The 71,233-nt window shown below is 42.8% G+C and overlaps 4 protein-coding genes across 4 annotated transcripts; 2 read left to right on the forward strand and 2 right to left on the reverse strand.

Annotated features, from left to right (window-relative positions):
- Positions 1 to 1,317: 1,317 nt before the first annotated feature.
- LOC144338545 (X antigen family member 1) lies at positions 1,318 to 7,786 on the forward strand. Its single transcript, XM_077988465.1, has 4 exons — positions 1,318 to 1,425; positions 2,895 to 3,012; positions 4,983 to 5,109; positions 7,689 to 7,786. The coding sequence occupies exons 2-4, from the start codon at positions 2,917 to 2,919 to the stop codon at positions 7,709 to 7,711; spliced, it is 246 nt and encodes an 81-aa protein (XP_077844591.1). The 5' UTR covers positions 1,318 to 1,425; positions 2,895 to 2,916; the 3' UTR covers positions 7,712 to 7,786.
- A 12,340-nt stretch (positions 7,787 to 20,126) lies between these two features.
- On the reverse strand, positions 20,127 to 26,594 carry LOC106996165 (X antigen family member 1). Its single transcript, XM_028841965.2, has 4 exons — positions 26,487 to 26,594; positions 24,901 to 25,018; positions 22,804 to 22,930; positions 20,127 to 20,224 (listed from the first exon to the last, which is right to left on the reverse strand). The coding sequence occupies exons 2-4, from the start codon at positions 24,994 to 24,996 to the stop codon at positions 20,202 to 20,204; spliced, it is 246 nt and encodes an 81-aa protein (XP_028697798.2). The 5' UTR covers positions 24,997 to 25,018; positions 26,487 to 26,594; the 3' UTR covers positions 20,127 to 20,201.
- Positions 26,595 to 31,074: 4,480 nt separating this feature from the next.
- On the reverse strand, positions 31,075 to 37,573 carry LOC144338560 (X antigen family member 1-like). Its single transcript, XM_077988488.1, has 4 exons — positions 37,451 to 37,573; positions 35,868 to 35,985; positions 33,780 to 33,906; positions 31,075 to 31,179 (listed from the first exon to the last, which is right to left on the reverse strand). The coding sequence occupies exons 2-4, from the start codon at positions 35,961 to 35,963 to the stop codon at positions 31,157 to 31,159; spliced, it is 246 nt and encodes an 81-aa protein (XP_077844614.1). The 5' UTR covers positions 35,964 to 35,985; positions 37,451 to 37,573; the 3' UTR covers positions 31,075 to 31,156.
- Positions 37,574 to 56,730: 19,157 nt separating this feature from the next.
- Positions 56,731 to 63,698, forward strand: LOC698928 (X antigen family member 5). Its single transcript, XM_001087406.4, has 5 exons — positions 56,731 to 56,821; positions 57,994 to 58,073; positions 58,580 to 58,685; positions 60,548 to 60,673; positions 63,593 to 63,698. Exons 2-5 carry the CDS (start codon positions 58,002 to 58,004, stop codon positions 63,613 to 63,615), a joined length of 327 nt encoding a protein of 108 aa, XP_001087406.1. The 5' UTR covers positions 56,731 to 56,821; positions 57,994 to 58,001; the 3' UTR covers positions 63,616 to 63,698.
- Positions 63,699 to 71,233: the final 7,535 nt, after the last annotated feature.

Consider the following 71,233-nt stretch of genomic DNA (forward strand, 5'->3'; position numbering starts at 1 on the left):
GAGACCACTATCTAAAGAATAAAGAAACCAATTACCCAGGTGTGGTGTCTGCACCTGTAGTAGCAGGGACTGGGGAGGCTACATCGGGAGGATTGTTTGAGCCCAGAAGATGGAGGCTTCAGTGAGGTGTGGTCATGCCACTGCCCTCCAGCCTGAGCAACAGAACCACACACTGTCTTTTAAAATAAAAATAAAAAAGGATTTATAAATAAAGATATGAAAATAATTCATTTCTTCCAGAAAAGGTCTTTCTGAGACACATCCTCCAGTAAGGGACTATCTGTTCCCAACGTTTTCTGAATGCATGAGATCGGACAAAGAGAAACGAAAGCTCTCAAGTCCCTTTTTTCTACTACAAACGCGCTGGGGATGTGGGTTGGGGGACAGCGGAAAACCCTACCCTGTCCTGCAAAGTCCCTGGCTCAATGTGCACGTCCCTTCCTGTGAAAGTTCCTTGCTGCCCGTGCGCCTTGTTCTCTGCCTTCTGTCCCTGCACAGCTGTGAAAGGAGAGGTGGTGACTTCCTTTATTCGTGCTGACTTCAATTTAGCCAGTAGGTCTGCAGATCAGTCCTCTCAGAAGTTGAAGTGTGAGTGAGTGTGAGGGGGAGCGGGCGGGCTTCCTGTGCGTTGTGCCACTTGGTCCACGGCCTCTGAGGTCGTCATCTTTCTACTAAACCTCAGCGATGGCCCTGCTGTTGTGGGGTCCCGGGCCTGGGAAGAAGGAGGGCCATAGAGGACAGCAGAGGAGGGTCCGGTGAACATGGAGTGAGTTTTTTGTTTGTTTGTTTTGTCTGTCTGTTTGTTTGTTTGTTTTCACGGAGTCTTGCTCTGTCACCAGGCTGGAGGGCAGTGGCGCAATCTTGGTTCACTGCAACCTCCGCCTCCCGGGTTCAAGCGATTCTCCTGCCTCAGCCTTCTGAGTAGCGGGGAGTACAGGCCCACGTAACCACACCCAGCTAATTTTTGTATTTTCAGTAGAGATGGGGTTTCACCATGTTGACCAGGATGGTCTCGATCTCTTGGCCTCATGATCCACCCGCCTTGGCCCCCCAAAGTGCTGGGATTACAGGGGTGAGCCACTGTGCCCGGCCATGGGGTGAGTTTAGAAAGCTGACATTATTTGAGGTATTTGAATCCTGGGTGGGGGGCAACTCACACACAGAGAGGAGTGATTCCAAAGTCATTAATGGGGACCTAAAGGGGAGCACAGGACAGGACCAGGCGGGATAAGGAGGGGCACCACAACCCTTAAGGCAAGAGGGGACCTCACTGCGCATGCTCCTTTAGTGCCCGCCTCCATGCGCATGTTCACTGGGCGTCTTCCCATCGGCCCGTTAGCCAGTCTGGGGAACTCCGCGGAGCTGTGAGCCAGCAGCTGGGGTCCGTGAGGTCTGGATTCTTTCTCTCCTACTGAGACACAGCGGGTAGGTTCACAGGCCGATCCAACTGGGAGTGAAGTGTGAGTGAGAGTGAGGAGGAACCAGCGGGCTTCCGGAGGGTCGCATGTTTGGTGACTCAGGGTGAGAAGGGCCTCGAAGTTGTCGTCCCTTTCATGCGACGCTGCACGCATTGTCTTGTCATGGCCATAACTAGGGAGGAAGGCAGGCTGAGGAGTGGAGGGGCTCAGGTGAAGCTGGGGCGATGCTGGGGTGCTGCTGGTGGAGGTATCCGAGTCCCAGATGAACCTGTAACCCCGACAGAAGATTCCAGACTCCCCAGACGGGACCAGGGGAGGGATGGCATGAGCGGTATGGAAGGGTCCTGGAGACCGGGAACGCTGCGGGCTAGTGACTGCAGCCCCGAGGTCTGTAGACTGCCTGGCACAGGTGTCCTTTGAGGAGTGACCACTACTTTGTAGCAAATTCTCAACTCCACTGTGGAGATTCCAATGGGTGGGGCTCTGAGTTCCTAAAAAAGTGATTTGGGTCGGGGTGGGGACGAGGGGCCTAGCAAATCATTATGTGACAAAATTCGCCATCACTTCAATTTTAATTCTCTAGCTGTAATTTCCTACTTGTCTCCCTGATGGAGTGTCCATTTGCGAAACCAACCCCATGGGAAAGACCCTGTGTTTTCTGCCGGAAGCCTTAAGACATTGCTCCGCCAGCTAGACCTACTTAAGCGACTTTGCAAGCATTCGTTTCAAAAGTTGCACACACTCATACTTGCCCTGGGATTTTCAGAGTATTTCTAAATTAAAAAAAAAAAAAAAATGACCAAGTTAACATTTGACCATGAAAGTGGTGGAATCTAGTTGTCCTGTGAAGTGCATTTTGCCAATTACAGTATTCTGCTTGGAGAGTGAAATACGTGTTGATGAGGAAGATAAACATATAGGCCTATACCAAGAAGAAGTTCATAACCTCCTGAGTTCATTGTGCCTCTGCTTATGAATGTCTTAACATTCGATGTTTTCTCTTAGCAGAAAGTTATTTTTCTGATAGTGTTGTTGGACTATCAGAATGGGAGTCCGTTGTTTATGGCCTCCCATTCATAATTGTCTCCCATGTTGACAAAAAATGATCATGGCATCCCATGAAGGAAAGATTAGTCCAGAGGATGATATTTGGGTTTTGTGTGGATGGATGATCGTGTGTGCCCAGATTTTGTCCACAACTTCCTCCTCATGCTTATTCGGAACAGATTACACTCATTCATCCCAACATAGACTAAAATGGCTTCCAAAGTCCTTGAGGATATCTATCTTTGAGTAACCTCTCTGAGGAAAGAATAATGTTATGAAGAATAGGTATACGGGGTAGTGTTGGAGAAATGCCTCTAGACGTACTTATGATAAGAAGTATCTATGAATTCTGTATATTTATGTTATTGACATGTTTTAATAGCAAAACTCTTTATCTGCACATACACACACGGACACACACACCCACAGAGCCAGTCCCAGGAGCGCAGTAATGGAGAGCCCCAAGAAGAGGAACCAGCAGCTGAAAGTCGGGATCCTACACCTGTTCAGGAGACAGAAGAAGATCAGGATAGAGCTGAGATCCAAGGTGCTGGGAAGGGAAAGAAAGCATGTCTGTGGGGAGGGAAAAGGTCTATGTGTCGTGCCCTATGCCATGAGCAGTAACAGGAGGAAAGAGAACATTAGGAAAAGATACCAAACATTTGCTCAAACTTGGCAGGAAAGGGGAGAGTATAGTTTGCATCTTCATGCTGTCCCTGGATATAAGGAATCTTATTTTGTTCTTTGAGATGGATTTTGTATGCTTGAAAATACAGTCCTTACTAAATCACTTGAAAACAGTTAATTTGTTGTATAAAAATGTACATTATTTCACTAGTTTAATTTGATCTTCTTAGAATGTTGCTGTATGATCTTCTCAGCCATGGTGTCCACAGTGTTGTAAGCACCCATTACTTGAGTGTAGAGTGCCAAGTTACCCGAACTTAAAACACCGTGAATAAGGTCCCTTTGTAAAAGCATGTTAGCCCCATTGTATAAATAAGAAAACCGAGGCTCAGAGATTGAGGCTTGCAAAGAACACTTGACTCATGGAGAAGGAATTCATATTATGTTCAAAGGTTTGTGTTCTTCCTACAATCCATGTTGTAATAATAAAAAGTGAGCAGTTTGCCTAAGATGCATAACACTCGATTGTGTCTGTACTGTAAGGTACTTCAGTATTGGCTCAGGACAAAACAGTTCAGTGAAGCAGGATAGTAGCTCCAGAATGACAGTTACTCAATGAATGACAGCCACTGTTTCCTTTGATCGGTCTTTTTGACAGTATGTTGGATAAAAGTTGGATAATTCTGGACCCTAGTATACAGGGAGCTATATTAGTGTGATTTTAAGGGGGTTTTAACAGTTGTTTAAATACTTTCATAGTTAGAAAAGTCAAAGTAGGATAAGATTATCCTGAAACAGAAAATGTATCTCCAACAGGTAGCATTTTCAAGCGAAACATTGACTGAATTTGGGCCTACTTTCTGTAGTCGCACTGCAAGACAATGATTTCTCTGTTACTTTTGGTACATTATTCTAAATGGGATTCATTTATGTAAAGTTACATATAAGGTTCTTGGTCCTAAGCATACCACAACGTTGATTAACTACCCAAACAATTTCCAAGTTACCTCAACAAGGGATGGGTGTCACAACTGTAGAATTTGTCAGAGGCCCGCCAAAACATTGATCTAATTCTTCGGAAAATTACATTTCACTTATGATTAAAGTGGCATTCATGCGGCTGACTTCAGATTCCATAGATAGTTGATACTTGCTGTTCATAATACACAATGGTAAAGTGTGGAAAATTTACATATAGTATGAGTTATTCTTAGATTGTAATTCAAAACAAGACATTGGGCCAGGAGCTCACGACTGTAATCCCAAAATTTTGGGAGGCTGAGTTGGGCAAATCCCTTGATCCCAGGAGTTGAAGACCAGCCTGGACAACACTGAGAAGTCCTGTCTCAAACAAAACAAACAAACAGAAATTAGCCTTGGCGGTGGGGTGCACCCATATGCTCAGCCACTGCGGAGGCTGAGACAGGAGGTTCTGTTGAGCCTGAGAGGTTGGGCTCACACTGGGCCTTGATTGTGCCACAGCACTCCAGCCTGGACGAAAGAGTGAGACCCTGACTCAGAAAACAATAAAATATCATAAAACAGGGAAACAAAGGTGTATCATCTTTGCACGACATTCATTACCACGCTAACTGACAGAGATTTTTTCTTTTTCTTTTCTTTCTTTCTTTCTTTCTTTCTTTTTCTTTTTAATGTGACAGAACATCATCTGTCAGCCAGTCTGGATTGCTGTGGCATGGTCTTGACTCACTGCTACCTCCAGCTCTTGGGTTCAAGTGGCATCGGCCTCCCAAAGTGCTGAGATTACAGGCATGAGCCACTACACCCGGCTCAGGCTTTATTTCATAAGGCTAAAGAAAAGAATATCATCATTTCCTTATTTATATTTCATGTCAGAATGCTTAAATCGATATCCTTTGTATTTTGAAGTGCGTGACATGGAAGGTGATCTGCAAGAGCTGCGTCAGTCAAAGACCGGGGTTAAATCTGGATTTGGGTGCTGGCGTCAAGGTGAAGATTATACCCAAGGAAGAACACTGTAAAATGCCAGAAACAGGTATGTTATCCAACAAGATGCAAAGTTACGTGCGTTCTCATTTACACAACATTATACTTTTGATAATAGAGGGATAACATTACTGCTACTTTAAAAACACAGTGCAAATGTAAACTTTCTTTGAAACGCCGTTCAGACACAAATGCCAGATTGCAAGACTTAAACATGATCAGATACAGAAACAAACTGGGTCAAAGCCATATTGAATCATCAAACACGGCAGCATTTTCTTAGTTTGGTGTATAACCAACAGCTAACAATTTTCAGATTCTTTTCGCATTTCTGCTTTTAACAAATACATAATGCATATGCAATAAGAGTTTGTGTGAAGTATGCTGAGCCCTGAAACAGATTCTAGTACCAGCTCTACCATAATTTGTGAGACTCTGGATGAATCGTATAAATTCCACACGCATCCTTGCTCTCATTGAAAAGAATGGATGCACATCAGATAGATTAAAATCCATTTCATTGCTGATTTCCACATGCTCTGGTCCTGTTGGATAGAAGACCAAGATATTCTGATTTTCATGATTTGTTTTTCACAACAGTCAGCTTCCGTCCAATTATAATGTCTGAGTTGAGATTCATGGTTCCTAAGAAAATGAGTGGGCACTCTGCTTGATGTTTGTTTTCCTGTATGGAGTCCTGTATGAGTGTTCTTGGATTTTGTCAAATTCTGAATTCTCTGGCTCTTAAAGAATAACTGTGTTTTAAAGTCTTCCCTCAGTGAAGCCTTGAACGACTGAATGATAAAATGGCAAGAGATCATCAGGTTTCTGTGGCCAGTGAAGTAGGGAGAATGCATGTAGGTCAGTGATGCTCAAGGTGGGTGTAAGATGCTTCTGCTAAGCATGCCCCCTGCCCTCCTGTCAGTCTTCATGAGCTACTTCGTGTAATTAGATTGAAGACTCATATAGTAGAGTCACCTCTAACCATAGCATAGGTTACATATTACGGGTTTCTGCCTTGAGACATTATGTGATAGGGTTTGAAGTTCAACAACAGCAGGGTGCTAATTCCTGAGTAGTTGACATAAGTCTGTTTTGCACATGTTTTCCAAATTGGTGACTGTTAATTACAATACCTCTTGAAGTTAAAGGAAGCACCCCATGTTGAAGGGAGAAATTACCTACATGTTTTTACTCTACTCTGCTGAACCATTCCATTACACTATTTACATTAAAAGATAGTTCTCACATGACTTCCAGGACCCACTGAACAAGCCTCAGTTGTATTCTTAGGGAGATCATAGCTTTCAATGCGCGTCTTATTATAAACAGCATTTTACATGATAAAGGAAAAGAATACTATGAAATAACAATAAAAGAGCCACAGAATAAACTTAAAGGAAAAAGAAAGAGGTAATGAATAAAAGACAGATACGAATCATTAGTAAAAGGAAAAGTAGTTCAAATGTCATAAATTTAAAAGATTGTTGTTTTGAAAATTAGCTATAAATAGAGTGTTCAGTCGTTTACAGAATCATGAAGAAAATGGAAAAAGCACGACATGGAATATGAACAAGACAGAGTGATTTAATATAGGGCTTTATTGAAAGCGAATACAATCTTGATCAGAGCGTGGATAAAATGGTTGATAAGCTAGGAAAGCATACATTATTTATTTCTCTAATACCCGATTATCTAAGCATCACAAAACCTGTGGAAGAAACTGTGAAATTTTCCAGTTGTCCCTCAAAAACATTTACTTTTAGAAACAAATTTTGGGTTTTTCAGCTGTCCTACTCTTTCCATTTCCGTATCCTTCCATTTTTTCATGTGTGACACGGTTCATAACGCTATCACATATTGATGACAAAACTGATAGTGATAGCATAAGAGTAATGCGGCCATATACTTAATTGTACAAATGGGAATGCTTTCAAGTGTAAAAAGAGGCATGATTCACATTGACATCACGGTAGGAGAACACTGGGGACAAACGGTTACTGTACCTTACAAACCACAGAAGGGTGAACGAGCCCAAATAAATGTGTTTGCCCTTCTGCACAATAGAGTAAAAACAAATGCAATGCTGTTCTCTCTATTCACTTCACTTATGCAGTTCCTAAGGTGACATTAACCGTTTTCTTTCAAGATAGTATTCAGACCGTTTCCAGGAGCCCATTTGGCATCCAGACCGCAGATTCAAGCCAGAACATTAAAAGAGTGTTTGCCAAAAATTATACATTTTTCATGAGTTCCTTTTTTGTTTCTTAGTATTTTTGTGTGACGCTGGTATTTTGAGCAAAACTATGCACAATGTTTGCTTTCTACTTTAAACCTCTCTTTAGTGGGTTCACTTCATTTAATGTGTTTGAACCTCGGACTGTCTTGCTTTCCTTGTAGCACTAGGAAGCAGGGTGTGTTTGAAAAATATCTTTAATGCATCCGCTTGGACGACTATTGTCAAAGTCTCTACAGAGGTCTACCTGAATGTAAGCAAAAGGGTGACTCTTAGGCTTCTTTTTTTGTCCACTGTAGAAAACTAAAACTCTGGTGTCTTTTCCATATCCTTAATGTCATCTAAACACAGTTCTGCTAGTAATGTTCCCACCTGTTATGTTTCTGTTACAGGTGAAGGGCAACCACAAGTTTAAATGAAGAAAAGCTGAAACAACGCAAACCGGTCTTATATTAGATATTTGACTTAAACTATCTCAATAAAGTTTTGCAGCTTTCACCAAAGAAGGCCTGCTCATCTTTTGTTCACTTCCTTCCCAGGTATTTGATAATATTGAAAATCGTGGCTGGGTGCGGTTTCCCACGCCTGTAATCCCAGCACTTTGGGATGCTGAGGCAGGAGGATTGCTTGAGCTCAGCAGTTTGAGACCACATGGGGCAACAGAACAAGACTCTCTACAAAAATAAAAGAGTGAATGCATAATGTATGCATGTCTCTATGTAGCTCTCTTCCCAGCTACTCTAGAGCCAAAGGGTGGAGGATGCCTTGAGCCCAGGAGGTCCAGGAAGAGGTTATTATTATTATTATTTTTTTGAGATAGAGACTCTATTTTAAAAAAGTTAAGTATCATTTTTGAAATTTTGTATTCTGATTGAGCTGGTGTGCACAGGGATGATATTATGAAATACATATTTGGTCCTAGACCCTGCTTCCTGGCACACAACTCCTACAATTTTTAGAATCTCCACAAAGTGGTTTCTTTTTGTATGCTAGTGCGTTGCTGGCAGCACCTAGGTAGCTCTAGGCTGGGGAATAAGAGTGTTGGGACTTTCAGCCCTCTGCTCAACCTTCAGGAAGGGAGAGGGACAGAAGGTTAAGTTGATCCCCAAAGGCGGGACAACAGTTTAATCAGTCACACTTACATAATGAAAATCTTCATCTAAATCAAAAGGACAGGATTCAGAGAGCTTCTGGCTAGCTTAACATATGGAGGGCATGCCCCTAGTGGGCACAGAAGCCCCCTGCCCCTTCGGCCATACCCCGTGTTGTGTCTCCTCATCTCCTTCCTTTCCTAGGGTATCCCGCTTGCCACAGAACATGTGAGAAGTCCCTGGGCTATAGAGCTAGATGAGAGAATTAGGGCCTAGGTAGAAGAAAGGGTCAAGCAACCAGGGCAACCTGCTGAAGCAAGATGGCTTGGGTCCTACCTACACTGTCTCTTTAGAGGCTATGGCATGAAGTAGCCATGGATTTCCATCCTGCCTCTCACACAGTGCCCTTGATATGGTGGGCAAGATACTTACACCCTTTGGGACTGTTTTTCCATTTCTAAAGTAGAAATTACAATATGTAAACTAAAAATACTTGCTATGAAGAATAAAGGAAATAACATCAAGCAGGCTTTACATGCAGATAAATTTGGCTTCCTAGTTAGATTTCCTTTTTTCCTTTAGATTTCAAACTTTGTCATTTCATTTTTCCTTACAGCTGCATTTCTAGTGTGTGATAACCTGCTTTTGAATTTTAAGTAAGAATGTCAACTTTTAAAATACATTTGAATTCAGAAAATAAATATCTGATTTAAATATGTTAGTTTCATAGCAGTGTAGCTGGTGTCACCCACGGCATAGATTCTGAAGTTAGTTTGTAAATAACTGAGGTGTGACAAGGCCAAACGTAAGTTAATAGTATGTGCTGAAAACTTATTTGCTGTGTGTGATGCCATGAAGAATAAATCAATATTCTGTCTATGCTACACCACGCAACTCAATACATTAGTGTGTCAATTGCTCAAGCAGTCCCTAAGCAGCACTGTGGTATCTAACAGGGACATGAGGATCACCACTAAAATCATTAGTTTGCCTTTTCACATATTCTTAAATTTGGCCAATATGGAGACAATGAGCCCAAACAGATCCAAGTGGTTGATTGCTCGTAGACAAAGCAAAAGCAAGATCAGCATTGTATAAGCACCATATCCCTATTCCCATAGTGTGACAGTGAATGGGAGGTACTCAATGATGGATGGCACAGATGGTTGGTCTTTGGCCGGTGGGGAGTCCACCCCATGCCCTAAGGCAGTGAGCAATTTTACACTCCACAACTGTACCCTATGATGAAGAAAGGCCTGTGCTTACCTCCAACTAGGGAGATGGATGAAGAATGGCCTGGTGTCAGCCTCAAGGCAGATAGGGAGCTGGTGCGAAAATACCTATGGCAGTTCCCACCATGCTGCCTATCTTTCCTTGTTCCAAGGACATTCAGGATATTCTGCCCAGACTCAGGTTAGCCTGTAGTCTAGCTTTGCCTACTTCCCCTATGTGGTACCTGCAGGAGCTCCAGAGCACCATGCAGAGCCTTTACCGTAGAGTGTCCAGTACGAAACCAAAGACCATATGTAAGGTGTCTAGAAACATATCTCCAATAAAGACTCCCAAACAAGGGAGATGTTTTTCTGTTAGGATCATTACAAAAAGTTAATTCATCAATTCAGTAGACATGCACGAGTGGCCTGCCATGTTACAAGAAATACTTGGGATGCTGGAAATTGGAAGAACAACCAACAACACCTGGTACTTGCTGTGGGGGCTGTCACACTATGGTGGGGCAGAGAGGCCACTAAACAGAAGAGCAGCTGAAGTGCAAAGGGATAAACACAGGGAAGGGACCCAGGGGAATAAAAATCAATCAATGTAGTGGCCAAGGGGCAGGAGGAAAATAACACTGTTTCACGAAAACACACTCTTTCTCCATTACGTATCACCTTTACTGAAAAATCAATATATCATGTCTGTGAGTCTATCGGTGAACTCCATTCTGATGTGTTGATTTTTCCAAATTACCACATTCTCTTGATTACTATAGAATTAACATCACTCTTAATATTACGTAGTGTGAGTTCCCCAAAGTTATAATTCAGCATTGTTTCAGCTGTTCTGGTTCATTTTCCTTTCCAGGTAGTTTTGGAAAATGACTCCAATGAAGTGGATTGTATATGTTGAGGCAGTTTTGCTTTGAAGGGCAGCAGATAAATGTATTTGTAGCTATAAAAGGACATGGGGGAAGAAAGTGAGTTCCCCCCTCAGCTTGGGGAGTGATCCAATACAGAGGGAACCATTGATGGTTCAGGAGAGAGGAATGATCATTGCAGCAGCAAAGCGCTTGGGAAAGTGGGAGTTATGGGATCCTGGGCTGAGGTGAGGGGCTTGCTTCCATTAGGAGCATTGTATGCACAAGGGAGGCAGAGAATGCCAGGCCCGACAGGGGTAGACTGGATTTTGAATGCTCTGAGAATTCCCAGCAGATAGTGTCTGTCTTCTGAATGAATCATTAGGGTAGGTCATTCAAATGGAGGAGGGTTCCTGGGAATTCGTGAGAGTATTGTAGTAGTGGAAGTAGGATGAGTGTGAAAGGGAGAAGCAATTCTGTCGTGGTCATGGACTTAAGGTAAAATAATTCCCAAAGTTTGAAGTTTTCTCATCACTGCTCAGTTGCTCAGATACAGGCATCATTACATGCTCATTATATTAGTAGGAGGAGCAGGAGTTCTAAGTCATAAAATAGATAGGATAATGCTCACCTCCTGAGGGGCACTAAAAGTATTTCCATTGGTTTGTTAAGGCTGCCATCAAAAACTACCATCGACTGGGTGACTTAAACAACAAAAATGTATTTTCTCACAATTCTGGAGGCTACACGTCTGAGATCAAGGTGTCAGCAGAGTTGGTTTCTTCTAAGGCCTCCCTCCTTGCCTTGTAGGCAGCTCTTTTCTCCCTGTGTCTTCCTTTGCCCTCCCTCTGAACATGTCTGTGTCCTCATTTCCTCTTCTTATAAGGGCACCAGGCACATTGCCTTAGTCCCCACTCTAATGACCGCATTTCACTTAATTACCTGTTTAAAGACCCCATCTATCTCTCATACAGTTACAGTCTGAGGTTCTAGGGGTTAAGACTTCACCATATGAATTTTGTGCAGACACAACTCAGCCCATAACAGTATGACTGTTGGTTTTATATTAAAACTGTTTGTTTTTGACACCAAGTCTCACAGGGTGACCCTGGCTGGAGTGCACTGACTTTGCCATGGCTCACTACTGTCTGGAACTCTTTGCTCAAGGGATCCTGCCATGTCATCTTCCTAGTAGCTGGCAGTACAGGTGTGTGACACCACAGTGGACTAAATTTTGTTAACCTTATTGTAGACAAGAGTGGAGGGTTGCGCCATGTTCCCCAGGCTGATCTGGAACTCCTGCGCTCATGCCATCCTCCCGCCTCAGCCTCCCTCCCAAAGTGCTGGGATTACAAGCGTGAGTCACTGAATCTAGCCTTCTTTTACTACTATTTTTACTACTCTTATCACTATCATTTATTTCATTCTTGCAAGTACCCCGCAAGGTAGGATGTAGTCACTGAAGTCCAGAAAGCTCATCTCTTGCTGAACCTTACCAGGAATGGAAGTACTAATCAAACAGACAAAACTCATGTGTTTTTGAGTGGAGTGTAACTGAGAAAGTCAGATTTGTTACATTTCTTATCATGAATTCATGTGTTATTAAAGTATATGTGTACAGAAAATAGTAGTGAAGAATCATCAGGTCTCATAAAACCTACAGACATAATGGAAATCATACTGGATTTGGAGTCCACTGAAATATACCTGGTGGTCAGGCAACTGGAGGAAACCTCTGCCAAATGTCTCTGCCTCCTGAAATTCTGAGGCAGGTGATTAGTAGTGGAATCCCGTAGCCATAAAAAACACTCGCACACTCATCATTCACACCTGCCTGAACACTTGCACATTCACCATTCACACCTGCCAAAACATTCCGCATTCATCATTTACACCTGCCCAAACATTCCCACATTCACTCTTCACGCCTGCCCAAACATTTCACATTCATGATTCACACATGCCCAAAAATTCCACAATCACCATGCACACCTGCCTAAACATCCCACATTCACCATGCGCACCTGCCCAAAATTCCCACATTCGCCAGTCCCACCTGCCTAATTCACCCTTCACACCGCAACCATTTTTGGTAGAACTAAAACATTACTTCTCATTCCCAAACCTTATAATAAGGCATATTATTAGCAACACCTGGTAAACTGTGGCACACAACCCTCTGTAAGGGATCCCAGGATGAGTAATTATCAACATTCCAGCAGCAGCAGCAGCAACAAGTAGCAATACAGGGGAGAGCATAGAAGATGGGAGTGGCTGTTGTTCAAATGATTGTGGAGACTATATCTGTCAAGAGCTTTCTATGGTGTTTATTGTGAAAGAAGCCTCCTGGACAGTGAGGTTCACATGGAGATGTTTCCATAGGTGCCCTTGAAGCAGTTTACTGCACAGGAGAAGGTTAAACATTTTTTTATTGTGGCAAAATACACATAGTTTATTTTGTGTTTCCTGAAAAATTCATATGTTGATGTCCTGACCCCAGGTACCTCAGAATGTGGCCTTATTTGGAAATAGGGTTATTGCAAATATAATTAGTTAATTTCAGATGAGGTTGGGTGGACCCCTAATCTAACATGACTGCTGTTATTAGAAGAGGGAGAAATTTGTACACAGACGTTGCTATGACTTGGGTATGGTAGGTTTGTCTCCAGAAAAACTCATGTTGATATTTGACCCTCTTGCCCTGGTGCGGTGGCTCATGCCTGTAATCCCAGCACTTTGGGAGGCCAAGGCAGGTGGGCAGATCACCTGAAGTCAGGAGTTCCAAATCAGTTTGGCCAACGTGGTGAAACCCTGTCTCTATTAAAAATATATATATATACAAAAATTAGCCGGAAGTGGTGGCACGCACCTGTGGTCCCAGCTACTCGGGAGGCTGTGACAGGAGAATCACTTGAACCTGGGAAGCACAGCTTGCAGCGAGTTGAGATCACACTACTGTTCTGTAGACTGGAAAACAGAGCAAGACTCTTTCTCAAAAAAAGAAAAAGGAAAAAAAGAAATTTGCCCCCTGCCCTGCCCCTCCCGTGGCAGTGTTTGGAGGTGGCGCCTAGTAGGATGAGTTTGGTTTACGGGTGTGGATTCCTTATGAATGATTTGATGCTGATCTGTGGGTGAAATGGTGAGTTCTTAGTTTCAAAAGGCTGGAGTAGCTCTTTAGGGAATGGATTCATTCCCTTTAATGTGGGTTGTTGTAAAGCCAGGACACCCCTCAGGTTTTCCCCTCTTCACAAATGTCCACTTCCCCTTTGGCCTTCTCCACCATGTTGTGATATGGAACGGAATTCCTCACCAAAAGCCAGAGGGCTATGCATTCCATTGAATTTCTCAGTTTGCAGAACCGTGAGCTAAATAAATGTGTTTTCTTTATAAATTACCCGGTTCTAGGTATTCTTTCTAGGAACACAAAATGGACTATGACGTGCACACAGGGGAAAAAACCATATGAGCATGAAGGCAGAGATGGGGGTAATGCATCTACTGGTCAATGAATGTCAAGGATTGCCAGGAAGCCAACAGAAACTATGAGAAAGGCGTGGAACAGATTCTTCCATTCAGCCCTCAGGGGTTAACCCTGCCCACATCTTGATTTCAGACTATTAGCCTCCAGAACTGTGATAAAATAAATGTCTGTTGTTGAAGCCAGTGCGTTTGTGGTAATTTGTTACTGCAGCCCTAGAGAACTCTCGAAGATTGCGGTACCAGGAAACGAAATGCTGCTCTAACAAATACCTAACAATGTGAAAGTAGCTTTGGAACTGGGTCATGGAGAGATGCTGGAAGAGTTTCGAGGTACACAACAGAAAAAGCCTACACTTCCTTGAAGGCGCAATTGGTAGACATATGGACCTTAAGAGAAAGTCTGGCAAATGCTCAGAAAAAAACCGGAGAGCTATACAGAAAATTTTTGTCATCTTAGAGAATACATCCAACATCAAGAACAGGATGTTGCAAGAAAAATGAATGTTAGAGGTGCTTCTGGTGACGTCTCAGACAGGAATGGGGAATATGTTGTTGGAAACATGGACTCACATTCCTTATGAGAAAATGGCAGAGAATTTAGCTAAACTGCATACTCTCGAATGCAAAGTAGAATTTGCAAGTGATGAATGTGGGCTTTTAGCTAAGATTTCTAAGCCGAGCATTGAAGATGTTGCCATGTTTCTCCCTGCTGCTGATAGCAAAATGCAAGAGAGGAGAAATAAATCAACAACAGAACTGCTAAGAAAAAGAAATCAGCCTGCTATGATTTGGAAGATTCTCAGCCTATTCAGATAGCATGCCATGAAAACACAGCTGAGGATGTAGCCGGACAATTGATTGCTAAAGAAGTGAGGTATGTGAGTCATGGCTCCATCAACCATCTCAGAATGCAGGAACAGAGATGCAGTTATCCAGTAAAGACCTATGCAGGACTCAGGGTCTGTTTGCCCAGTGTGTCAAAGACACAGATCATAACCTGATCCCTCAGGAATAGATGGTGTTCCAGCTTTGTGGGAATGACCTTCAAGGTGTGGAGCACTTGGGGTGCTTTTTGAAGTGCCTCAGGCTTCACTTCTCTGCTTGAAATGGAAAGCTGGTCACCCATGGCAGCCAGGGAGGTACCCTTACTTACTGTAGCAGATTTGTTGAATTTTTCTGTCTAGACAATGAAAAGTTCTGGGAGCACTTCTAGTTTTCTGTAGCCTCTTAGTAATTAATGTCCCTAAATTCTGTATGTCCTCAGGGACCATTTATTTGATTCTGGGATGGTACCAGCTTTTATGCTTTTATGTCTAATCTGTAAAAGCCTACTTGCTAATCTACATGAAAGTAAGACCTTGTTCATATCACACATTCTAACAGGTTTCTTTTGTGATTCCTGAATGTGGGTTACTACAAAAAAAAAAAAAAAAAAAACTAAAAAAGTTGGTCATGGAAATTAGACCCTGTTATTGTACTTTGTGAAGAACTTCCTCCTTCAGGATTAATTACCCATGGGTTCATCACACCTTTGTAAATAAAGGGACAAAAACCATGCGGCATCTACGAATGTGGCAAGATGAGGAAGTATAGGGAGACCACAGCACAATGCTCTTCTCTTGTTTCAAACGTAGTCTATGGGGTGAAGAACCCATATCCCTCACCCATCCATCAATATTCTCACCCTATTCCTGAGCGTTCCCAGTTTAGGTTCCCAGTTTCTAAATATGCTTGTCCACAAGTGTTGGTAGGGATGTTCTAACGCGAGGGTATCTATCATTGGTCATCGTAAAACAAAGATGAATGGAGAGGAGAGTTTTCTGATCTGTTTTCACATGCACTGCTTTTGGGTGTATTGATGCAAAATCATGTGCTCTCAGCAATCCCACAGCAGCTATCTCAGAAGATTGGTCCTTACACCGACACGGTTGCTGTTTCAGAGCCAGAAGCTCCTTGTGGTTTGGTGTCTTCTGCTTGGATTTGTGGCCATGACCCTCCTCTGGTCACCCAATTCCTGGTAGTATCTGCTGGGTTGCACGGTTTCTTCCAGTGCTCCCTAGGAACCAGTTGTGTAATGACATTTCAGATTCCACCCTCACTTCAGATCCTCTACAAAAAACAGTAGTAAAAGAAGGCCAGACTCAGTGGCTCACGCTTATAATCCCAGCACTTTGGAACGCTGAGGCGGGAGGATCGCATGAGCACAGGAGTTCCAGACCAGCCTGGGGAACATGGCGCAATCCTCACCCCCCACCGTCTACAAAAAGTTTAAAAAATTAGTCCAATGTGGTGTCGCAATCCTGTACTGCCAGCTACTAGGAAGATGACATGGCAGGAGTTCCTTGAGCAAGGAGTTACAGACAGTAGTGAGCCATGGTAAACACTGCTCACGAGCCAGGGTCACCCAGTGAGACCTGGTGTCAAAAATAAAGTTTTAATATAAAACCAACAGTCACACTGTTATGGACTGAGTTGTGTCTGCACAAAATTCATATGGTGAAGTCTTAACCCCTAGAACCTCAGACTGTAACTGTATGAGAGATAGATGGGGTCTTTAAACAGGTAATTAAGTGAAATGTGGTCATTAGAGTGGGGTCTAAGGCAATGTGCCTGGTGCCCTTATAAGAAGAGGAAATGAGGACACAGACATGTTCAGAGGGAGGGCAAAGGAAGACACAGGGAGAAAAGAGCTGCCTACAAGGCAAGGAGGGAGGCCTTAGAAGAAACCAACTCTGCTGACACCTTGATCTCAGACGTGTAGCCTCCAGAATTGTGAGAAAATACATTTTTGTTGTTTAAGTCACCCAGTCGATGGTAGTTTTTGATGGCAGCCTTAACAAACCAATGGAAATACTTTTAGTGCCCCTCAGGAGGTGAGCATTATCCTATCTATTTTATGACTTAGAACTCCTGCTCCTCCTACTAATATAATGAGCATGTAATGATGCCTGTATCTGAGCAACTGAGCAGTGATGAGAAAACTTCAAACTTTGGGAATTACTTTACCTTAAGTCCATGACCACGACAGAATTGCTTCTCCCTTTCACACTCATCCTACTTCCACTACTACAATACTCTCACGAATTCCCAGGAACCCTCCTCCATTTGAATGACCTACCCTAATGATTCATTCAGAAGACAGACACTATCTGCTGGGAATTCTCAGAGCATTCAAAATCCAGTCTACCCCTGTCGGGCCTGGCATTCTCTGCCTCCCTTGTGCATACAATGTTCCTAATGGAAGCAAGCCCCTCACCTCAGCCCAGGATCCCATAACTCCCACTTTCCCAAGCGCTTTGCTGCTGCAATGATCATTCCTCTCTCCTGAACCATCAGTGGTTCCCTCTGTATTGGATCACTCCCAAAGCTAAGGGGGAAACTCACTTTCTTCCCCCATGTCCTTCTATAGCTACAAATACATATATCTGCTGCCCTTCAAAGCAAAACTGTCTCAACGTATACAATCCACTTCATTGGAGTCATTTTCCAAAACTACCTGGAAAGGAAAATGAACCAGAACAGCTGAAACAATGCTGAATTATAACTTTGGGGAACTCACACTACGTAATATTAAGAGTGATGTTAATTCTATAGTAATCAAGAGAATGTGGTAATTTGGAAAAATCAACACATCAGAATGGAGTTCACCGATAGACTCACAGACATGATATATTGATTTTTCAGTAAAGGTGATACGTAATGGAGAAAGAGTGTGTTTTCGTGAAACAGTGTTATTTTCCTCCTGCCCCTTGGCCACTACATTGATTGATTTTTATTCCCCTGGGTCCCTTCCCTGTGTTTATCCCTTTGCACTTCAGCTGCTCTTCTGTTTAGTGGCCTCTCTGCCCCACCATAGTGTGACAGCCCCCACAGCAAGTACCAGGTGTTGTTGGTTGTTCTTCCAATTTCCAGCATCCCAAGTATTTCTTGTAACATGGCAGGCCACTCGTGCATGTCTACTGAATTGATGAATTAACTTTTTGTAATGATCCTAACAGAAAAACATCTCCCTTGTTTGGGAGTCTTTATTGGAGATATGTTTCTAGACACCTTACATATGGTCTTTGGTTTCGTACTGGACACTCTACGGTAAAGGCTCTGCATGGTGCTCTGGAGCTCCTGCAGGTACCACATAGGGGAAGTAGGCAAAGCTAGACTACAGGCTAACCTGAGTCTGGGCAGAATATCCTGAATGTCCTTGGAACAAGGAAAGATAGGCAGCATGGTGGGAACTGCCATAGGTATTTTCGCACCAGCTCCCTATCTGCCTTGAGGCTGACACCAGGCCATTCTTCATCCATCTCCCTAGTTGGAGGTAAGCACAGGCCTTTCTTCATCATAGGGTACAGTTGTGGAGTGTAAAATTGCTCACTGCCTTAGGGCATGGGGTGGACTCCCCACCGGCCAAAGACCAACCATCTGTGCCATCCATCACTGAGTACCTCCCATTCACTGTCACACTATGGGAATAGGGATATGGTGCTTATACAATGCTGATCTTGCTTTTGCTTTGTCTACGAGCAATCAACCACTTGGATCTGTTTGGGCTCATTGTCTCCATATTGGCCAAATTTAAGAATATGTGAAAAGGCAAACTAATGATTTTAGTGGTGATCCTCATGTCCCTGTTAGATACCACAGTGCTGCTTAGGGACTGCTTGAGCAATTGACACACTAATGTATTGAGTTGCGTGGTGTAGCATAGACAGAATATTGATTTATTCTTCATGGCATCACACACAGCAAATAAGTTTTCAGCACATACTATTAACTTACGTTTGGCCTTGTCACACCTCAGTTATTTACAAACTAACTTCAGAATCTATGCCGTGGGTGACACCAGCTACACTGCTATGAAACTAACATATTTAAATCAGATATTTATTTTCTGAATTCAAATGTATTTTAAAAGTTGACATTCTTACTTAAAATTCAAAAGCAGGTTATCACACACTAGAAATGCAGCTGTAAGGAAAAATGAAATGACAAAGTTTGAAATCTAAAGGAAAAAAGGAAATCTAACTAGGAAGCCAAATTTATCTGCATGTAAAGCCTGCTTGATGTTATTTCCTTTATTCTTCATAGCAAGTATTTTTAGTTTACATATTGTAATTTCTACTTTAGAAATGGAAAAACAGTCCCAAAGGGTGTAAGTATCTTGCCCACCATATCAAGGGCACTGTGTGAGAGGCAGGATGGAAATCCATGGCTACTTCATGCCATAGCCTCTAAAGAGACAGTGTAGGTAGGACCCAAGCCATCTTGCTTCAGCAGGTTGCCCTGGTTGCTTGACCCTTTCTTCTACCTAGGCCCTAATTCTCTCATCTAGCTCTATAGCCCAGGGACTTCTCACATGTTCTGTGGCAAGCGGGATACCCTAGGAAAGGAAGGAGATGAGGAGACACAACACGGGGTATGGCCGAAGGGGCAGGGGGCTTCTGTGCCCACTAGGGGCATGCCCTCCATATGTTAAGCTAGCCAGAAGCTCTCTGAATCCTGTCCTTTTGATTTAGATGAAGATTTTCATTATGTAAGTGTGACTGATTAAACTGTTGTCCCGCCTTTGGGGATCAACTTAACCTTCTGTCCCTCTCCCTTCCTGAAGGTTGAGCAGAGGGCTGAAAGTCCCAACACTCTTATTCCCCAGCCTAGAGCTACCTAGGTGCTGCCAGCAACGCACTAGCATACAAAAAGAAACCACTTTGTGGAGATTCTAAAAATTGTAGGAGTTGTGTGCCAGGAAGCAGGGTCTAGGACCAAATATGTATTTCATAATATCATCCCTGTGCACACCAGCTCAATCAGAATACAAAATTTCAAAAATGATACTTAACTTTTTTAAAATAGAGTCTCTATCTCAAAAAAATAATAATAATAATAACCTCTTCCTGGACCTCCTGGGCTCAAGGCATCCTCCACCCTTTGGCTCTAGAGTAGCTGGGAAGAGAGCTACATAGAGACATGCATACATTATGCATTCACTCTTTTATTTTTGTAGAGAGTCTTGTTCTGTTGCCCCATGTGGTCTCAAACTGCTGAGCTCAAGCAATCCTCCTGCCTCAGCATCCCAAAGTGCTGGGATTACAGGCGTGGGAAACCGCACCCAGCCACGATTTTCAATATTATCAAATACCTGGGAAGGAAGTGAACAAAAGATGAGCAGGCCTTCTTTGGTGAAAGCTGCAAAACTTTATTGAGATAGTTTAAGTCAAATATCTAATATAAGACCGGTTTGCGTTGTTTCAGCTTTTCTTCATTTAAACTTGTGGTTGCCCTTCACCTGTAACAGAAACATAACAGGTGGGAACATTACTAGCAGAACTGTGTTTAGATGACATTAAGGATATGGAAAAGACACCAGAGTTTTAGTTTTCTACAGTGGACAAAAAAAGAAGCCTAAGAGTCACCCTTTTGCTTACATTCAGGTAGACCTCTGTAGAGACTTTGACAATAGTCGTCCAAGCGGATGCATTAAAGATATTTTTCAAACACACCCTGCTTCCTAGTGCTACAAGGAAAGCAAGACAGTCCGAGGTTCAAACACATTAAATGAAGTGAACCCACTAAAGAGAGGTTTAAAGTAGAAAGCAAACATTGTGCATAGTTTTGCTCAAAATACCAGCGTCACACAAAAATACTAAGAAACAAAAAAGGAACTCATGAAAAATGTATAATTTTTGGCAAACACTCTTTTAATGTTCTGGCTTGAATCTGCGGTCTGGATGCCAAATGGGCTCCTGGAAACGGTCTGAATACTATCTTGAAAGAAAACGGTTAATGTCACCTTAGGAACTGCATAAGTGAAGTGAATAGAGAGAACAGCATTGCATTTGTTTTTACTCTATTGTGCAGAAGGGCAAACACATTTATTTGGGCTCGTTCACCCTTCTGTGGTTTGTAAGGTACAGTAACCGTTTGTCCCCAGTGTTCTCCTACCGTGATGTCAATGTGAATCATGCCTCTTTTTACACTTGAAAGCATTCCCATTTGTACAATTAAGTATATGGCCGCATTACTCTTATGCTATCACTATCAGTTTTGTCATCAATATGTGATAGCGTTATGAACCGTGTCACACATGAAAAAATGGAAGGATACGGAAATGGAAAGAGTAGGACAGCTGAAAAACCCAAAATTTGTTTCTAAAAGTAAATGTTTTTGAGGGACAACTGGAAAATTTCACAGTTTCTTCCACAGGTTTTGTGATGCTTAGATAATCGGGTATTAGAGAAATAAATAATGTATGCTTTCCTAGCTTATCAACCATTTTATCCACGCTCTGATCAAGATTGTATTCGCTTTCAATAAAGCCCTATATTAAATCACTCTGTCTTGTTCATATTCCATGTCGTGCTTTTTCCATTTTCTTCATGATTCTGTAAACGACTGAACACTCTATTTATAGCTAATTTTCAAAACAACAATCTTTTAAATTTATGACATTTGAACTACTTTTCCTTTTACTAATGATTCGTATCTGTCTTTTATTCATTACCTCTTTCTTTTTCCTTTAAGTTTATTCTGTGGCTCTTTTATTGTTATTTCATAGTATTCTTTTCCTTTATCATGTAAAATGCTGTTTATAATAAGACGCGCATTGAAAGCTATGATCTCCCTAAGAATACAACTGAGGCTTGTTCAGTGGGTCCTGGAAGTCATGTGAGAACTATCTTTTAATGTAAATAGTGTAATGGAATGGTTCAGCAGAGTAGAGTAAAAACATGTAGGTAATTTCTCCCTTCAACATGGGGTGCTTCCTTTAACTTCAAGAGGTATTGTAATTAACAGTCACCAATTTGGAAAACATGTGCAAAACAGACTTATGTCAACTACTCAGGAATTAGCACCCTGCTGTTGTTGAACTTCAAACCCTATCACATAATGTCTCAAGGCAGAAACCCGTAATATGTAACCTATGCTATGGTTAGAGGTGACTCTACTATATGAGTCTTCAATCTAATTACACGAAGTAGCTCATGAAGACTGACAGGAGGGCAGGGGGCATGCTTAGCAGAAGCATCTTACACCCACCTTGAGCATCACTGACCTACATGCATTCTCCCTACTTCACTGGCCACAGAAACCTGATGATCTCTTGCCATTTTATCATTCAGTCGTTCAAGGCTTCACTGAGGGAAGACTTTAAAACACAGTTATTCTTTAAGAGCCAGAGAATTCAGAATTTGACAAAATCCAAGAACACTCATACAGGACTCCATACAGGAAAACAAACATCAAGCAGAGTGCCCACTCATTTTCTTAGGAACCATGAATCTCAACTCAGACATTATAATTGGACGGAAGCTGACTGTTGTGAAAAACAAATCATGAAAATCAGAATATCTTGGTCTTCTATCCAACAGGACCAGAGCATGTGGAAATCAGCAATGAAATGGATTTTAATCTATCTGATGTGCATCCATTCTTTTCAATGAGAGCAAGGATGCGTGTGGAATTTATACGATTCATCCAGAGTCTCACAAATTATGGTAGAGCTGGTACTAGAATCTGTTTCAGGGCTCAGCATACTTCACACAAACTCTTATTGCATATGCATTATGTATTTGTTAAAAGCAGAAATGCGAAAAGAATCTGAAAATTGTTAGCTGTTGGTTATACACCAAACTAAGAAAATGCTGCCGTGTTTGATGATTCAATATGGCTTTGACCCAGTTTGTTTCTGTATCTGATCATGTTTAAGTCTTGCAATCTGGCATTTGTGTCTGAACGGCGTTTCAAAGAAAGTTTACATTTGCACTGTGTTTTTAAAGTAGCAGTAATGTTATCCCTCTATTATCAAAAGTATAATGTTGTGTAAATGAGAACGCACGTAACTTTGCATCTTGTTGGATAACATACCTGTTTCTGGCATTTTACAGTGTTCTTCCTTGGGTATAATCTTCACCTTGACGCCAGCACCCAAATCCAGATTTAACCCCGGTCTTTGACTGACGCAGCTCTTGCAGATCACCTTCCATGTCACGCACTTCAAAATACAAAGGATATCGATTTAAGCATTCTGACATGAAATATAAATAAGGAAATGATGATATTCTTTTCTTTAGCCTTATGAAATAAAGCCTGAGCCGGGTGTAGTGGCTCATGCCTGTAATCTCAGCACTTTGGGAGGCCGATGCCACTTGAACCCAAGAGCTGGAGGTAGCAGTGAGTCAAGACCATGCCACAGCAATCCAGACTGGCTGACAGATGATGTTCTGTCACATTAAAAAGAAAAAGAAAGAAAGAAAGAAAGAAAGAAAAGAAAAAGAAAAAATCTCTGTCAGTTAGCGTGGTAATGAATGTCGTGCAAAGATGATACACCTTTGTTTCCCTGTTTTATGATATTTTATTGTTTTCTGAGTCAGGGTCTCACTCTTTCGTCCAGGCTGGAGTGCTGTGGCACAATCAAGGCCCAGTGTGAGCCCAACCTCTCAGGCTCAACAGAACCTCCTGTCTCAGCCTCCGCAGTGGCTGAGCATATGGGTGCACCCCACCGCCAAGGCTAATTTCTGTTTGTTTGTTTTGTTTGAGACAGGACTTCTCAGTGTTGTCCAGGCTGGTCTTCAACTCCTGGGATCAAGGGATTTGCCCAACTCAGCCTCCCAAAATTTTGGGATTACAGTCGTGAGCTCCTGGCCCAATGTCTTGTTTTGAATTACAATCTAAGAATAACTCATACTATATGTAAATTTTCCACACTTTACCATTGTGTATTATGAACAGCAAGTATCAACTATCTATGGAATCTGAAGTCAGCCGCATGAATGCCACTTTAATCATAAGTGAAATGTAATTTTCCGAAGAATTAGATCAATGTTTTGGCGGGCCTCTGACAAATTCTACAGTTGTGACACCCATCCCTTGTTGAGGTAACTTGGAAATTGTTTGGGTAGTTAATCAACGTTGTGGTATGCTTAGGACCAAGAACCTTATATGTAACTTTACATAAATGAATCCCATTTAGAATAATGTACCAAAAGTAACAGAGAAATCATTGTCTTGCAGTGCGACTACAGAAAGTAGGCCCAAATTCAGTCAATGTTTCGCTTGAAAATGCTACCTGTTGGAGATACATTTTCTGTTTCAGGATAATCTTATCCTACTTTGACTTTTCTAACTATGAAAGTATTTAAACAACTGTTAAAACCCACTTAAAATCACACTAATATAGCTCCCTGTATACTAGGGTCCAGAATTATCCAACTTTTATCCAACATACTGTCAAAAAGACCGATCAAAGGAAACAGTGGCTGTCATTCATTGAGTAACTGTCATTCTGGAGCTACTATCCTGCTTCACTGAACTGTTTTGTCCTGAGCCAATACTGAAGTACCTTACAGTACAGACACAATCGAGTGTTATGCATCTTAGGCAAACTGCTCACTTTTTATTATTACAACATGGATTGTAGGAAGAACACAAACCTTTGAACATAATATGAATTCCTTCTCCATGAGTCAAGTGTTCTTTGCAAGCCTCAATCTCTGAGCCTCGGTTTTCTTATTTATACAATGGGGCTAACATGCTTTTACAAAGGGACCTTATTCACGGTGTTTTAAGTTCGGGTAACTTGGCACTCTACACTCAAGTAATGGGTGCTTACAACACTGTGGACACCATGGCTGAGAAGATCATACAGCAACATTCTAAGAAGATCAAATTGAACTAGTGAAATAATGTACATTTTTATACAACAAATTAACTGTTTTCAAGTGATTTAGTAAGGACTGTATTTTCAAGCATACAAAATCCATCTCAAAGAACAAAATAAGATTCCTTATATCCAGGGACAGCATGAAGATGCAAACTATACTCTCCCCTTTCCTGCCAAGTTTGAGCAAATGTTTGGTATCTTTTCCTAATGTTCTCTTTCCTCCTGTTACTGCTCATGGCATAGGGCACGACACATAGACCTTTTCCCTCCCCACAGACATGCTTTCTTTCCCTTCCCAGCACCTTGGATCTCAGCTCTATCCTGATCTTCTTCTGTCTCCTGAACAGGTGTAGGATCCCGACTTTCAGCTGCTGGTTCCTCTTCTTGGGGCTCTCCATTACTGCGCTCCTGGGACTGGCTCTGTGGGTGTGTGTGTCCGTGTGTGTATGTGCAGATAAAGAGTTTTGCTATTAAAACATGTCAATAACATAAATATACAGAATTCATAGATACTTCTTATCATAAGTACGTCTAGAGGCATTTCTCCAACACTACCCCGTATACCTATTCTTCATAACATTATTCTTTCCTCAGAGAGGTTACTCAAAGATAGATATCCTCAAGGACTTTGGAAGCCATTTTAGTCTATGTTGGGATGAATGAGTGTAATCTGTTCCGAATAAGCATGAGGAGGAAGTTGTGGACAAAATCTGGGCACACACGATCATCCATCCACACAAAACCCAAATATCATCCTCTGGACTAATCTTTCCTTCATGGGATGCCATGATCATTTTTTGTCAACATGGGAGACAATTATGAATGGGAGGCCATAAACAACGGACTCCCATTCTGATAGTCCAACAACACTATCAGAAAAATAACTTTCTGCTAAGAGAAAACATCGAATGTTAAGACATTCATAAGCAGAGGCACAATGAACTCAGGAGGTTATGAACTTCTTCTTGGTATAGGCCTATATGTTTATCTTCCTCATCAACACGTATTTCACTCTCCAAGCAGAATACTGTAATTGGCAAAATGCACTTCACAGGACAACTAGATTCCACCACTTTCATGGTCAAATGTTAACTTGGTCATTTTTTTTTTTTTTTAATTTAGAAATACTCTGAAAATCCCAGGGCAAGTATGAGTGTGTGCAACTTTTGAAACGAATGCTTGCAAAGTCGCTTAAGTAGGTCTAGCTGGCGGAGCAATGTCTTAAGGCTTCCGGCAGAAAACACAGGGTCTTTCCCATGGGGTTGGTTTCGCAAATGGACACTCCATCAGGGAGACAAGTAGGAAATTACAGCTAGAGAATTAAAATTGAAGTGATGGCGAATTTTGTCACATAATGATTTGCTAGGCCCCTCGTCCCCACCCCGACCCAAATCACTTTTTTAGGAACTCAGAGCCCCACCCATTGGAATCTCCACAGTGGAGTTGAGAATTTGCTACAAAGTAGTGGTCACTCCTCAAAGGACACCTGTGCCAGGCAGTCTACAGACCTCGGGGCTGCAGTCACTAGCCCGCAGCGTTCCCGGTCTCCAGGACCCTTCCATACCGCTCATGCCATCCCTCCCCTGGTCCCGTCTGGGGAGTCTGGAATCTTCTGTCGGGGTTACAGGTTCATCTGGGACTCGGATACCTCCACCAGCAGCACCCCAGCATCGCCCCAGCTTCACCTGAGCCCCTCCACTCCTCAGCCTGCCTTCCTCCCTAGTTATGGCCATGACAAGACAATGCGTGCAGCGTCGCATGAAAGGGACGACAACTTCGAGGCCCTTCTCACCCTGAGTCACCAAACATGCGACCCTCCGGAAGCCCGCTGGTTCCTCCTCACTCTCACTCACACTTCACTCCCAGTTGGATCGGCCTGTGAACCTACCCGCTGTGTCTCAGTAGGAGAGAAAGAATCCAGACCTCACGGACCCCAGCTGCTGGCTCACAGCTCCGCGGAGTTCCCCAGACTGGCTAACGGGCCGATGGGAAGACGCCCAGTGAACATGCGCATGGAGGCGGGCACTAAAGGAGCATGCGCAGTGAGGTCCCCTCTTGCCTTAAGGGTTGTGGTGCCCCTCCTTATCCCGCCTGGTCCTGTCCTGTGCTCCCCTTTAGGTCCCCATTAATGACTTTGGAATCACTCCTCTCTGTGTGTGAGTTGCCCCCCACCCAGGATTCAAATACCTCAAATAATGTCAGCTTTCTAAACTCACCCCATGGCCGGGCACAGTGGCTCACCCCTGTAATCCCAGCACTTTGGGGGGCCAAGGCGGGTGGATCATGAGGCCAAGAGATCGAGACCATCCTGGTCAACATGGTGAAACCCCATCTCTACTGAAAATACAAAAATTAGCTGGGTGTGGTTACGTGGGCCTGTACTCCCCGCTACTCAGAAGGCTGAGGCAGGAGAATCGCTTGAACCCGGGAGGCGGAGGTTGCAGTGAACCAAGATTGCGCCACTGCCCTCCAGCCTGGTGACAGAGCAAGACTCCGTGAAAACAAACAAACAAACAGACAGACAAAACAAACAAACAAAAAACTCACTCCATGTTCACCGGACCCTCCTCTGCTGTCCTCTATGGCCCTCCTTCTTCCCAGGCCCGGGACCCCACAACAGCAGGGCCATCGCTGAGGTTTAGTAGAAAGATGACGACCTCAGAGGCCGTGGACCAAGTGGCACAACGCACAGGAAGCCCGCCCGCTCCCCCTCACACTCACTCACACTTCAACTTCTGAGAGGACTGATCTGCAGACCTACTGGCTAAATTGAAGTCAGCACGAATAAAGGAAGTCACCACCTCTCCTTTCACAGCTGTGCAGGGACAGAAGGCAGAGAACAAGGCGCACGGGCAGCAAGGAACTTTCACAGGAAGGGACGTGCACATTGAGCCAGGGACTTTGCAGGACAGGGTAGGGTTTTCCGCTGTCCCCCAACCCACATCCCCAGCGCGTTTGTAGTAGAAAAAAGGGACTTGAGAGCTTTCGTTTCTCTTTGTCCGATCTCATACATTCAGAAAACGTTGGGAACAGATAGTCCCTTACTGGAGGATGTGTCTCAGAAAGACCTTTTCTGGAAGAAATGAATTATTTTCATATCTTTATTTATAAATCCTTTTTTATTTTTATTTTAAAAGACAGTGTGTGGTTCTGTTGCTCAGGCTGGAGGGCAGTGGCATGACCACACCTCACTGAAGCCTCCATCTTCTGGGCTCAAACAATCCTCCCGATGTAGCCTCCCCAGTCCCTGCTACTACAGGTGCAGACACCACACCTGGGTAATTGGTTTCTTTATTCTTTAGATAGTGGTCTCACCGTGTTGCTCATGCTGGTCTCAATTTCCTGGGCTCAAACGATCCTCCCACCTTGGCCAGTTTTATAAATGCTTCCAATAAATGTAATAGAACAAATTCTTCTGAAGACTAAACACATTCACACCTGTTTACTTTTTTCTTTTTCGGTTGTGATACTTCACATTTAAATCTCTGGACTGGTAACTGATTCCCCTGAATATATCTGTAGGTCATTCAGACAGTGTATGTTTCAGAAATAGCCATAGATTCTGATTGTAGGCTCTCGGCTCAGTTCTGACCAGAAAACAAGTCCTGCCAGTCTCCTACCTCAAATATATGTTCGTATATTGACCTGATCCCTGGGACAAGCTTCCCAGACTGAAACCATGGTATCACAAAGCTGGATGCTTTCTTGAGGGGATAGAGTTACATCCATATTTTCAATCCTTGTGTAAATAAATTAATTAATGGATGAAATGATGTATGCCATAATGCGAAGCAGAATAACAGGTATTTGATTAAATACGTCACCAAATTTTGCTTTTATAGATCTGATCGTAATTATTTCAGTCTTTGTGGGTCATGTAGTTTCTGTGGCATATTGTTCTGTTTTTTAGAAATAATACTTTTAAATGGAAAAAAAAAATCCTTATCTCAATGGCTATGCAAAACAAGTCATGGGCTGTATTTAGATCTCAAACCATAGTCAGCTAGCCCCTGGATTATGTTTTACTTCATATATTTAAATGCTGTATTTTTGTACCAGTACTCAAAATATTAACAAAGGAGAATTCCACCACCAGGTAAGATTTAGAAAGCCTCAAGAGAAAGTCACTTTAGCCCTGAAAATGAGAAAAAGCCTCATAATCTATAGCATTATCTTTTGTTTTGCTTTGTTTTTAGATCATGAGAGACCGGAGGTAATAAGGCAGCCATGGGAACCGATACAAAAGAGTGACTAGTCCCTCTGAGGAGGGATGACACACAAAAACTACACCACCTCTGGCAGAGCATGTGTGGAAGAAGTGACAGCCATAACGGGGTAAGAAGAAAACCACTGAAAATGTAACAAATTCATAAAGTTCAAACACAGGCATTTGAGATAGCTGGAATCCTGGCAAGTCTCAGACACCAGTGGAATTCAGGTTCACAGACAGAAAGAGATCCTGTCTGAAAACACAGAGTCAGAGTCTATAAGACTGGATAAAAAGCAAGAACAAAAATAAGAGACGCTGGTGAGTTTGTGTAGAAAAGGCAACGCTTACACCTGTTAGTTGGCGTATAAATTAGTTCAACCATTGTGGAAAGGAGTGTGGCAATTCCTCGCGGACTTAAGAACAGAAATACCATTTGGCCCTGCAGTCCCATTGCTGGGACTGTACCCAAAGGTACAGTCCCTCCCTGCCTCCCTCCCTCCGTTCCTTTCTCCCTCGCTCCCTCGTCTCTCACTCTTTCTCTTTTTCTTTTTCTCTTTTCCTTCCTTCCTGTTTTTTTTTTTTTTTTTTTTTTTTAATGGAGTTTCACTCTTTATTTTCCAGACTGGAGTACAATGGCCCGATCTCAGATCACTGGAAATCTCCGCCTCCTGGGTTCAAGTGATTCTCCTGCCTCGACCTCCCCAGTAGTTGAGATGTATATGCATACACCACCACACCTGGCTAATTTTTGTATTTTCAGTAGAGATGGGGTTTCACCATGTTGGCCAGGCTGGTCTCATACTCCTGACGTCAGGTGATCCACCCACATAACACGCAGCAAAGGTTTTCAGCCCACACTGCAGACATTCAGTTGCTTTTGTCACACCTCGGTTATTTAGAAATTAACTTCAGAATGTATACCGTGGGTGACACCAGCTACACTGCTATTAAATTAACATATTTAAATCAAATATTTATTTTTTCTGAATTCAAATGTATTTTAAAAGCTGACATTCTTACTTAAAATTCAAAAGCAGGTTATCACACACTAGAAATGCAGCTGTAAGGAAAAATGAAATGAAAACGTTTGAAATCTAAAGGAAAAAAAGAAATCTAAGTAGGAAGCCAAATTTATCTGCATGTAAAGCCTGCTTGATGTTATTTCCTTTATTTTTCATAGCAGGTAGTTTTCGTGTACATATTGTAATTCCTACTTTAGAAATGGAAAAACAGTCCCAAAGGGTGTAAGTATCTTGCCCACCATATCGTGGGCACTGTGTGAGAGGCAGGATGGAAACCCATGGCTACTTCATGCCATAGCCTCTAAAGAGACAGTGTAGGTAGGACCCAAGTCATCTTGCTTCAGCAAGTTGCCCTGGTTGCTTGACCCTTTCTTCTACCTAGGCCCTAATTCTCTCATCTAGCTCCATAGCCCAGGGACTTCTCACATGTTCTGTGGCAAGCGGGATACCCTAGGAAAGGAAGCAGATGAGGAGACACAGCATGAGGTTTGGGGGAAGGGGCAGGGAGCTTCTGTGCCCACTAGGGGCGTGCTGCCCTCCATATATTCAGCTAGCCAGAAGCTCTCTGAATCCCGTCCTTTTGGTTTTGATGGAGGGTTTCATTATGTAGGTGTAGATTAAACTGTTGTCCTGCCATTGGGGATGAATCTAACTTTCTGCCCCTCTCCCTTCCTGAAGGTCGAGCGGGGGGCTGAAAGTCCCAACACTCTTATTCCCCAGCCTAGAGCTACCTAGGTGCTGCCAGCAACTCACTGGCATATAAAAAGACACCACTTTGTGGAGATTCTAAAAATTGTAGGAGTTGTGTGCCAGGAAGCAGGGTCTAGGACCAAATATGTATTTCATAATATCATCCCTGTGCACACCAGCTCAATCAGAATACAAAATTTCAAAATGACATATTTTTTTTTTAAATAGACTCTCTATCTCAAAAAAAATAATAATAATAACCTCTTCCTGGACCTCCTGGGCTCAAGGTATCCTCCATCCTTTGGCACTAGAGTAGCTGGGAAGGCAGCTACATAGAGACGTGCATACATTATGCATTCACTCTTTTATTTTTGTAGAGAGTCTTGTTCTGTTGCCCCATGTGGTCTCAAACTGCTGAGCTCAAGCAATCCTCCTGCCTCAGCATCCCAAAGTGCTGGGATTACAGGCGTGGGAAACCGCACCCAGCCACGATTTTCAATATTATCAAATACCTGGGAAGGAAGTGAACAAAAGATGAGCAGGCCTTCTTTGGTGAAAGCTGCAAAACTTTATTGAGATAGTTTAAGTCAAATATCTAATATAAAACCGGTTTGTGTTGTTTCAGCTTTTCTTCATTTAAACTTGTGGTTGCCCTTCACCTGTAACAGAAACATAACAGGTGGGAACATTACTAGCAGAACTGTGTTTAGATGACATTAAGGATATGGAAAAGACACCAGAGTTTTAGTTTTCTACAATGGACAAAAACAGAAGCCTAAGAGTCACCCTTTTGCTTACATTCAGGTAGACCTCTGTAGAGACTTTGACAATAGTCATCAAAGCAGATGCATTAAATATATTTTTCAAACACACCTTGCTTTCTAGTGCTACAAGGAAAGCAAGACAGTCTGAGGTCCAAACACATTAAATGAAGTGAACTCACTAAAGAGAGGTTTAAAGTAGAAAGCAAACATTGTGCATAGTTTTACTCAAAATATCAGCGCCACACAAAAATCCTAAGAAACAAAAAAGGAATTTATGAAAAATGTATAATTTTTGGCAAACACTCTTTTACTATTCTGACTTGAATCTGTGGTCTGGATGCCAAATGGGCTCCTGGAAACGGTCTGAGTAGTACCTTGAAAGAAAACGGTTAATGTCACCTTAGGAACTGCATAAGTGAAGTGAATAGAAAGGCCAGCATTGCATTTGTTTTTACTCTATTGTGCAGAAGGGCAAACACATTTATTTGGGCTCGTTCACCCTTCTGTGGTTTGTAAGGTACAGTAACCGTTTGTACCCAGTTTTCTCCTACCGTGATGTCAACATGAATCATGCCTCTTTTTACACTTGAAAGTATTCCCATTTGTACAATTAAGTATGTGGTCGCATTACTCTTAAGCTATTACTATCAGTTTTGTCATCAACATGTGATAGCGTTATGAACCGTGTCACACATGAAAAAATGGAGGGATACGGAAATGGAAAACAGGAGTAGGACAGCTGAAAAAGCCAAAATTTATTTCTAAAACTAAATGTTTTTTTGAGGGACAACTGGAATATTTCACAGTTTCTTCCACAGGCTTTGGGATGCTTAGATAAATAGGTATTCGAGAAATAAATAATGTATGCCTTCCTAGTTTATCAACCATTTCATCCATGCTCTGAAAATATTAGTGTTCAAGATTGTAGTCACTTTCAATAATGCCCTATATTAAATCACTCTGTCTTGTTCATATTCCATGTCGTGCTTTTTCCATTTTCTTCAAGATTGTGTAAACAACCGAATACTCTATTTATAGCTAAATTTCAAAACAACAATCTTTTAAATTTATGACATTTCAAGTGCTTTTCCTTTTACTAATGATTCGTACCTGTCTTTTATGCACTACCTCTTTCTTTTTCCTTTAAGTTTATTCTGTGGCTCTTTCATCGTTATTTCATAGTATTCTTTTCCTTTATCATGGAATGCGCTGTTTATTTTAATAAGATGTGCATTTAAAGCTATGATCTCCCTAAGAATACAACTGAGGCTTGTTCGTTGGGCTCCTGGAAAAAGTCTGAGAACTATCTTTTAATGTAAATAGTGTAATGGAATGGTTCAGCAGAGTAGAATAAAAATATGTAGGTAATTTCTCCCTTAAACATAGGGTGCTTCCTTTAGCTTCAAGAGGTATTGTAATTAACAGTCACCAATTTGGAAACTACGTGTAAAACACAATTACGTCAACTACTCAGGATTCAGCACCCTGCTGTTGTTGAACTTCAAACCCTATCGGCTAATGTCTCAAGGCAGAAACCTGTAATATGTAACCTATGCTATGGTTAGAGGTGACTCTACTATATGAGTCTTCAATCTAATTACACGGAGTAGCTCGTGAAGACTGACAGGAGGGCAGGGGCCATGCTTAGCAGAAGCATCTTACACCCACCTTGAGCATCACTGACCTACATGCATTCTCCCTACTTCACTGGCCACAGAAACCTGATGATCTCTTGCCATTTTATCATTCAGTCGTTCAAGGCTTCACTGAGGGAAGACTTTAAAACACAGTTATTCTTTAAGAGCCAGAGAATTCAGAATTTGACAAAATCCAAGAACACTCATACAGGACTCCATACAGGAAAACAAACATCAAGCAGAGTGCCCACTCATTTTCTTAGGAACCATGAATCTCAACTCAGACATTATAATTGGACGGAAGCTGACTGTTGTGAAAAACAAATCATGAAAATCAGAATATCTTGGTCTTCTATCCAACAGGACCAGAGCATGTGGAAATCAGCAATGAAATGGATTTTAATCTATCTGATGTGCATCCATTCTTTTCAATGAGAGCAAGGATGCGTGTGGAATTTATACGATTCATCCAGAGTCTCACAAATTATGGTAGAGCTGGTACTAGAATCTGTTTCAGGGCTCAGCATACTTCACACAAACTCTTATTACAAATGCATTATGTATTTGATAAAAGCAGAAATTAGAAAAGAATCTGAAAATGTTAGCTGTGGGTTACACACCACCCTAAGAAAATGCTGCCATGTTTGATGATTCAATATGGCTTTCACCCAATTTGTTTTTGTATCTCATAGTGTTTAAGTCTTGCAATCTGGCATTTGGGTCTGAACGGCGTTTCAAAGAAAGTTTGAATTTGCACTGTGTTTTGAAGACAGCAGTAATGTTATCCCTCTAATATCACAAGTATAATATTCTATAAATGAGTAAGCACATAACTTTGCATCTTGTTGGATAACATACCTGCTTCTGGCATTTTACAGTGTTCTCCTTTGGGTATAATCTTCACCTTGATGCCAGCACCCAAATCCAGATTTAACCCCGGTCTTTGACTGACGCAGCTCTTGCAGATCACCTTCCATGTCACGCACTTCGAAATACAAAGGATATCGATTTAAGCATTCTGACATGAAATATAAATAAGGAAATGATGATATTCTTTTCCTTAGCGTTATGAAATAAAGCCTGAGCCGGGCGTAGTGGCTCATGCCTGTAATCTCAGCACTTTGGGAGGCCGATGTCGCTTGAACCCAAGAGCTGGAGGTGGCAGTGAGTCAAGACCATGCCACAGCAATCCAGACTGGCTGACAGATGACGCTCTGCCACATTAAAAAGAAAAAGGAAGAAAGAAAGAAAAGAAAAAGAAAAAATCTCTGTCAGTTAGTGTGGTAATGAATGTCGTGCAAAGATGATACACCTTTGTTTCCCTGTTTTATGATATTTTATTGTTTTCTGAGTCAGGGTCTCACTCTTTCGTCCAGGCTGGAGTGCTGTGGCACAATCAAGGCCCAGTGTGAGCCCAACCTCTCAGGCTCAACAGAACCTCCTGTCTCAGCCTCCGCAGTGGCTGAGCATATGGGTGCACCCCACCGCCAAGGCTAATTTCTGTTTGTTTGTTTTGTTTGAGACAGGACTTCTCAGTGTTGTCCAGGCTGGTCTTCAACTCCTGGGATCAAGGGATTTGCCCAACTCAGCCTCCCAAAATTTTGGGATTACAGTCGTGAGCTCCTGGCCCAATGTCTTATTTTGAATACAATCTAAGAATAACTCACATTACACGTAAATTTCCCGCACTTTACCATTGTGTATTATGAACAGCAAGTGTCAACTATCTATGAAATCTGAAGTCAGCTGCACGAATGCCACTTTAATCATAAGTGAAACGTAATTTTCCAAAGAATTAGATCAATGTTTTGGTGGGCCTCTGACAAATTCTACAGTAGTGACACCCATCCCTTGTTGAGGTAACTTGGAAATTGTTTGGGTAGTTAATCAACGTTGTGGTATGCTTAGGACCAAGAACCTTATATGTAACTTTACATAAATGAATCCCATTTAGAATAATATACCAAAAGTAACAGAAAAAATCATTGTCTTGCAGTGCGACTACGGAAAGCAGGCCCAAATTAAGTCAATGTTTAGCTTGAAAATGCTACCTGTTGGAGATACGTTTTCTGTTTCAGGATAATCTTAACCTACTTTGACTTTTGTAATTATGAATGTATTTAAACAACTGTTAAAACCCCCTTGAAATCACACTAATATAGCTCCCTGTATACCAGTGTCCGGAATTTTCCAACTTTTGTCCAATATACAGTCAAAAGCACCAATCAAAGGAAACAGTGGCTATCATTCATTGAGCTCTTTTCTGGAGTTAATGTCCTGCTTCACTGAACTGTTTTGTCCTGAGCCAATACTGAAGTACCGTACAGCACAGACACAATCGAGTGCTATACATCTTAGGCAAACTGCTCACTTTTTATTATTACAACATGGATTGTAGGAAGAACACAAATCTTTGAACAAAATATGAATTCCTTCTCCATGAGTCAAGTGTTCTTTGCAAGCCTCAATCTCTGAGCCTCAGTTTTCTTATTTATACAATGGGGCTAACATCCCTTTGCAAAGGGGCCTTTTCCATGGTCTTATAAGTTCGGGTTACTTCACACTCTACACACATTTAACGGGTGCTTACAATACTGTGGAGACCATGGCTGAGAAGATCATACACCAACATTCTAAGAAGATCAAATTAAACTAGTGAAATAATGTACATTTTTATACACCAAATTAACTGTTTTCAAGTGACTTAGTAAGGACTGTATTTTCAAGCACACAAATCCATCTCGAAGAATAAAATAAGATTCCTTATATCCAGGGACAGCATGAAGCTGCAAACTATACTCTCCCCTTTCCTGCCAACATTGGGCAAATGTTTGGTATCTTTTCCTATTGTTCTCCTTCCTCCTGTTACTGCTCATGGCATAGACCACGACGCACACATAGACCTTTTCCCGCCCCATAGACATGCTTTCTTTCCCTTCCCAGCACCTTGGATCTCAGCTCTATCCTGATCTTCTTCTGTCTCCTGAACAGGTGTAGGATCCCGACTTTCAGCTGCTGGTTCCTCTTCTTGGGGCTCTCCATTACTGCGCTCCTGGGACTGGCTCTGTGTGTGTGTATCTGTGTGTGTATGTGCAGATAAAAAAATTTTGGTATTAATACATGCCAATAGTATAAATATACAGAATACATAGATACTTCTTATCATAAGTACGTCTGGAGGCATTTCTCCAACACTACCCCGTATACCTATTCTTCATAACATTATTCTTTCCTCAGAGAGGTTACTCAAAGATAGATATCCTCAAGGACTTTGGAAGCCATTTTAGTCTATGTTGGGATGAATGAGTGTAATCTGTTCCGAATAAGCATGAGGAGGAAGTTGTGGACAAAATCTGGGCACACACGATCATCCATCCACACAAAACCCAAATATCATCCTTTGGACTAATCTTTCCTTCATGGGATGCCATGATCATTTTTTGTCAACATGGGAGACAATTATGAATGGGAGGCCATAAACAACGGACTCCCATTCTGATAGTCCAACAACACTATCAGAAAAATAACTTTCTGCTAAGAGAAAACATCGAATGTTAAGACATTCATAAGCAGAGGCACAATGAACTCAGGAGGTTATGAACTTCTTCTTGGTATAGGCCTATACGTTTATCTTCCTCATCAACACGTATTTCACTCTCCAAGCAGAATACTGTGATTGGCAAAATGCACTTCACAGGACAACTAGATTCCACCACTTTCATGGTCAAATGTTAATTTGGTCATTTTTTTTTTTTAAATTTAGAAATACTCTGAAAATCCCAGGGCAAGTATGAGTGTGTGCAACTTTTGAAACGAATGCTTGCAAAGTCGCTTAAGTAGGTCTAGCTGGCGGAGCAATGTCTTAAGGCTTCCGGCAGAAAACACAGGGTCTTTCCCATGGGGTTGGTTTCGCAAATGGACACTCCATCAGGGAGACAAGTAGGAAATTACAGCTAGAGAATTAAAATTGAAGTGATGGCGAATTTTGTCACATAATGATTTGCTAGGCCCCTCGTCCCCACCCCGACCCAAATCACTTTTTTAGGAACTCAGAGCCCCACCCATTGGAATCTCCACAGTGGAGTTGAGAATTTGCTACAAAGTAGTGGTCACTCCTCAAAGGACACCTGTGCCAGGCAGTCTACAGACCTCGGGGCTGCAGTCACTAGCCCGCAGCGTTCCCGGTCTCCAGGACCCTTCCATACTGCTCATGCCATCCCTCCCCTGGTCCCGTCTGGGGAGTCTGGAATCTTCTGTCGGGGTTACAGGTTCATCTGGGACTCGGATACCTCCACCAGCAGCACCCCAGCATCGCCCCAGCTTCACCTGAGCCCCTCCACTCCTCAGCCTGCCTTCCTCCCTAGTTATGGCCATGACAAGACAATGCGTGCAGCGTCGCATGAAAGGGACGACAACTTCGAGGCCCTTCTCACCCTGAGTCACCAAACATGCGACCCTCCGGAAGCCCGCTGGTTCCTCCTCACTCTCACTCACACTTCACTCCCAGTTGGATCGGCCTGTGAACCTACCCGCTGTGTCTCAGTAGGAGAGAAAGAATCCAGACCTCACGGACCCCAGCTGCTGGCTCACAGCTCCGCGGAGTTCCCCAGACTGGCTAACGGGCCGATGGGAAGACGCCCAGTGAACATGCGCATGGAGGCGGGCACTAAAGGAGCATGCGCAGTGAGGTCCCCTCTTGCCTTAAGGGTTGTGGTGCCCCTCCTTATCCCGCCTGGTCCTGTCCTGTGCTCCCCTTTAGGTCCCCATTAATGACTTTGGAATCACTCCTCTCTGTGTGTGAGTTGCCCCCCACCCAGGATTCAAATACCTCAAATAATGTCAGCTTTCTAAACTCACCCCATGGCCGGGCACAGTGGCTCACCCCTGTAATCCCAGCACTTTGGGGGGCCAAGGCGGGTGGATCATGAGGCCAAGAGATCGAGACCATCCTGGTCAACATGGTGAAACCCCATCTCTACTGAAAATACAAAAATTAGCTGGGTGTGGTTACGTGGGCCTGTACTCCCCGCTACTCAGAAGGCTGAGGCAGGAGAATCGCTTGAACCTGGGAGGCGGAGGTGGCAGTGAACCAAGATTGCGCCACTGCCCTCCAGCCTGGTGACAGAGCAAGACTCCGTGAAAACAAACAAACAAACAGACAGACAAAACAAACAAACAAAAAACTCACTCCATGTTCACCGGACCCTCCTCTGCTGTCCTCTATGGCCCTCCTTCTTCCCAGGCCCGGGACCCCACAACAGCATGGCCATCGCTGAGGTTTAGTAGAAAGATGACGACCTCAGAGGCCATGGACCAAGTGGCACAACGCACAGGAAGCCCGCCCGCTCCCCCTCACACTCACTCACACTTCAACTTCTGAGAGGACTGATCTGCAGACCTACTGGCTAAATTGAAGTCAGCACGAATAAAGGAAGTCACCACCTCTCCTTTCACAGCTGTGCAGGGACAGAAGGCAGAGAACAAGGCGCACGGGCAGCAAGGAACTTTCACAGGAAGGGACATGAACATTGAGCCAGGGACTTTGCAGGACAGGGTAGGGTTTTCCGCTGTCCCCCAACCCACATCCCCAGCGCGTTTGTAGTAGAAAAAAGGGACTTGAGAGCTTTCGTTTCTCTTTGTCCAATCTCATGCATTCAGAAACATTGGGAACAGATAGTCCCTTACTGGAGGATATGTCTCAGAAAGACCTTTTCTGGAAGAAATGAATTATTTTCATATCTTTATTTATAAATCCTTTTTTATTTTTATTTTAAAAGACAGTGTGTGGTTCTCTTGCTCAGGCTGGAGGGCAGTGGCATGACCACACCTCACTGAAGCCTCCCTCTTCTGGGCTCAAACAATCCTCCCGATGTAGCCTCCCCAGTCCCTGCTACTACAGGTGCAGACACCACACCTGGGTAATTGGTTTAATTATTTTTTAGATAGGGGTCTCACTGTGTTGCCCATGCTGGTCTCAATTTCCTGGGCTCAAACGATCCTCCCACCTTGGCCAGTTTTATAAATGCTTTTATTAGTCAGTTTGTTCTCTGGTTCTGGGTTTTCTGCCATGCTTCCAATAAACATAGTTGAATAAATTCTTCTGTAGACTAAATACATACACACCTGTTTACTTTTTTTCTTTTTAGGTTGTGATACTTCACATTTAAATCTCTGGACTGGTAACTGATTTCCCTGAATTTATCTGTAGGTCATTCAGACAGTGTATGTTTCAGAAATAGCCATAGATTCTGATTGTAGGCTCTCGGCTCAGTTCTGACCAGAAAACAAGTCCTGCCAGTCTCCTACCTCAAATATATGTTCGTATATTGACCTGATCCCTGGGACAAGCTTCCCAGACAGAAACCATGGTATCACAAAGCTGGATGCTTTCTTGAGGGGACAGAGTAACATCCATATATTCAATCCTTGTGTAAATAAATTAATTAATGGATGAAAAGATGTATGTGATAATGCGAAGCAGAATAACAGGTATTTGATTAAATACGTCACCAAATTTTGCTTTAGCAGATCTGATCATAATTATTTCCGTCTTTGTGGGTTATGTAGTTTCTGTGGCAGATTGTCGTGTTTTATAAAAATAATAATTTCATGGGGTCGCGCCCAAGATGGCCGAAAAGGAACAGCTCCAGCCTCCAGCTCCCAGCCTGAACGACACAGAAGACGGGTGATTTCTCCATTTTCCACTGAGCAATTCAAACCTGCTTTGGTCTCCATTAAATCCATGTATTCTCCAGAAGGGCAACTCTTCCCTGGATTAACAGCCCAGATGAGGACCAACACAGACTGCATAGTCTAGGAAGAAAAATAATATAAAAGTGCAGGAGACCGACATTTCCTCCCCCATGAGATATATATGTGTGTGTGTGTGTGTGTGTGTGTGTGTATAAATATATGTATATATTTACTTTTCCTCCTCAATCAACAGAGGGATATTTGAATGCCCAAATTTCAAAGCTATGAGAGCTGTGTGAGATCATCCTATATAGTTGTTTTTCAAAGAATTTTTAGCAAAAGAACACTCGTGTGAAATGGAATTTTATCCAAAACACAACTGTAGAAAATAGGGGGATAAAATTATATTTTTCATATAGATATACCACTTTAATGTCAAGATATCTTTCTATGAAGGCTATCAAAAAGTTTGATTGAAGTTCTTTCGAAGAACCCAGCAAAGTATTCTGTGGATTTCTGTGTAACATTTTAGTTGTATATTAACCTCTGCATCTAATTTTTTGGTATTTTTGTTGTTGTTGTACAGTTGCAATAGGATCCTGATTTTCACAGTATATTTATCAGTCATCTGTATCTTGAAAAAAAAAAGAGCCCCACTCTAAAAATAAATAAGATACAGGTAGAGGATGCAAGAAGAGATTTCCTGCAAATATGAATCACAGAAACTCAAAGTGTCAAATTAATACCTCACAAAGCACACTTTGTAGCGGAGATTATTATAAGGTTTGACAAAGTGGGGACATTACATCATAATCACAGAGAGGTGCATTGATTCAGAACACAGAAACACCATGAATATGTTAGCACCTTCAAAATACTTGAGGGAAAACTGATACATTACAAAGAAGAAATAAACACATGTGCATTTAGTAGAAGACTTCAACATCACTCCGAGCATTTGGTAGAAAAAGTGTACAAAAAATCAGGATACATAAATGCAGAAGGCTTGAACAACACTGTCAAACCACATGGCCTAGCTGATATTCATAGAGCAATAGCAGAATGCACATTCTTCTCAAGTGCTCGTGGAATGATCACCAATTCAGAGCTTAGCAGGTGTTGACATGTGCTCTGCTTTCCTGGAAAAGTCACTCTCACCATCACATTTTTCAAGGATGTGAAACCTGAGGCATGAGGGAGGGTAATTACTGGTTTACTCAGGGGATGCTAAGAACAGAGGAGAAAACCCCAGTGCTCAGGTGTGTGTCTGTCTGGTGGGCCATGTTCGCCAACCCATTTAAGTGGACAGGGCTCCAAATAGCTACCTAAAGATGAGGTTTTGGGCATTTTCCACTTTACACTTGAAATCACTGGCTTCATCTCAACTGCCCTGCCTGACTGCCCAGTGTCTCAAAGACACAGGTCATGACCTGATCCTTCAGGAACAGATGGTGTTCCAGCTTTGTGGGAGTGACTTTCAAGGTGTGGAACACTTGGGGTGCCTTTGAGACACCTCAGGCTTCGTATGTCTGGTTTAAATGAAAAGCTCATCACCCACGGCAGCCAGGGAGCTCCCTTGACTTGCTGAGGCTGATCTGTTGAATTTTTCTGTCTAGACAATGAAAACTTATGGGAGCATTTCCAGTTTCATGTAGCCTCTAATAATTGATGCTCCTAAATTCCGTATGTCCTCAGGGACCATTCCTTTGATTCTGAGATAGAACCAGCTTTTATGCTTTTATGTCTAATCCATAAAAGCCAAGTTGTTAATCTACATGAAAATAAGACTTTGCTCATATCACACATTCCAACAGGTTTCATTTGCGATTCCTCAAAGTGGGATACTGTAAAAAAAAAAAAAAAAACTAAAAACCTGGTCATTGAAATTAGACTCTGTTATTTTATACTTTGTGAAGAATTTTCCCCCTTCAGTATTAATTACCCATGAGCTCACCAGCACCTTTGTAAATAAAGGGACAAAAACCATGTGGCATTTACGAATGTGGCAGGATGAGAAAGTATAGGGAGACCACAGCCCAATGACTCTTCTCTTGTTTCAGTCTGTGGGGTGAAGTGCCCGCATCTCTCTCCCGTCCCTCAATATTCTCATCCTACCCCCGACTGTTCTCTCTTTAGGTGGGATTTTCTAAATACTATTGGTCAGAAGTGTTGGTGGGAATGTTGCTATGTGAGGGTATCCATAATCAGTCATCTTAAAACAAAGATGAATGGAGAGGAGAGTTTTGTGATCCGTTTTCAAGTGCACTGCTTTTGGGTGTGTGGCTGCAAAAACACATGCTCTCAGCAATCCCACAGCAGCTGTCTCGGAAGATGGCCCTGGTGCCACCACAGCTGCTGTTGCAGAGCCAGGAGCTCCTAGTGCTTTGGTGTCTCCTGCTTAAATTTGGGGCTGTGACCCCCCTCTGCTCACCCAATTCCTGGTAGCATCTGCTGAGTTGCCTGGTTTGTTCCAGCATTCCCTGAGAGCCTGTTGTGTAACAACTTTTCAGAGGGTCTTTAGGGATTCCATCCACACCACAGCAGTGACTGTGCAATGGCCATGTGCTTGTCTTTTTGGAGCCCCCGTGTGTGTCCTCTTCAGTGGAGCTGTGAAGAATTTTACTTATAGATCTCATTCTGATGCTCACCAGGCTGCTTAGAAAGCTGCTCATCTCGTCTTTGGACACATGTACTTCATTCTTTTTGTGTGCATTGAAGTCTGATGTGATTTTATTAATGATGTGGACCCTTGTAGTTAGGTACTTTTAAATATCTTGGTGAATTTAACTCTGGCAACAACTTGAAGAAGTCGTTGTGTAATCCCCATTTTATGGGTGAGGAAACTGACACTCGTAGAGGTAGAGTAGGTTTATTCACTCCACACAGGCGCTTGATGCGTTTCACATATCAATGTAGAAGTCTTCTTCTAAGGTTCATGCTGTGCACGAACATGCACTACACATACTGATGACAATAAGACTATTGTCCTCCTTCCAAGTGGGAAATTAATGTCATAGCTGGATAAAGACCCTTGTAAAAAAACTGCACTTCAAGGTTGTCTATCTCAGTATTCCAATGGAAAAGCATGGAGTTTTAGCCAGCTCCCGGAGAGACCAGGAAGCACAGTGTCCTACAGGAATAGGGATTCCTTGGAAGTGAGGTTCACCTTGACTCAAGAAAGATGACTCACGTGCGGTGAAAGGCAATTATCCAGGGCCTCAAGAACAGCACCAGGAAGGAGAGCTGGGTCTGGTGGGATTGTGGGGGTCCTCTCTCCCACCTGAAAATCTACCGCTGCCTGCTGACCCTCTCAAGATGGTGACCTCTCTGGGTTCCAGCACCTTAAATAGGCAAAACTGGGAGGATGCCGATTTCTCCATTCTGTGCCAAACATGTTTCAGAGAAACATGACCAAGGAGAACTATGAGAAAAAATGCAACTCTGTGTCAGGCCATTCAGTGCTCGGCTGGTGCCCTGAGGAGCACATGCATCCCAAGAAGACTGAAGGGGGCCAAGCCTGCAGGAAATATCTGTCAGACCTGCCTCTTAGACCTAGAGTATCCCATACAGGTTCATGACACAGACTTGCCTTTAAAGGCAACTGCAGATATGGACAGAGGAATTTCTAACCCTGGTAGAGCACGGCCAGTTGTTCTGCTGGGGAAAGTCGCATCCAGTAGTGAGATGCTGCTCAAACTAGCCCGGACCACACTGTACTGCCTGAGGAATAAGCCTTACATTTGTTCTTTCTGGGTGAAAGGAGAGGACTATCTGCAAAGACATGAGAAGCCTGCAGATCCGGATGACCCCCCCTTGCAGGTCAGAATATTAAAGATCGATTTTGTGGAAACAGTGACCCTGTAGCAGATAAGCTTCTAAAGCAGGCTTCAACCATGCGTCGTCTTGAATCACCAACAGAGAAGGCTGCCACCACACTGTATGTTGGTGATCTGGCGGATACCATTACTCAGACAGATTTAAGAAATTGTCTCTGCCTGTTGGTGACATCCGGATGGTCACTGTTGTGCACAGATAGCAGTGTGCCTTTCATCCAGCTTTCCACAGGGTGGCTACGGAAGTGCGTGCTGAGAAGTCCTCTAATGAGCTGATTGTCCATGGCCACAGACTCCACATAAAATGGCGACAATTCCAAGCACTCAAGGGGAAAAATAAAAAAAGGAGGAGGACAGAACCACAGACTCTAGGATCCTGCCAGAGCTTATTCCAGTGCTGCCAGGAGCTCCTTCTCGCCTTGCAGCTCTGGTGCCCACTTTGGAGCCTGCTTACATGGACTGAGGTCACCTTTTCTGACTTTTTCCAACCACAAAATGCATCTGGGCTTTTAGTGGGCTGGGCAAGGTCTGGTTGTTGGAGTCCTGATGGGTTGGGAGGGATGGGCCTGTGCGCTGGTCCTGGCGGTGTCCAGGGCAGATGTGGAAGGAATAGGAGTTCAGCATGCCTGCTCAAAGCTGCACTGCGGAAACCATGAGCCCTGGATGTCCAGGTACATGGGGAGTTTTGGGAGAGAATACCGACACAGAAATCGCCCCAAATCCCGGGGTCTGTCCTGAAATAGGAACAGACATGCTGCACTCTGGCTGGCTGAGCCCCCAGAGAGTGTCCTGCTGCCCTGGGCTCTGCAGAAGTCCCCTCATGCTGCTGGGCCTTGGCGTCAGGGTCAGCTCCTGGATTTCTGGGCCCAGGCTGGTGGACCACAGAGGGCCAGCCCATCCCCATTAGGGAGGGTCTCCATGCTGAGGAATGCCCGCAGAGGCCTGGGTGCCAGGGACAGTCGCTCCAGGCCCAGGACCTTCCTAGGGATCTTTGCGGGTTTGGCTGAAAGAAAAGCAGATTTGGTCCACTTCTCCGCCAAGCCCATTTGTTCCTTGCACGGCTGGGCCTCATGAACCTGGGCCCCTGGAGCTTTGGGGTCTCTAGTGGCCCACTTGGTGTGACATTGAGGAAACACCCTCAGGGTGCTGAACCCAGGGCGAGGGGTGTGTGCAGCCTGGGGCATGGGTGCTGTCAGGGCACCTCAGGTTGCTCCTGAGATGGACCCCAGGGTTCAGGCTGGCTCGGGGCTCCAGGCCTCATACCTTCACCCCAGGGCTGCTCTGTCTGGGCTTCAGCCCTGGTCCAGAACTCAGCTGGAAGAGGCCTTACCTGTCACCTGGCCCCCCTTGCCAGCTAAGATGAGCATTTGTCTCCATAGCGCATGAGACGCTCCTGGGCACTGGACTCCTCTGGCATCCCGGACAATCCACGCCATGCCATGAGTTCCCACACCAGGGGGCCTACTGCACCATTTCCCTGGATCCTCTCTGGGTCTGAGACACTGATTCTCTCCACTCCTTGGCTCAGGGCTTGCTGTTCTGAGACGCCCGGAGGGGTGCTCGTGAGTGAGGCGCCCCTGCTGTTCTCTGGCCCTGTTCATGCTGGCAGCTGTGGGTGTTGGCTCACACAGATGGGACGGAGCCATCCAGTGCCCCCCAGGGTTCCTCTAGGCCAGGAGGGGAAGGGTGTGGGAGAGGGGCTTGGAGGGGTCTTGCCCTCATCCTCTGCCTTGTCACTGAGGCGAGTCTACCACCTGCCCTGGGTCCCAACCGGCCTGTTTTCAGAAACTTCTTTGAGAAGGAAGAGGAAAAGGAGGAAGGCCCGGGAAGTAGCGATGGAGGGTCCTGGGCACTCCCCATGATTTAATGCCTCAGAGGGTGACTCGGGAGGCTGGAGCCCACGTGGGATGCAGGTCGCAGTGTGTCTTTCTCAACTTGGCCATGGGGGCTTGAGCACCACGTGGTTCTCAAGGGCCCAGGCCTGAGACAGCATGACCTGAAGGAACTCCCACGGGTCAAACAGGGACAGCTTCAGGAGATGTTCTAGGAATGGGGTTGCACATCAGGCCAGGTGGGGTCTCCTGGGAGGGGTCTGTGCCTTCACCTCGTTTCTGTCCTGGGCACCTCCCACAGGGCAGTGTTGGGCCCTTTTTGGACAACACTGGGGTCCAGCTGTGCACAGGAGGCCACAGATGCAGGGAAGGCCCACGCAGTGGAGTGCTCACCGCACTCCTACCTTTCATCTGAGTGGTGTCAGGGGTAGGCTCAGTTTCTAGAAGGACTCACGGTGCCTTGTGCAGCTCACCAGGCCTGACTTGCCTTGGCCTTCCTTCTGAGCCAGAGCACAGGGTCGTGTGGACAGTGCAAGTGCTGCCTTGAGGCCAGTTGAGGTGTGTCTTCTGTGCTCCCCCAGCACCCTCAGGCACATGGGGACAAGGTTCTGTGCCCTTTGAATGCTGCGTGTGTCCTGGCTGTGAGCATGTGCTTGCCCTGCAGAAGGCAGACGTCCCAGAGCCTCAGGATGAGCCCAAAAGGGGTCTGTGGGGACAGCAGGCATGGGAGGACCTGCCCCATCAAGGCTGACGGCTGGTGGAGTGAGGAGAGTCTACTGGGGTCTCAGTCTGTAGTGCTGGGGGCCCACTCTGCACAGGATCAGACTGCCCTTCCCAACGAGGCTGCCTCGGACAAGACCTTGCAGATCCTCATGGGGGTCAATTCATCTTAGTCGAATGTGGCCCCTGGAAGAGGGGGCTCCCATGTTCTCTCCCAAGGTCAGTCCTGGCCCAGTCTGCACACGATGCCGGCCCTGAGCCCGAGCCCCTGCCGTGGGATGTCTCCTCTCTGGCAGGACATGGTTTCTGTGCCCTGCAGGGACGTGCCTCTGCCTCCTGTGCAGAGGAGAGGAGCAGGATCATTCTGGAGGAGTCAGAACCCTGCAGCGGGGAAGCCAGGCACTGTGAGCAGCAGAGTCACTGCGCTGGCCGGGGGGCGGGTCTCCTGGCATCCTTGCCCCATCAATTGAGTGCTGTGGGAAGCACATTAAGGTGGCAGTCCGGGTGCGCAACGTTTCCTTGCCCTCATGGAAGGAGCAGAGGTGTTCAGAGCCCCTTGGATATCCCTGAAAGCCTCCCCATTCCCGGGCCCTCTGCAGTCCTTTCCCAAGGCCAGAACTCCAGGCAGTAGGCTGGGCTCTCACCCTCTTCTCAGAGACCCGTACCTCGACCCAGAGACCTCCCCGATCCCCTTCAGATGGGGACCCTCCATAGGCCTTACTTGATGCTGTAGCGCTCTCGGAGCATGCATGGTTTCTGAAGGTGTGGCTCACGTCTAGGCCATTCTGGTGTACATTCACTGAGGACAGCTTGCCCTGCTCCATCATTTTCTGAAGAGCATGGCCAAGAGGAGGACCCAGCCTCATCACAGACACAAGACTCACTGCCAAAACAGCTGCCATAAAACAGCAGTTCTGGAAGGAAAGGAGGCTTTTTCTACAGAAAACTTCTGCTCCTCCTTGTTTCCAAAGGCAGGGAAAGCCATGAGAGCCCAGCTCACCTGCGGAGCCCAGGTCACTACCTGTCCAGGATTTGTGACTGGCCCCTTCCACCCCCTCAGGACTGACTTTCCTTCCAGCTGGGTAACTGGGCTTCTCACATGGCATGGCATGTTTGTCCTGCTCTGGCCAGCTGTGGTAGGGCCAAACGAGGTATTTCCCTAGGTTTCTGGCCTTCCCCTTCTTGACATCCATCAGGAGTGACCACACTGGACCCCGGACTTGTGGGAGGATTCCCTTGTAGACCCAGTGAGACAAGTATGGACAGAAGGCAGCTTTGGTGAGACAAGCCTCAGGGTGATAGTAAGGGGGATCAGAGTCTAAGCATTCTGGAAGCCTCCTGCCTTTGGCTCCACGGTTCCTCAGGAGAGGTTGAGTCTACCTAGGACCGGGCCTTCCTTCCAATGAATAAACAGTGGACAAGTGCTAAAAGGAAAAAAAGGGGGTAACTGTACATTTTAAAATAACGTGAACAGTATAATTGGATTATTTGCAACTCAATGGATAAATACTTGAGAGGAGGAATACCTCAATCTCCATCGTGTCCTCATTTCAAATTGCAAGCTACATCAAAACATGCCAAGTATCCCACAAGTATATACACCTACTAAATACCAACAAAAAATGACACAAATTCAACGTTAAAAAAACAAATAAATGACATATATAGCCACATATCAATGAAAGGAATTGGATTCACTAAAAGCAACAAAGAAATACAGTAAAGATGTTTCTCAATTAAACCTCATGTTTCTGGTGACTCCACTGGATAATTCTGCCAAATGTTTCTGGAAGAAATAACGCCAATTCTCCACACACTTCAAGGTAGTTGAGGAGAGGCCACACTTACCATGGTATTTTACAGAGCAAGCACCAGCCTGATATCAAAGCCAGACAACATCATGAGAAAATAACATGACAGACCAATGTAACTCACGAACAGACACAAACTCTGTATAAAACAATTAACCAGAGTTCAAAACTAGCAATATAAAAAGATTTACATCATAGCCAAATGGAATTTCCCCATTTGTGAGTTTAGCAAAGTAACATGGTAGAAGATGAGCATGAAAAAGTCAATGTTATTTTTATATGGCAGCAACAAACAATTGAAAATTGAAAATCAATATCCCTTAACATAGCAGCAAAACCCCCACGAAATACGTAGTGGTAAAATTTCACAAAATATGTGTAAGACCCGTGCTCAGAAGCCTAAAAAACATTTGAGAAAAATATGAAACCTCGTTGAAATAAATACAGAGACATGCCACGTTAACGGATTGCAAGACTCAGAATTAATATGTCAGTTACTCCCAAATAATCTGTATGTTCAATGTAAACCAGTCAAAATCCCTGCAGCCTCCTGTTGCTATAAAATGACAAGCTGGCTTCAAAATTTATATGGGAAAGCAAAGGGACTAGAATAATCTAACAATTTTATAAAGGACAAAGAATATTGGAGGACTCACATTACCTGATATCGAGATGCATTTGACAACTGTGCTAATCACAGTTTTCACTGTGATATTGGCAAAAGAAAAGGCATGAGAGTCCGAAGCTATACCTATACATTCAAGTTAAAGGGATTTTTCCATAAAGTGCCAAGATAATTCAGTGGGGAAGGATGTTTTATTCCAGGAGTGGTGCTGGAAGAGTCGGACATTGACATGCAAACAAATGAACCTCAACCATTGCCTCACACCATACACAAAAGTTAACTCAAAATGCTTCATAGAACTCAATGTGAAAGCTAATATTACAACACTTGTAGAAGAAAATGTAAGGGAACCTGCGGCATCATGTAAGATAAAGATAGACAGGATGCAAAAAGCACAAACTATGAAAGAGGCCATGCATAAATTTTTAAAATTTTATATACTACAAACCTGTCCCTTCTATACCTTCACAAAGGAGAAAGAAGCTGTGGAGCTGGGAAAGCAGACTATTCCCCTGCTCTAGCCATTCTCAGACAAGTTTCTATGAAAGTTAGAACCCAAGATCTGTTAAAAATGCAGATTCCAGGAATCACACCCAGGGAAGCTCATGTAGTGTGGCCACAATGGTGTCCTAGGATCTGGGAATTTACTGCCCAGCCTAGGGAACTTCAAGAAACTTTATTAAATCCCTTAGGTAGCAAGACTGTCTGAAATATATCCACTCTTCCCAGGACAGACATGAGGTTGAGAAGAGTGACCTCAGAGCACACAGCAACACAGGACATGAGGAACACAGTGTGAGACTCACCATAAGGGTAAGGCGGTGCATCTTATGAGAAGACCTCACAACTCTTACTGGCCTTTCTCCCCAGAGGCCTCAGTTTATCTCAAATCCCTGCTCCTCATGGGTGGTGAATGGAGTTGTGTCAGGAAATGACCTTTTGGATCTCCAAAAGGCATGGGCTTCTCTCAGGGGCCACTGAACACATAGGATGGGACATGATGCAAGCTGTTGTCCCCCTCCCATCAGCTTTGATTTCCTTCTTGCACCATCATGTGCTTCCATGGGGACCTAGAGCAATGACACGACCTAGGGCCAATGACTCCCCTTTTTAGGAGACCGGCCCCTCACCTGAGCAGTGCGTCTCCCCTCTCCTCCTTTCAGCTGTCCTTCTCCTGATCCCATCTGCCATTCCATAGCAGACAGGTGTCCCTGGTAGCCTGTTGATCTAGCCTGGCCCCTTCCTCCTGTGTCCCAGCCTGGAGAGGGCTGCTCTCGCCGAGTGGAATGACATCAGTCCCAGGATCCCAGAGCCATGACTACTACAGAGCCATCCATTGCATCAGTGTCCCATGGCAGTGGTTGACCTTTGAAATGAGGCTTCATCACCCATCACAGCTGGCCCTGAAGCACTTTCTTTTCTTTTCATCTCATTTGAGACAGGCTGTCACTGTGTTGCTCAGCCTGTAGTGCAGTGGAGAAATCATAGCTCGCTGCAGCCTTGACCTCCCAGACTCAAGCAATCCCTCCATCTCAGCCTCACAAGTAGCTGGAATTACATGCGTGTTCCACCATGCCTGGGTATATACTTTTTCAGTTTTTTGTAAAGACAGGGTCTCTCTATGTTGCCCAGGATGGTCTTGAACTCTGGGGCTGAAACAATCCTCATGCCTCGATGACCCAGCGTGCTGAGATTTGAGGTCTGAGCCACCTCACCTTGCCGTGAACCATTTTCTTTCTTTTAAAATTGTTACTATACTTTAAGTTCTGGGATACGTGTGCAGAACATGCAGGTTTGTTACACAGGTATACACGTGCCATGGTGGTTTGCTGCACCCATCAAGCCGTCATCTACATTAGGTATTTCTCCTAATGCTATCCTTCCCCTAGACCCCCATCCCCCAACAGGCCCCGGTGTGGGATGTCCCCCTCCCTGTGTCCACGTGTTCTCATTGTTCGACTACCACTTATGAGTGAGAACATGCAGTGTTTGGTTTTCTGTTCCTGTGTTAGTTTGCTGAGAATGATGGTTTCCAGCTTCATCCATGTCCCTACAAAGGACATGAACTCATCCTTTTTTATGGCTGCATCATATTCCATGGTGTGTATGTGTCACATTTTCTTAATCCAGTCTATCATTGATGGGCATTTGGGTTGATTCCAAGTCTTTGCTATTGTGAATAGTGCTGCAATAAACATACGTGTGCATGTGTCTCTATAGTAGACATGGTGAGTCAGGCACAGGCAGGGCCGACCAGGGTTTTCCTGCTGTCCCCACACCTGAATTCCAGGGTGTTTGTAGTAGAAAGAAATGCAAGAGCTTTTTTTTTTTGTCTCTTGCCCAACCATTCTCATGCATCCAGAAACGTTGGGAACACAGAGTACCACGTCACCCTTAGTGGAGGGTGTGTCTCAGAAAGACATTTTGTGACAGAAATAAAGAGTTTTGTGTTTATATTTACACATGCTTTTTACTTAGGGCATTCTTCCATTGTCCAGGGTGGAAGGCAATGGCATGACCATGCCTCACTGCAGTATCCGTCTCCTGCACTCAAGCAATCGTCCTCACACTGCAACCTCACAAGTAGCAGGGAGTGCAGGTGTCTGCCACCATGCCCACCTAATGCATTTAATTTTTTTTTTTTTAGATGCTGGGTGTCACTCTGTTGCCCAGGCTGTTTTCAAACACACGGCTTCAAGTGATTCTCCCATCTCACCCAATTTTTATACATGCTTTTTATACATGCTGTAGACTCGATCAGTTCACACTTGTATGCTTTTCAAAGGTTGTGTTATTGCACATTTAAACCTCTCGGTTGGTAACTGATTTCCCTGACAAACTGTAAGGTGATCATGGCTCAGCAGTCATTGTGATTTCAGTGTTGGCTCACAGCAGTTTGGAAAGCCTACGTGGGAAGTATTTCTTGAGGAAAAGTGCAGAATTTCCAAGAACAATTTTGAAAAATGGAGACAACTGATGTCTTCCTTCCCTCTCTTGCCTCTCCTCATGTGCTATTTTCTCCAACTGTTAGAAAATCAGCCTGGAGTATTCCATGATGAAAAGTTTTTATCTCTTTAATCTTCCTGCTTCTTCCTCCAGACTTTTTTTCTTTTTTTTTCTGGAAGGCTTGTAAGCAGAAGGGACAAAACAGGTGCAGAAAAACACATTATAATATAAATTTAGTGAAAAGATTCATCATATTTAAGAAATGGTCAGGATGAAATCCTGAATTTGTGACAATTGTAAAAATCAGTTTGCATAATCTCCATCCCTTTTGTCTCTATCACTTATCCAGTGAGAAGTGTAGAAAAGATGAATTCCTTGCTTGTGACAATTGCATTAATTAGTCAAACTGCTGGACCCCATCCACCAATATCACACTTTCAGATTGAATAGCCACAAAATACAAAGGCATTTTACAACTGTACCTGTTTTCTTTATCTCATTGTAATTTCCATCAAACCCCTAGCACTAAATTCAATATTTACAGAGTTACAAGTACCATGACCAAGAGAGATCCTGCCTCAAATATTGGGAGGAGGCTGCAGCAGTGGCAGCCCAGCTGAAGACAAGGCTGGAAAGTGTTTTCACACACCCACACCCCCTTTCTGATACAGGGTTTCTCTCTTTTCCCCAGGCTGGAGTACACTGGAGGACTTATAGCTCACCACAATCTAGGACTCCTGTGCTCAAGCGATCCTCCTGCCTCATCTTTTTGAGTAGATGGGACTACAGACACGTGCCACAATGACCAACTAATTTTAAAAATTGTGTAGAGCAGGGGTCTCACTATGTTGCCCAGGCTGGTCTTGAACTCCTGGCTTCAAGTGATTCTCTTCCCTCAGCCTCTCAAAATACTGGGATTACAGGTGTGAGCCTCTGCATGTGGCCCTTTTCTCACTTTTTTTTTTCCTTATCTAAGGCTTAAGGTTTATCTAAGTCTTTGTTCCAGCCCAGGAAATGATTTTTTTTCCCCTCCCACTTTAAAGGAAGGAGCAATTCAAACGTTCGGGATTTTTGGCCTACTGGAAGTTTATTGGCAACAATTGTGTCCTGTCTCTACCTGCCTGCAGGAGAAAACAAAAATTGAAGTCAACACCAGGGCACACTTTTTCTCCATGCATTATCTTGTGCACAACAGTGGTTGATGGATCCAGTGAGCCAGTTCTCTTGTAGTTGGAGGGATTATTGTTAAATGCTGTGAGTACATGTATTTTTCACAAAAGACAAGAGCTCAGCTGTTGCTTCATACTATGGGGGAATCCATAGTCCCCCAGGACTCTCCTCTTTCACTCTTCCTTTATTCAAACAAGGCTTCCACCATATTGTAGTGAGTCAGGGTCTTGCTGGTGACTCACATGGTTGCTGCCACTGTGTCAGGGATCCCCAAGGCCACCCTCACCTTCAGTGATTCACAGACATTTTCTGCTGCTCTTCTGCATACAATGCTCCTAACTAAAGCCAGCACCCTCTCCTCAGGTCAGGATACCATGCCTCCCACCTTGTCACGGGCTTTGGTCCTACAATGATCACTCCTCTCTCCTGACCATCAACTACTCCCTCTACATTGGATCATTCCCCAAGCTATGGGAAAACTCACCTTCTTCACCCATGTCCTTCTGTAGTTACTAACACATTTAACTCTTGCTCTGCAAAGGAAAACTGTATGAACTTATGCAACACACTTCACTGGAGTTCATTTTCAAAATTATCTACAAAGGAAAATGAATTAGAATATCCAAAACAATTCTGAAGTAGAACTTTGGGGAATTCACCTTACATGATATCAAGATTCACATTAATTCTATTTTGTTTATTGATTGATTATGTTGTCAGTGCATTGGAAGAAGGTGACTTCCCCTTTTTTTAGCCTAGGGATTGCTTCAATATGGAGGGAGCCATTGATGGTTCAGGAGAGAGGAGTGATCACTGCAGGAGCGATGCCCCTGAGAATATGGTAGACATGCAATCCTCAGCTACGGTGAGGGTGCTGCATTGAGTCAGGAGAATTGCAAGAAGTTGTTGATTATGATTTTTAATCATCCAGCCCCATATGGCAATTGTGTTACTTCTCCAGTATTCAAGACAGTGTGGTGTCGTGGAAAAATCAACAGATCAAAATAGAGCCAGCAATAGACTCACAAAGCTAATAATTTGATTTTCAGAAAAGTGGCAAAGGCAATGGAGAAAGATTATCTTTTTTAAAAAAAATTGTGTTGTTTTCTCCTGTCTCGTGGCCACTACATTGTTTTTATTCCTCTGGTTCCCTTCCCTTTGTTTCTCCTTTGCACTTCACCTGCTCTTCTGTTTGTCTGTCTGCCCTACCACACTATGATGTTTCTCACAGCAAATACCATGTGTCTTTGTGATATTTGACATGTCCAACTGATCAATGATAAACCAGATCGAGAAAAGGTGGTACATATACACCATGGAATACTATGCAGCCATAAAAAGAATGAGATCTTGTCCTTGGCAGGGACATGGATCATTGTGGTGGCCATTGTCCTTAGCAAACTAATGCAGGAACAGAAAACCAAATACCGGACATTTTCACTTATAAGTGGGGGCTAAATGATGAGAACACATGGACTCATGGGAGAAACATCACTCACTGGGTCCTACTGGAGGGCGGGGGTGGGAGGAGCAAGAGGATCAGGAAGAATAGCTCGTGTATGCTGGGTTTAATACCTGGGTGATGTGATGATGTGTGCAGTAAATCACTGTGGCACACATTTACCTATGTAACAAACCTGCACATGCTGCACATTGTACCCCTGAAAGTAAAGTAAAACTTGAAAATAAAAAAAGGCAATATCTCAGAATCTTTCTTTCTATCTCTAGGTCATTGTGTCATTTATCTAAGCCTTATAGTGACATAAAAGCTGAGGCATAACAACAATTAGTATGATTGGCAATTTACCAGGATTATAGCTCAGTATGATCAAACATCAACTACTAATATTGAATTACATTGAACTCCTCTAAGTATTTAAAGAAAGTTGGTAAGAAATCACTATCTCCCATCTCCCATTCTTTGAGCACTTCTGAGTGCACTATATTAAAAACTGGAGTTAATAAGAAAAAAAGAAAGTAAAATTTAATAATGATAGTGTGCTTGCCAAGAAAAAATAAAAAGATAAAAGGTAAATTTAATAAGAGATCATGATTACAACTGCTCTCACTTTTTTAAAATCTTTTTGAAACACCACAATTCCTACTCAAGTTGCTTTTGAGAGACAGAGAGAGATTCAGCTACCTTTCTTTTCCAACTCAAGGTATTTCCCTGAAAGAAGCCCAGCTAGAGGAACAATATAGGCATCATTTCAGCAGTATATTGTAATTTGTTTATAAAAGGCTGCATTCTGATCAGGGCCCCCTTTCTATCCTCTCTTTCCATACACTATTTCCCACATTAAACCGCTAAAGAATACAAAGGTAATGAGAATAGGAATCATGTCCACAGCTTACTGTCTACCTTAAGGAGATTTTATACTCCACTGGCTTCATCAACATAACTTTACTAATGCAGCGATCTCTTGCCTAGGAAAATAAAAGTTGCAAAGAACTTTACTGTTCATTTCAACAGCTGCCTAAAAGATCCATCAATTCTTCAGTCAAAAGTGTCAAACGACATTTTTCAATAACAAAACTCATTGAATCATTGCCTAAAAATCTTTGTCTTCTTGGCTCCACCAATCCTGAATCATTTTGATTCCTACCTACCTTTAATCAAACAATCCCCCACTTTAAAAAACCCACTTTACACCAGATTTCAAAATCAGAATAAATATACTGAAATCCCTTCAACGTCTGACATACTAGTGCCTCTGTCGAGGTAGTGCTCTCCCTTACAACATTATGCAAATAATGTCAGCCCTGTCTTATGAACAGGCTATTTAGCTGATATTTGGAGAGTACAGTATATGATCCAGTTAGTCACCACTGCTTTGCATCATGGCGCCTAGATCCTGTCATCAATATGTATGTATATTTCTGAATCAAAATACATGATCTGAATGACCTACAGGTATATTCAGGCAAATCAGTCACTAGCCCAGAGATTTAAATGTGCAAAAACACACCCCCACAAAAATTAAGCATGTGTGAATATATTTAGTCTGCAGAAGAGTATATTCCATTACATTCATTAGAAGCATGGCAGAAAACTGAGAACCAGAGGAATAACGTGATTAACCAAAGCATGTATAAAAATTTGTCAAGGTGGCAGGATCGCTTGAGCCCAGGAATTGGAGAACAGCATGGAAACAGACTGAGAGACTACACTCTAAAAAGTAAATTAATTGTCCAGGTGTGGTGTTCGCACCTGTAGTACCACCCATCTGAGAGGCTGCAGCATGGGGACTATTTGAGTCCAGGAGATCCACGCTTTGGTGAGGTATGGTCATCCCACTTCCATCCATCCTGGGTGAGAAAGTGACACCCTGTATGAAAAAAAAAAAAAAAAAAAAAAAAAGCTTTTATAAATAAATAAAGAGAAATAGTTTATTTCTTTTACAACAGGTTTTTCTGAGACACATCCTCCTTTAAGTGTCCATTAAGGGTGACAAGGGACAGTGTGTTCCAAACGTTTCTCAACGCATGAGATTCTTTGGGCAAAGAAAAACTAAAGCTCCCTTAAGTCTCTTTCTTTCCACTACTACAAACACCTTGTGGATGAGGGTATGAGAACAGCAGGAAAACCATGATCTGCCCTGCAGGTAGCCGACTCAGTGGGCATGCCCCTTGCTAAGCAAGTTCCTGCTGCCCGTGTGCCTTGCTGTCTGCCTTCTGTCCCTGCAGAGCTGTGGAAGGAAACGTCATGACTACTTTCTTGGGAACTATGACACAGCAAATCAGTCCTCCCAGAAATTGAAGTGCCAGTGAGTGTGAGGGAAAGTGGAAGGGCTTCCCATGGGTTGGACCACTAGGTCCACGGCCTCATAGAGGTCGTCATCCTTCTGCTAAAAGGCAGTGACATCACCATGGCCTTGCTGTTGTGGGATCCTGGGCAGGGGAGGAAGTAAGGCCATAGAGGGGAGGAGGGTCAGATGAACATGGAATGAATTGAAGAGTGACATTGTTTGGGGTATTTCAGTCTCAGAGGCATAAAAAAACCACACAGAGAGGATGGATTCCAAAGTCCTTAGTGGGGACCTTGGAAGGAGCAGAGGACAGGGCATGGGGGCACAAGGAAGGGCAGTGCAACTCTTAAGGCAAGAGGGGACCTCACTGCGCATGCTCCTGTGGTGTCCGGTTAGTGCGCATGTTCACTGGGCGTCTTCCCATTGGCTCCTTTGCCCACGTGGTGAACTCCGTGGAGCTGTGAGCCTGCAGCTAGTGTCCCTGAGGTCTGGATTCTTTCTTCCTTACGGAGAGGCGGCGGGTAGGTCCACAGGCTGATCCAACTGGGAGTTGAAGTGTGTGTGAGAGTGGGGAGGAACCAGCTGGCTTCTGGAGGGTCGGGCTGTGTGATTGGTGACTGAGTGAGAAGGGCCTTGATGTTGTCGTCCTTCCAATGCGGTCCCGCAACTATGGGTCTTCTTGTCTTGTCGGGGTCAGAAGGAAGAAGGAGGGCCTCAGAGTGGGAGAGGGATTAGGGGAAGCTGGGGCAATGCTGGGTTGTTGTTGTTGGCGGTATTCCAGTCCCAGAAACGCTTGGAACTTGCAACAGAAGTTGACTCCCCAAGTTGGATCAGGCCTGAAATGTCATGGGCAGTAAGGAAGGGGCCTGGAAAGTGGGAACACTCCGGGCTGGTGACTGTGTGACCCCAAGGTTTGTATAACGAACCGCAGAGGTGCCCACCCGGTGAGGACCGCCCAGTGTTATGTGGCAACTTCTCAATTCCATCTTGGAAGTTCGAATGGGCGGGCAGGGCTCTGCATTCCAACACAACTCGATTTTGGGGAGGAAATAGGCCTAACAAATGGGTGTGTGACAAAAGCACTGGGTAATTTAATTTTAAATCTCAAGCTGTATTTTCCTAAATGTCTCACAATGGAGAGTCCAATTATGAAACCAAACCACATTGGAATAACCGTGTGCCTCCTGCCATAAGCCCCAAGGCATTGCTCAGCTAGCTTGACAAACATATGTGACTGTGCAAGTATTCGATTCTGAAAGCATACACACTTACACATGCTTTCTGACTTACTTTTCAATGTTTTACTAAATTTTTAAAAGTTTCAAGTTAACATTTGGAAGTGCTCAAATGTAGTATCCACTTATGTGCATTCTTCCATCACAGTATCCTGTTTTTTGTTTTGTTTTGTTTTGGTTTGGTTTTTTTGAGACGGAGTTTTGCTCTTGTTGCCCAGGCTGGAGTGCAATGGCGTGTTCTCAGCTGGCTGCAACATTCGCCCCAGGGTTCACGCGATTCTCTTGCCTCAGCCTCCAGACTGGCTGTGATTACAGGCGCCTTCCACCACACCTGGCTAAGTTTTTGTGTTTTTAGTAGAGACAGGGTTTGACCATTTTGGCCAGGCTGGCCTCGAACTCCTAACCTCAGGTGATCCATTCGCCTCAGCTTCCCAAAGTGCACACTATTCTGTTTGCAGACTGAAATATGAGTTGGCGAGGAAGACGTTATAGACCAAGACGATGTTTACGACTTGCTCAGCTGATTGGGCCTATGCTTGTGAGTGACTTAACATTTGATGTTTTCTACTAGCAGAAATTTCTTTTTGTGGTAGTGTTGTGGAATGAGTATAGATACGCGGATAAAGGTCTCCCATGTTGATAAAAAATGATCATGGCATCTCATGAAGGAAAGAGTAACCCAAGAGGACTACATAATAGTTTTGCCTGGGTGTGTGAATTTGTGTTCCTCGATTTGACTGGTGATTTCCTCCTCATCCTTATTCATAGCACATTACACCCACTCAATCCAACATAAATTAAAATGGCTTCCAAAGCCGTTGAGGGTAACGATCTTAGAGTAACCTCTCTATGGGAAGAGTAACTTAATGAAGAATAAGTACGTGGAATAGTGTTGGGATAGTGTTGGAGCATGTCTTTAAACATGCATATGATCAGAAGTTATCTAAGTAATCTGTGTATTCATATTATTGACATGCATTGATCAGAAATTTTTTTTTTATCTGCGCATGCATACACACACACACACACACCCCCTTGTCGCAGGAGCCCAGTATGCCAGAACCTCAACAAGAAGAATCACCAGCTGAAAGTCGGGATCGTACACCTGGTCAGAAGACAGAAGAAGATCAGGGTGCAGCTGAGATTCAAGGTGATGGGAAGGGAGGAGGATGGAGGGAGGAGGCTTATGTGTGCATCATGCCTTATGCCATGACAAGTAACAGGAGGAAAGAAACAATAGGAAAGGATGTCAAACATTTGCTGAGAGTTGGCTGGAACCGTGATGGGTGTAGCTTGCAGCTTCCTGCAGTTCCTGGATATGATGAATGTTCTCTTTCTCTTCGAGATTCATTTTGTGTACTTGAAAATATAGTCCTTCTTAAATCAGATGAAACCATTTAATTGGTAGTATAAAAATGCACATTATATCACCTGCTTAACTTGATATTCTTAGGATGTTGCAGTAAGACTTTCTTAGCCATGGTGTTCACAGTGTTGTAAGCACCCTTTGATAGCATGTGGAGTGCAAGTCACCCTACCTTGTAACACCCCAAATAAAGCCCATTTGCAAAGGGATGTTAACTTCATTTTATAAATAAAATTGAGGCCGGGCAAGGTGGCTCACACCTGCAATCCCTGCACTTTGGGAGGCCAAGGCGGGTGGATCACTTGAGGTCAGTAGTTCGAGACCACCGTGGCCAATATGATGAAACCCTGTCTTTGCTAAAAATACAAAAATAGCTGTGCATGGTGGCACACACCCGTAATCCCAGGTGCTAAGCAGGCTGAGGCAGGAGAATTGCTTGAGCAAAGGTGGCAGAGGTTGCGTGAGCCGAGATTGCGTCACTACACTCCATTCTTGATGACACAGCGAGTCTCTATCTCAAAAATAAATAAATAAATAAATAAATAAGTAAATAAGAAAACTGAGGCTCAGAGATTGAGACTTACCAAGAATACCAAGAAAACTTGACTTATGGAGAAGGAATTCATATTTTATTCCAAGGTTTGCATTTTTCCTACCATCTATTTTAGAAAATGGAAATGATTTTGCTTAAAAATGCTTAACACTCAAATGAGTCTGTACTATAAGGTACTTCAGTATTGGCTCCGGACAAAATGCAGTTCAGTGAAGCAGGATAGCAATTCTAGAAAAGAGGTCAATGAATGAAAGCCACTGTTTCCTTTGGTGTATATTTTTGACAGTGTGTTTGGTAAAAGGTGGATAATTCAGGATGCTGGAGTACAGGTAACTATATTAGTAGGATTGTGAAGGGGCTTTTAAAAGTTGTTTCAATATTTTTATAATTAGAAAACTCCAAGTACGATAAGATTATCATGAAACAAATTGTTTTCTCAACAGATAGCATTTTCAAACTAATCAGAGACAGAATTTGGGCCATGGATTATTTTAGCAATTCCCTGTTAAGGGGTTTCCAGAATATGACTGTCAACAATGCCCATTAATTTCTTTGCGCTTCAGTTCCCGTACTCCCACTGGAAGACAGTGATTTTGCTGTTATATTTCGTACTTTTTTCTTAAGGACATTCATGTATGGAAAGTCACATATAGGGCCTTTGGATCTAAGAATTACTTTAATAAAGTTTAACCCCAACATTTTCAAGATACCTCAACAGGAGATGAGTGTCAGGACCATAAGATTTGTCATAGGCTCACCAATACATTGATCTAATCCTTCAGAAAATTACATTTAAGTTATGATTAAAATGCTACCCGTGAGGCTGTCCTCAGTTTTCCTAGGTAGCTGTGTGTTTATAATACACAATGGTAAAGTATGGGAAATGTAGATGTGCTGAGACTTATCCTCAGATTGTCATTTAAGGTAAGATATCATAATACAGGAAAACAAACGTGGGACATCTTTGCTTCACATTTATTACCACAGTAGCCTATAGGCTTTTATTGCATAACACTGAGGAAAAGAATAGGATCAGTTCCTTATTTATCATTCTTGTTTGGCTGCTCCAGTCGACATCCTTGGTATTTTTTAGTTCCTGACCTGGAAGCTGATCTCCAGGAGTTGTCTCAGTCAAAGACTGGGGATGAATGCAGAGATGGTCCTGGTGTCCTGGGGAAGATTCTGCCAAAATCAGAGCAATTTAAAATGCCAGAAGGAGGTATGTTACCCATTAAGATTCAAAATTACATGCTTTCTGTATGCCACAATATTATAGTTTTGATAATAAAAAGAGAGAATATTACTGCCCTTTTAAAAACAGAATTCAAATGCAGACTTTATTTGGAAGGTAGTTCAGACCCCACAAGCCTGTCTGCAAAACTGAAACACTATCAGATACAGACACAAATTGGGTCAAAGCCATATTGAATCATCAAATAGCAAAGCATTTTGTTACTTCTGAGTATAACCAACAGCTAACAATTTTCAGATTATTTTGTGATTTCTGCTTTTCACAAAAACATAATGCACTTGTAATACCTCTTTGTATGAAATATGCTGATCCCTGAAGGAGATTCTCGTACCAGCTTTAACATAATTTGTGAGATTCTGGACAAATCACATAAATCCTACACCCATTTTTGCTTTTATTGAAAGTAGTGAATGCACATCAGATAGATTAAAATCATTTCATTGCTGATTTCTGCATGCTCTGGTTCTGTTGGAGAGAATACAAAGATATTGTGATTTTCATGATTTGTTTGTCGTAACAATCAGCTTCAGTCTGATTATAACATCTGAGTTGAGATTTCATTGCTCCTAAGAAAATGTGCGGGCACTCTGCTTGATGTTTATTTTTAGGTATGGAGATCTTAATGAGTGTTCTTGGATTTTGTCATATCCTGAATTCTGTCAGGCTCTTAAACTATGATTGCATTTTTTTCTTTTTTCAGACGGAGTTTCGCTCTGCGGCCCAGGATGGAGTGCAGTGGTCCAATCTCGGTTCACTGTGACCTCCACCTGCAGGGTTCAAGCGATTCTCACGCCTCAGCCTCACATGTATTGGGGATTACAGGTGACTGCCAACATGCCCAGCTAATTTTTGTATTTTTAGTAGAGACAGGGTTTCACCATGTTGGCCAGTCTGGGCTTGAACTCCTGACCTCAAGTGATCCACCTGCCTCAGCCTCCCAAAATGCTGGGATTACAGGTGTGAACCACCTCCCTCGCTGGACCCAATGATTGCATTTTGAAGTCTTCCTGCAGTGAAGCCTTGAATGACTGAATAATAAAATGGAAAGGGACAGTCAAGTTTTTATGGCCCATGAAGTAGGGAGCCTGCATGTAGGTCAGTGATGCTTAAGGTGGTTGGAAGATGCCTGTGCTAAGCATGCTCCCTGCCCTCCTGTCAGTCTTCATGAGCTACTGTGTGTAATTAGATTGAAGACACATTTGGTAACCTCTAACCATATCAGAGGTTATGTATTACAGGTTTCTGCCCTAAGTCATCAGATGATACGACTTAAAGTTCAAAGACTAAAACATACTAAGTCCTGAGTGGTCCACATAAGTATCTTTTACAAATGTTTTTCAAATTGCTGACTTAATTAGAAGAACTTCTGAATTTAAAAGAAGCACTGCATTTTTAGGGGAGAAATTATCTAAATGTTTTTACTCCACACTGCTGAACTGCTCCCTTAGACTAATTACATTAATAGATAGTTTGTAGACCATTTCCAGGAGCTTATTGAACAAGCTTCAATTATATTCTTAAGACGGTCGTAGCGTTAAATGCATATCTTATTAAAATAGATAACAAATTAAATGATACAAGAAAATAATACTAAGACATAAAAATAATAAAAGAGTCACAGAATAAAAAGGGAAAAGGAACAGGCAGTAAATGAAAGGTATGAATCATTAACAAAAGGAAAACTAATCCAAAAGTAATAAATTTAACAGATTATTCTTTTGGGAAATATCTAGGAAGAGAGCATCCAGTAGTTTAAACAATCTTGAAGAAAATGGAAAAAGCACAACACAGAATATGAACAAGACACAGATACTGAATGTAGGGCATAATTGACAGGGAGTACATTCTTGAACACTAATATTTTCAGAGTATGGATGAAATGGGTGACATCCTAGGAATGCCTACATTATTTGATATATGCCTGCAGTACCTGAATACCTGAAGATCACAAATACTGTGCATGAGCTTGTGAAATTTTCTAGTCGACCTTCAGAAACAGTTCCTTTTAGAAGGGAATATTTAGCTTTTCCAGCTCTCTTACTCTGTGTTTTCCTTTCCCTCTCCATTTGTTTTTTTTTTTTTTTTAACACTCGTTATGATGTATAACTCTTTCACATTTTAATATCAATAATGATCATGATACCTTAAAACTTATATGATGATTTAATTAATTATACAAACGGGAATACGTTCCAGTGAAAAAAGTGTCATTATCCGTATTGTCATGAGGACTACAGGTGAAAACTGGGTGCAAATGTTTACTCTCTGTTAACAAAAAACACACAGAGGGGTAAACTAGCCCAAAGCAATATTATTGCACTTCCGCACAATAGACAAAAAACAAGTGCAATCAATACTGGCCTTTCTATTCATTTCACTTACTTATTGTGAAATTTCATAATGTGAAATTTACTGTTTTCTCAAAAGATAATTGTCAGACTATTTACAGCAGCCTATTGGACAACCAGACCATAGTTTCAAGCCAAAACATTAAATTTTACATTTTTCACAAATTCCTTCTGTTGCTTAGGTTTTTTGTTTCCTGGTTGTATTTTGAGTAAAACTCTATATAGTGTTTGCTATCTACTTTAAGCCCCTTTTAATAGGTTCACTTGATTTAATGTGTTCTGATCTCAGACTGTCTTTTGTTTCTTTCTAGCACTAAAAGCAGGGTGTGTTTAAAAAATATTGCTTGTGTATATGCTTCGAAGTGTATCTTCAAAGTCTCTACAGAGGTTTAGTTGAATGCTAGCCATAGAGTGACTCTTAGGCTTCTGGTTTTGTCCATTGTATAAAACTGAAACTTTGGTGTCCTTTGTATACCTTTAATTTCATCTGAATACAGTTCTGCTAGTAATGTTCCCTCCTGTTATGTTTCTATTGCAGGTGAAGGACAACCACAGGTTTAAATGAAGACAAGCTGAAAAAATACAAACTGAATTTTTCTAAGATATTTGATTTTTAAAAATATCAATAAAGTTTTCCTGTTTTCTCCAAAGAAGTCTTGCACATCTTTTGTTCATTTATTCGGACACATTAGACGCTATTGGAAATTTTAGCTGGGTGCAGTGGCTCATGCCTGTAATTCCAGCACATTGGGATGCTGAAACAGGATTGCTCATGCTTGGGAGATTGAGACAAGCCTGGACAACATGGTGAAACACCCTGTGTACAAAAATAAATGAATGAATGCATGAATGTATGCGTGTATGTATGCAGGTGTAGTCTCAGCTACTCTGGAGGCTGAGGCGGGAGGATCCCTTGAGACTAGGAGTTCGAGGATGTAGGTAGTCATGTTCACTCCACTGCAACTCCAGCCTGCATGACTGAGACTCTGTTTAAATAAAAAATAGTATCATTTTTACAACTTTGCATTCAGATTGAGCTGTTGATATTGTGAAATACATATTTGGTCCTGGACCCTGCTTCCTGTCATACAACTACAATTTTTAGAAACTCCACACAGTGATGTTTTTTAGTATGCTAGTGAGTTGACTGATGGCTGGAAGCTCCTAGGTAGCTCTAGGATGGGGGATTAGAGGGTTGGGACTTTCAATCCCATATCCCACCTTCAGGACAGGAAGAGGGACTGAGCTAAGTTGATTGCCAATGGAAGGCCAACAGTTTAGTCAATCATGCCTATATAATGAAAACCTCCATCAAAACCCGAAAAGACAGGGTTCAGAGAGCTTCTGCCTAGCTGAACACATGGAGGGTAGCATGCCCATAGGCGACATGGAAGCTCCCTGTCTCTTCCTTCATTCCTTCCCCTATGTATCTCTTTATCTGCATCCTTTGCTAGGATATCCCATTTGCCACAAGATATGAGAGAACTCTCTAGGCTATAGAGCTGGATGAAAGAACTAGGGCCTAGGTAGAAGAAAGGGGAAAGCAACCAGGGCAACTTGCTGAAGCAAAATTACTTGGATCCTATCTACACTGTCTCCTTACAGGCCATGGCATGACATAGCCATGGGATTCCATCCTGCCTCTTACACACTGGCCTTGAGATGGTGGGCAAGATACTTATAGCTGAGGGGACTGTTTCCCCATTTCTAAAGCTGAAGTTAGAATATTTACACAAAATAGTTGCTATGAAGAATAAATGAAATAACAAGATGCAGGCATTACATTGCAGATAAATTTAGTAGTTATCTTTCCTTAATGCCTTTAAAATTTCACATATTTTCATTCCATTTTTCTTTACAACTACATCTCTAGTGTGTGATAACTGCTTTGGAATTTCAAGTAGGAATATCAATCTACCTTTTTAAAATGCATTTGACTTCAGAAACTGATTTGATTTAAACACGTAAATTAAATAGCACTGTAGCTGGTATCAGAGTATCAGACATGGCATGGATTCTGAAGTTGATCTGTAAATAACTGAGATGTGACAAGGCCAACCCTATGTTAGTAGTATGTGCTGAAAACTTGTTTGGTGTGTGTGATGCAATGAAGAATAAGTCTATTCTGGTCAGTCAACACCACACAACTCAATATCATAACAACAGAAACAAGTGGTTTGGGGCCAGCTAGGGTGTGCAGTGAAGCTCATCATCCGAGAAAAGATCCTGTTGGTAGGTATGTTGGATTCTCTTCACTGTTTCACCCAAGCACGAAGAGTTGCAAAGCAAACAGACACTGGAATGTTGTGTCAGAGTGGGATCCAAGAATGGAATGGCCTGCAGTGATGTGATTTTCCAAAGTAGTCAATAAGTCTTTCATAATTTCCCAGATGAAGCAACATATCAGCCTCCCTCAGTTTACAGGGAAGTGACATGTATGGAAAATCCAGTTTATTGAAGGCTCTGGAAAAAGATATTTGCCTCCCTGTAACGCTCAGCCCCAAATGCCAGTAGATCCTACCAATCATTGCAACAACCACAGCTGTACTCGGAAACTTCCAAAATATCCCACAGTAGGCAATGATATTCTGCCTACAAACCACAAGTTTAGAATTGAAAAGAAGTACCCTCGCACTTCTTTTTTACATCAAAAGAATGGGAATTTTGCCGTTGGTACAAAGGAAATAACACGGCACTAAGGAGGACACAATGTTCCCCAAGAGGGGTTACAGGCACCTTCCTCCTCTGTCTTGCTTTGCTTTCTGTGATAAGAAAGTGGTTCATGTGTCTGTTGTACCCTAGAACTTAAAGTATATATTTTTAAAAAGTAGTTCGGGGATATGCATGGTGGCTCACGCAGCCTGGGGTACACAGGGAGACCTTGTCTCGACAAAAAATTTTTAAAAACAGCCAGGTGTGGTAGAGCGTGTCTGTAGTCCCAGCCACTTGGAAGGCTAAGACGGAAGCATCGCTTGAACCTGGGAGTGAGCCATGATTGCTCTACTGCACTCCAGGCTGAGCAACAGAGTGGGACCCCATCTCAAATAAAACAAAATAAAAGAAAGTGTTTCAGGGCCAGCTGGGGTGTGTGGTGAAGCTTCATTTCAAAGGTCAATCACTGCTATGGGACATTGATGTTCAGGATGGTTCCTTGGTAGTCACAGCTCTGAGATCCCAGGACTGTCCTTCTCGGCAAGGACAGCCCTTTCCAGGCTGGGACACAGGAGAAAGGAGCCAGGCTAGGTTGTCAGGCTACCATAGACAGCTGTCTGCTGTGGAATCACTGATGAGATCAGGAGAAGGACAGCTGAAAGGAGAAGGGAGACAACCTCCACAGGTGAGGGGCAGGTGTCTGTTAGTGAAGGAAAGACATTGGCTCTAAGTACTGACATTGCCCTATGCTCCCGTGGAAGAACATGATGGTGCCAGAAAGAATCTCAGGCTGGTGGGAGGAGCACGATAGCTTGCATCACCTCCCATCCTTTGTGTTCAGCGGTCCCTGAGAGGAGCCCATGCCATTTTGGGATCTAAAAGGTTGTTTTCTTACATTCCCCCCATTCATCACCCATGAAGAGAAGGGATTTGAGATAAACTGAGGCCTTCAGGGAGAAAGGCCAGGCAGAGTTGTGAGGCCTTCTCAAAAGTCTCTCAGCCCTACCCTTATGGTGAGTTTCACACTGCATTCATCTTGGCCTGTGTTCCTGTGTGCTCTGGGGTCACTCTTCTCAACCTCATGTCTGTCCTGGGAAGAGTGGGAAGAGTGGGTATATTGCAGACAGTCTTGCTACCTAAGCGATTTAATAAGGTTTCTGAAAGTTCCTGAGGCTGGGCAGTGAGTTCCCAGATCCTAAGGCACTATTGTGGTCACACTACATGAGATTTAGCAGGTGTAAATCATGGAATCTTTACTTTTAAAGGATCCCAGTTTCCAACTTTCATGGAAACTTGTCTGAGAACTAGTAGAGCAAGGGAATAGTCTCCTTTCCCAGCTACACAGTTTATTTCTCCTTTGTGAAGGTATAGAAGGGACAGGTTTGGTGTGTTCTCGGATGTACAAATCCAAGACCTTCAAGTGAGGAGACTGACATGTTGCTTGGTATTGTAATAACACCATCTCCAAATGATACCCAGGACAGTCCTTTCAAGTCTCCATCCCTTAACTATTTCTGAAGAAATCGAATGTCTCTTACCTGTGCAGTCTCATGCTATAAAATTCTAAATAATTTGCAATAGCCTTTGGATCTTACTCTTGATTGCACTAATATGCAGCACAGTAGAATTTTTCATGATGCCTCTGACCTATGGCTCCAGCACTCACTGCTGGGTGACACTGAGAAAGTTACTTAACATCTCTGTGACTCCTTTCTCCACTAGTACCATGGAAATGCTACTAGTAAATTCATCTACTTGGGGCAGTTTAGAGCACTGACTGTAGTGAAGACATGTACAGTTGTGAGGACAATCCATGGCATATGGTAAGTTTCCAATGATTTCTAGCTGTTACTGTTTTGCTGTTAATATTGTTGCTGTTCCCACATTTCCCTGGAGCATGTTCCAGAGATACAGTGTCATGACTACCTTTGACCCCTTGGATGATCTTTTGATTATCACTTCATTTCCTCGGGGACTCAAGGACTGAGTCTGTGGGGCAGGGCGAGGTAATATTTTTATGAGCGTAATGAATATTCAGCTTTCCTTACAGGGTATTGTGGAGCCTAAATGTGATGCTGGGGTTTCATCATCATGAGCCTGTATATAAAATTTGAATGGAAATTGTTCTAGAAAATTGGAACTCTAATGACTTCTTCATGTAATATGTATAATGCTTGAAAAAGTAACTAGTGACTGGATAAGGATAGCACATAAGTATATAAATAATTAAAAGATTATGAATTTTATATTTCATAGTTTCTGCTTTTTGTGTCCCAACGGTCTTTGTTTTACACAATGCCACAGATTCTCCTACATTTTCTTCTAGACGTGTGATAACATTAGCTTTTACATTAAGTTCTATGATGCATTTTGAGTTAACTTTTGTATATGGCGTGAGACAAAGGTTGAGGTTCATTTGTTTGCATGTCAATGTCCCATTGTTTCACCATCATTCTCTGAATACAACATCCTTTCCCACTAAATCATCTTGGCACCTTATGGAAAAATCAACTTAATGTGAATATACACGTCTAGGTTTGGCCCCTTATTTCTTTTCTTATGCCAATATCACACTGTCCTGATTATCACAGTTATGAAATACATCTTGATAATAGGTAATGAGTCCTCCAATATTCTTTGTTCTTTATGTAATTGTTAGACTATTCTAGTCCCTTTGCTTTTCCACATAAATTTTGATGTCAGCTTGTCAATTTACAGAAACAAAAGTCTTCACGGATTTTGATTGTGTTTACACTGAATGTATAGTTTATTTGGGAGAAACTGACATATTCACAATCATGAGCGCTGCAATCCATTAACATGGTATACCTCACCATTGATTTCAGCCTGCTTTAATATTTCACAGCAACGTTTTTAGGCTTCTGAGTACAGGTTTTGCACATATTTTTTTAAATGTTACCACTAACTATGTCATGGTTTTTTTCTCTGCTATATTAAGTGGTATTGATGTTCAATTTTCAATTCTTTGTTGCTGGTATATAAAAATCACGTTGACTTTTGCATACTTATCTTGTACATATTACTACACTAAACTCATATATATATTCAAGTCATGGGGTGAATCTCATTTGGCTATGATGTTGTAAATTTGTAATATATTCCTAGTTTTGAACTGCTATTACTATAGCATAAACATAAATCTATGCTTTTATGAACATGAGTTATATTAGTCTATTAGTCTGTCATGTTATTTTCTCATAATGTTTGTCTGCTTTTGATATCAGGGTGATGCGGGCTCTGTAAAATTCTTTGAAAAGTGTGATCTCTTTTCAATTATCATAAGGAGTTTGTGTAGAAACTACAGCATTTCTTCCACAAATGTTTTGCAAAGTTATCCAGTGAAGTCACCAGAAACGTGAAATTTGAGGAAAAGTCTTTGTTTCATTTCTTTGTTGGTTTTAGTGAATTCGATTTCTTTAACTGGTATAGCAGGTATATATGTCATCTATTTCTTTTGTGGGAATGGGGTTTGCTAGCTAGTGTCCTTCAAGGAATTTCCCCATTCCATTTAAAACATAATTTTTTGATTAGCTGGGCATGGTGGCGTGTGACTGTAATCTCAGCTACTCGGGAGGCTGAGGCAGGAGAATCAATTGAACCCAGGAGTCAGAGGTTGCAGTGAGCTGAGATCACGCCATTGCACTCTAGCCTGGGCAACAGGGCAACACTCCATCTCAAAAACAAGTAAATAAAGAATTAAATAATTTTTTGGATAGTGCTTTTCACCGTGTTCCCTATCACACGTTTAATATCTGAAGGATCTGTATTGATGTGCCCTCTGGCATTACTGATATTTGTAATTTGTATTCTCTCTCTCTCCACCTGTCTCATCAATCTGGCTGCAGGTTTATTAATTTGACTGATTCTCCCCAAAAAGCAACTTCTAGTTTCATTGATTTTTTTTCTATAAATTTTCTCATTTCTATTTAATTTATTTCCCTTCCTATCTTTATTAATTTTTCCTTCTTCTTGCTTTGGGTATAATTTGATTTTTTCTAGTTCCTTATTTTTATTTATTTATTTAGGTTTTTTTTGGTTGTTTGTGTTCTGAGACAGTCTGCCACCGTCACCTAGGCTGGAATGCAGTGGTGTGACCTTGGCTAACTGCAAACTCTACCTCTTGTGTTCAAGTGATTCTTCTGCCTCAACCACCATGTCCAGCTAATTTTTGTATTTTTAGTAGAGGTGGAGTTTTGCCATGTTGGCCAGGCTGGTCTTAAACTACTGGTTTCATGAGATCTGGCCGCCTTGGCCTCCCAAAGTGCTGGGATTACACACATGAGCCACCACGCCCAGTCAACTCTTTTTCTAGTTTCTTAATGTGGGAGCTTACAGGTAATTGACTTGAGACATTTCTTCCTTTCTGATATAAGTATTGAATGCTATAAATTTTTCTCTGTACACTGCTTTAGTGTGTCATCTTGCATTTTTGGATATGTTGTGTTTTCATTTTAAAATTTTCCTACATTTTCTTCTTTCATCCCTGCATTACTTTAAAGTGTTGTTTAATTTCCAGTATTTCACGGATTCTAGATATCTTTCCACAGCTAATTTCCATTTCAGTTCCTTTGTGGTCACAAAACATGTTTTATAATATTTCATTCCTTTAGAATTTTTTGAGATTTGTTTTTCGGCCCACAATATGGTCTATCTTGGTGAACATTCCATGTGCACTTGTGAAGAATGCATATTCTGCTGTTGTTCTATAAATATCAATTAGGCCAAGTTGGTTGATACTGTTCTTCAAACCTTCTGCACATATATATCCTAATTTTGTTGTACACTTTTTCTACCAATTGCTGGGAGAAAAGTTGAAGTCTTCTACTATAAATGCAGATGTGTTTATTTCTTCTTTCTTGTGTATCGGTTTTTCCCTCCAGTATTTTGAAGGTGCATACATTCCCATGGTGTTTCCATCATCTGAATCAATGCACCTCTCTATGATTATTACGTAATGTTTCACTTTGTCCCTTGTAAGAATCTCCACTATAAAGTGTGCTTTGTGAGGTATTAATTGAGCACCTCCAGTTTCCATGTGATTCATGTTTGGATGGTATATCTTTTAACTCTTTACTTTTAACACCCTTTACTTTTAACTCATTTATTTTTAAACTGTGGTTCATTTTAACAGCATATAATGTGTTCTGGTTCTTTTTATCCAGCCTTACAATCTCTAACTTTTTACATTTGAGACAAGGTCTCATTCTGTCCCCCAGGCTGGAGTGCAGTGATGTGATCATAGCTCACTGCAGCCTCGACCTCCTGGGCTCAAGTGATCTTCCCACATCAGGCCCAAGAGGAGGAGTGGGAACTAGAGGTGTGCATCACCACGCCTGCCTAGTATTAATTATATTTGTAGAGACAAGGTCTCACTATGTTTCCATGGATGGCCTTGAACTCCTGGCCTCAAGGGATCCTTCCACCTTGCCCTGATGAAGTGCTGGGATTAGAGGCATGACCCACTGTGCCCGGCCAAACTCTGACTTTTATTTTTTATTTATTTATG

This window comes from Macaca mulatta, chromosome X (genome assembly GCF_049350105.2).
Source record: "Macaca mulatta isolate MMU2019108-1 chromosome X, T2T-MMU8v2.0, whole genome shotgun sequence".
Lineage (NCBI taxonomy): Eukaryota > Metazoa > Chordata > Mammalia > Primates > Cercopithecidae > Macaca > Macaca mulatta.

Coding starts and splice junctions, on each gene's coding strand:
- LOC144338545 (XM_077988465.1), top strand. CDS start 2,917: ATGGAGAGCCCCAAGAAGAGGAACCAGCAGCTGAAAGTCGGGATCCTA. Junction 3,013..4,982: donor GGATAGAGCTGAGATCCAAG/GTGCTGGGAAGG, acceptor TGTATTTTGAAG/TGCGTGACATGGAAGGTGAT. Junction 5,110..7,688: donor CTGTAAAATGCCAGAAACAG/GTATGTTATCCA, acceptor TTTCTGTTACAG/GTGAAGGGCAACCACAAGTT.
- LOC106996165 (XM_028841965.2), bottom strand. CDS start 24,996: ATGGAGAGCCCCAAGAAGAGGAACCAGCAGCTGAAAGTCGGGATCCTA. Junction 22,931..24,900: donor GGATAGAGCTGAGATCCAAG/GTGCTGGGAAGG, acceptor TGTATTTTGAAG/TGCGTGACATGGAAGGTGAT. Junction 20,225..22,803: donor CTGTAAAATGCCAGAAACAG/GTATGTTATCCA, acceptor TTTCTGTTACAG/GTGAAGGGCAACCACAAGTT.
- LOC144338560 (XM_077988488.1), bottom strand. CDS start 35,963: ATGGAGAGCCCCAAGAAGAGGAACCAGCAGCTGAAAGTCGGGATCCTA. Junction 33,907..35,867: donor GGATAGAGCTGAGATCCAAG/GTGCTGGGAAGG, acceptor TGTATTTCGAAG/TGCGTGACATGGAAGGTGAT. Junction 31,180..33,779: donor CTGTAAAATGCCAGAAGCAG/GTATGTTATCCA, acceptor TTTCTGTTACAG/GTGAAGGGCAACCACAAGTT.
- LOC698928 (XM_001087406.4), top strand. CDS start 58,002: ATGAGTTGGCGAGGAAGACGTTATAGACCAAGACGATGTTTACGACTT. Junction 58,686..60,547: donor GGGTGCAGCTGAGATTCAAG/GTGATGGGAAGG, acceptor GGTATTTTTTAG/TTCCTGACCTGGAAGCTGAT. Junction 60,674..63,592: donor ATTTAAAATGCCAGAAGGAG/GTATGTTACCCA, acceptor TTTCTATTGCAG/GTGAAGGACAACCACAGGTT.